The following is a 72,089-nucleotide window of genomic DNA, read 5'->3' on the forward strand; positions in this document are numbered from 1 at the left end:
CCATACGTCTCAACTTGTTCCAAAGAATTCACATCATCCTCGTCTATGTGTCTGAGGTAAACAATCTGCCTTCAGGGCTATCTGCAGACGTGTGTTCAGGACAAAAAACGTCCTTATTTCTGGCCGGACTAAATTAAAGGGGTATTCCAGGAAAAAAAAGAAATAATAATTTATATCAACTGGCTCCAGAAAGTTAAACAGATTTGTAAATTAAGAAAAAAAAAGGGTGTATGTGCAGCTCACAATTATTAATACACACCAAGGTCAAACTAGGGCATGCAACTATACCTTAAAGGGGTAGTCCAGTGGTGAAAAACTTATCCCCTATCCTAAGGATAGGGGATAAGTTTGAGATCGCGGGGGGTCCGACCGCTGGGGCCCCCTGCGATCTCTCTGTACGGGGGCCAGGCTCTCCGGCCAGATGGCGGGTGTCGACCCCCACACGAAGCCGCGGCCGACACACCCCCTCAATACATCTCAATGGCAGAGCCGGAGATTGCCGAAGGCAGCGCTTCGGCTCTGCCATAGAGTTGTATTGAGGGGGCGTATCGGCCGCCGCTTCGTGCGGAGGTCGACACGCCCCCTTCCTGCGGGCTGTCGGGGCTCCGTACAGGAGATCGCGGGGGGGCCCCAGGGGTCGGACCCCCCGCGATCTGCAACTTATTCCCTATCCTTAAGAAAGGGGATAAGTTGTAAACCACTGAGTCACCACTGGACTACTCCTTTAATTGCTCAAAAAGGAAAACCAACGATAAAAAATTGCCCGGACCTTCTAAGTGAGTGAGTATAATTCTAGATATTTAGATAAATGATTCTCTGGATCGTGCTTCAATAATAATAATATAAATAATTTATTAAAATGATATATAAATAAACTATGATTAGTTACTTCTCACAGGGCCCATGTGAGAAGAACATATACAATAAAAGCAGCCATTCAATAATAATTGTGCATAAAATAAAATATAAATAACATAGATTATGACAATATCACTGGCATAAATGTAATTTCTAATGTGCAGCTGGTGTTCGTCCGCTAATAAGCAGACACCGACTGTACAAAACAAGCAGAATGTAGCTGAAAAGTGCCTAAGTAATGGTTTCCCTCCTTGGATGTTCAGAATAAAATGTATCCTTTTTGTAATATTTAAACAATCTGCAACAGTTTCAAATTTATGTTACCGATCCCTGTAGCGGCATCCTGGGTAGGAGGCGTTGTTACCGCAGTGTCTAGGTGGTGTCGGTACACTGGGTCCTCTGTGCAACGGTCCCAGATGGTAACGATGTGATCCAGCAAGGTCCTAGTAGGAGCAGTGGCGATCACTTCTGGCTGATGGCGCTGGCAGGCGCCGATGGTCACAAAACGCCGGGAGGACGCTGGGGCTGGCAGGCGCTGGAGATGGTAAGTCCAAACCGCTGGCTGGATGGAGACGGGGAGCGTGCGCTGGATACGAGGAGCTCACCTCGTGTTGCCGGCGTGTGACGTCAGCTGCTGCTGGAGCCGGGTTCGTTGCGCCAGAGATATTTTGCAATGTCTGGACCGGACAGATACCGGACTGGATGCACTGATGGTTTTAGCCCGTCATGAGAGGTGAACCAGCCGTGGTTGATGGGCACAATTCATAAATAGCGTATATGCCAGTGGTCATGCACAAAAGACTAGACGCGTTTCAGGGTTGTTTAATCTAACCCTTTCCTCAGTAGTCAAATGGTTGTCATAAACTATTCCCTTTTTCTAGGAGCACAAATCCCGCCCGTTAACCTATTCCTGGATAATAGTAAAAACAATGAATGGAATTAACGGATAGGTTCCCTATTGCTATCTAGGGAACCTATCTGTTAATTCCATTCATTGTTTTTACTATTATCCAGGAATGGGTTAACGGGCGGGATTTGTGCTCCTAGAAAAAGGGAATAGTTTTTGACAACCATATGACTACTGAGGAAAGGGTTAGATTAAACAACCCTGAAACGCGTCTAGTCTTTTGTGCATGACCACTGGCATATACGCTATTTATGAATTGTGCCCATCAACCACGGCTGGTTCACCTCTCATGACGGGCTAAAACCATCAGTGCATCCAGTCCGGTATCTGTCCGGTCCAGACATTGCAAAATATCTCTGGCGCAACGAACTCGGCTCCAGCAGCAGCTGACGTCACACGCCGGCAACACGAGGTGAGCTCCTCGTATCCAGCGCACGCTCCCCGTCTCCATCCAGCCAGCGGTGAGGACTTACCATCTCCAGCGCCTGCCAGCCCCAGCGTCCTCCCGGCGTTTTGTGACCATCGGCGCCTGCCAGCGCCATCAGCCAGAAGTGATCGCCACCGCTCCTACCAGGACCTTGCTGGATCACATCGTTACCATCTGGGACCGTTGCACAGAGGACCCAGTGTACCGACACCATCTAGACACTGCGGTAACAACGCCTCCTACCCAAGATGCCACTACAGGGATCGGTAACATAAATTTGAAACTGTTGCAGATTGTTTAAATATTACAAAAAGGATACATTTTATTCTGAACATCCAAGGAGGGAAACCATTACTTAGGCACTTTTCAGCTACATTCTGCTTGTTTTGTACAGTCGGTGTCTGCTTATTAGCGGACGAACACCAGCTGCACATTAGAAATTACATTTATGCCAGTGATATTGTCATAATCTATGTTATTTATATTTTATTTTATGCACAATTATTATTGAATGGCTGCTTTTATTGTATATGTTCTTCTCACATGGGCCCTGTGAGAAGTAACTAATCATAGTTTATTTATATATCATTTTAATAAATTGTTTATATTATTATTATTGAAGCACGATCCAGAGAATCATTTATCCAGATTTGCAAATTACTTCTATTAAAAAAAAGTCTTAATCCTTCCAATAATTATCAGCTGCTGAAGTTGAGTTGTTCTTTTCTGTCTGGCAACAGTGCTCTCTGCTGACATCTCTGCTTGTCTCGGGAACTGCACAGAGTAGAAGAGGTTTGCTGTGGGGATTTGCATCTACTCTGTGCAGTTCCCGAGACAGGTGTCATCAGAGAGCACTTAGACAGAAAAAAACAACTCAACTTCAGCAGCTCATAAGTACTGAAAGGATTAAGATTTTTTAATAGAAGTAATTTACAAATCCGTTTAACTTTCTGGAGCCAGTTGATAGATTTATATATATATATATATATATATATATATATATATATATATATATATATATAAATTGATATATATAAAAAAAATTCATGTTGACATCAATACTACACCCTGTTCCAAATTATTATGCAAATTATATTTTTCTCATTTACCTAAATAATTTATGTAAATAACAGTCAGCGTAATTCTCATTTTACCAACTATTAAAGGGGTACTCTGGCTCTAGACATCTTATCCCCTATCCCCAGCAGCGGGACCCCCGTGATCTCCCTGCTGCACCCACTTGTCATCAGCCGCCACGCCTCCTCCCATAGACTTGCATTGAGGGGGCGGGACATGATGTCACGAGGGGCGGAGCCAAGATGTAACATTACTCCGGCCCCTGTATCGTGAATCACCAGACACGGAGCGATCTTCGCTCCGTGAGGCTGATGACAAGTGGGTGCAGCAGGAAGATCAAGGGGGTTCCGCTGCTGGGCATAGGGGATAAGATGTCTGGGGATAGGGGATAAGGACCCCCACGATCAGACATCTTATCCCTGTTTAACTTTCTGGAGCCAGTTGATATATATATTAAAAGTTTTTTCCTGTAATACCCCTTTAACCCTGACTTGGCCTTGGACTCTTATTTGCCCAGCCTAACTAGGACTAGAGGAGCTATCTTCGGGTGGTTACATAGGCAAACCATGCCCTGGCGTCACGAACATTTAGGGGTTAACACCATCTGCCCCTGGGCTACAACATCTGCCCCTTACACCTCACATCGCACCCCCGTGGCTCACCACACAAAGTATAGGAAACAGATTTGTAAATTACTTCTATTAAAAAATCTTAATCCTTTCAGTACTTATGAGCTTCTGAAGTTAAGGTTGTTCTTTTTCTGTCTAAATCCTCTCTGATGACACCTTTCTCGGGAAACGCCCAGTTTAGAAGCAAATCACCATTGCAAACCTCTTCCAAACTGGGTGTTTCCCGAGACACGTGTCATCAGAGAGGATTTAGACAGAAAAGAACAACCTTAACTTCAGAAGCTCATAAGTACTGAAAGGATTAAGATTTTTTTAATAGAAGTAATTTACAAATCTTTTTAACTTTCTGGAGCCAATTGATATATATATATATATATATATATATATATATATATATAACAAAAAGTTTTTTTCCTGGAATACCCCTTTAACGGTAGCTTTACTGAGATAGACAGATGGTAACAGTCTTTACATCTAGGCCAGGATCCCAGAGAGGTGACCAGTAACACCAGGGACCTCGCAGCTTGCTGGGACTTGTAGTGACTTGACAGACTTTAGCACAGCCACGCTGACTATAATAGACTTGACTGTAGGTAGTGACAGCAGACAGAGATGACTTACTGACTTGTGGCTGTAATTTAGGCTTGACCCCTCCAGATGTGCTGGACACTGGTTCTGAGACGTTTGGACTGGACTTGACCTCAGGATCTAAGAACAAAAGAGGCAGATTGCAGCTCCTCCCTTCCTTATAAAGGCGGGCTGAACAAGGAGCCCATAGGTCAAGCTGCAGGTCACCTGGTTAGCTGGTGCTCTCTGGGTAACAAAACATGTGGCTTGAACATGTGACAACCGTATCATGTGACTAACTCAAAGGTCCTCAAAGGTCCTTTATACATAATACATATAACTCTATGGGGGAGACACTGCAGGAGAGCCCCTAGGACAGTGGGTATTCCAGGCCAAAACTTTTTTATATATATATATATCAACTGGCTCCGGAAAGTTAAACAGATTTGTAAATTACTTCTATTAAAAAATCTTAATCCTTCCAATAGTTATTAGCTTCTGAAGTTAAGTTGTTGTTTTCTGTCTAACTGCTCAATGATGATGTCACGTCCCGGGAGCTGTGCAGTTCCTATGGGGATATTCTCCCATCATGCACAGCTCCCGGGACGTGACATCATCATTGAGCAGTTAGACAGACAACTTCAGAAGCTAATAACTACTGGAAGGATTAAGATTTTTTAATAGAAGTAATTTACAAATCTGTTTAACTTTCCGGAGCCAGTTGATATATATAAAAAAAGGTTTTGCCTGGAATACCCCTTTAACAGGTCATGTTACATTTTAACATAGGACCCCTTATTTGATAGCAGCTTCACACGTCTTGCATCCATTGAACTTTTGAGTTTTTGGGCAGTTTCCGCTTGAATTTGTTTGAAAGATGTCAGAATTGCCTCCCAGAGCTGCTGTTTGGATGTAAACTGCCTCCCACCCTCATAGATCTTTTACTTGAGGATGCTCCAAAGGTTCTCAATAGGATTAAAAAAAGTTAAAAATTATTGCTCTACATAAAGATTGCCAAGACCCTGAAACAGAGCTGCAGCACAGTGGGCAAGTAGTTGAGTGCACGTGCTCAGAGTCATATCCAAAGGTTGTCTTTGGGAAATAGACATACGAGTGCTGCCAGCATTGCTGCAGAGGTTGAAGGGCTGGGGGGGGCGGGGGTGGTCAACATGTCAGTGCTCAGACCATACACCACACACTCCATTACACTGGTCTGTCGTCCCGTCATCCCAAAAAGAAGCCTCATCTAAAGATGAAGCACAAGAAAGGCCACAAACAGTTTGCTGAAGACAAGTAGAATATGGACCTGGATTACTGGAACCATCTCCTGTGATCCGATGAGACCAACTTATTAGGTTCAGATGGCATCAAGTGTGTGTGGTGGCAACCAGGGGAGGAGAACAAAGACAAGTGTGTCCTGCCTACAGTCAACCATCGTGGTGGGAATGTCATGGTCTGGGCCTACGTGAGCGCTGCTGGCACTGGGGGCTACAGTTCATTGAGGGAACCATGATGCCAACATGTACTGGGATATATTTCTGTAGGGGATGACTGTAGTAGGTTAGGTGGATCTATGTTTATTTAGTGGACTGGTTTAGGGTTTGGTCTGGGGTCTAAACTTATTAAGGTGTCTGGTCTGGAGGCTGGATTAATTTAGGGGTCTGGTCTAAAGCTGGATTATTATAGGGGTCTGGTCTGAGGCAAGATTAATATGAGCTCCTGCTCAGGGTCTTTCCTTTATGTACGTGTCTGAGATTTGAATTAGTGTAAGGGTCTGGTCTGAGGTTTGAATTTATTTAGTGGGGGTTTGTATTTCTTTAGGAAAGTCTGGCCCAGGCACTATAGTAGGTTCAGGGGATCTATGTTTATTTAGTGGTCTGGTTAGGTGTCTGGTCTGGGGGCTAAACTTATTTAGATCTTATGTAATCTGGAGGCTAAAATAATTTACGGGTCTGGTCTGAGGCTGAATTTATATGGGGGCCTGGTCAGGGTTTTAAATTTATGTAGGGGTGTAGCCTAGGGTTTAAATTCAATTATGGTAGGGTCTGTATTTCCTAAAGGGGTACTGTGCCCCTAGACATCTTATCCCCTATCCAAAGGATAGGACATAAGAGGTCTGATCGTGGGGGTTCCCTCCACTGTTGACCCCCACAATCTCGGCTGCGGCACACCAGACATCCGGTGCACAGAGCGAACTTCACTCCATGCTGGATGACTGGCGATGCAGGGCGGAGGCTCGTGAAATCACAGCCACGCCCCCTCAATGCATGTCTATGGGAAGGGGCGTGGCGGCACGAGCCTCCGGCACTGCACCTAATGCTATAAAGGAAAGCCGGGTGCAGCAGGGAGATCGCGAGGGTCCCCAGCAGCAGCACCCCCACGATCAGATACCTTATCCCCTATCCTTTGGATAGGGGATAAGATGTCTAGGGGCACAGTACCCCTTTAAGGGAAGTATGGTCTGTGGACTGTAGTAGTTTATGTGGATCTATGTTTAGTGAAGGGTCTGGCTGGGGTCTAAAGGTATTTAGGTGTCTGGTCTAGGATTGGAAATAATTTAAATTTGGGGTGGTCTCGAGGCCGGATCGATTTAGTGGTATGCTCAAAGGCTGGATTACTATTCAGTCCGAGGCAAGTTCCCAATTTTATGAAGGTGTAGGTCTGAATTTAGGTAGGGGTTTGGACTGGGGACTGAACTTATTTAGGTCGTCTGAATTTGTTTTAAAAAGTCTGTTAGGTGGATCTATGTTTATTTATTGGTCTGGAGAGGGGTTTGGTCTGGGGTCTAAATTTTTTTGGGTGTCTTGTCTGGGATGTAAACTAATTTAGATCTGGTGTGGTCTGGAGGCTGCATTACTTTAGGGGTCTGTTCAAAGTCTTAAACTAATGTAGGTTTCCGGTTTTATACATCTTATCCGCCGCTGGGTACCCCTGCGATCTTGATGCAGCCCCCGGCATTCTGTAGCGGGTGCTGCCTCCGTGATCGGGGACGTGATGTTATGCCCACGCCCCTAGTGACGTCATGCCACACCCCCTCCATTCATGTCTATGGGAGGGGGCGTGACAGCTGTCACGCCCCCTCCCATAGTCATGAATGGAGGGGGCGTGGCATGATGTCACTAGGGGTCGTGGTCGTGACATCACGTCCCCGTCTCGGAGGCAGTGCCCGGCACAGTATGTCGTGGGCTGCACCAAGATCGGGGTGCAGCCCCCGGCATTCTGTATTTTGTTTAGATTTATCTACATGCCAAGGTGATCTCTGAGCAGTAGCTTGGTTCCTCTGAGGAAACTGTCTCAAAATCTCCCCTAGGTTTGGTGTTTGGTGTAGATATTGGGATGGTTCTAATACAATTAATGACACGTATGAAAATCTAGACTTTCCCTCCCCCCCCCGGATAAATAATCTGAATCCGACCTGAGTTCCCGGCCACAAGTGCAGCTTATTCTTATTTATAAAACAGAAGACGTCCCGGTTTCAGCTGAACTTGCACATTTTGGATCGTTCGAATGGCGTCCTGCTGTTTTCTACTATTGGCTTGTCGAAAAAATGTCAGCTCAGCACGCCACAAACCACAAGTATTCAAACAAAGTTCCAAATCCTCTACCTCAGTATTTTGTAGTGTTATATATTTAGCTTCTATGTAAAAAATAAAAAGAACTGCATGGTGGGAAGTTGATTGGGTTTTGTGATCTATGAAAAATAGTTTTCGAGCAGGATCCTCTACCCTGTATAGCCTCAGTATAACAGTCCTAACTTGTAGGCAGGGCCGGCGTTAGGGGGGGAAACCTGGGCAATTGCTCGGGGCCCAGTGTCAACCTTGGTTTAGTTGGATTTTAACCTTTTTATTTCTCTAAGAGATGCACATTCAGATATGTATTATGTTTACTTACCTTTTCCCCATTTTGGAAACCCCTACGAATTCCATCTGAATAATGTTGGTCACATTGGCGGACGATCTTCTCTATCTACACTTACCTAGACCATAAAGTAGGCAGAGTGGGAATGGCAGCTGGAACCACATTGGTAAAGCAGACATACACTGCTGCCCAGCCGACAGGAGATATCATGGGACCCCTTTCCCTATCCTGGTGGCATTTGCTTATTATGAAGCCATATCTTGTCTATCTCTGTATCCTGCGATTGTAGGTCCCCTGATGAACCCCATTGTTGTAGAGCATCTTACAAGGGAGAAACACGTTGGGACATGTGGGACTGATTTTGTTTATTGTTTTTCCTTAGCATGATTTTTTGAGTAGACTAGGGCAGTCTTTTGTGGGTAAAACCTTTTTATTGCCCTGGTGTATAAAAGCTGTGGCATCATATGAGGGACATATGGAATAAAAAAAAGTATGATCCATCACGTGATCAAATCATGGAGCATTTATTCAACTTTCTCCATCGAACCCGATACACCAATAGTTTCCAGTTTTCCATACAAACCTATAAAATATACAAAATATCCGCATCCGCTATGAATTATCTATAAATACTTTTTTAAATTATAAGAAAAAAAAAAAATATATATATAACTAGAAAAAATACTCTGATGCAAAAAAAGAGCCCTTACGTGTAGTCACTCCCGTGCTTCAGAGGTCAGTCTCACACACTGAAGAGTAGTGGAAGGCAGTCTCGTATATTAAGGTGGGTGGCAGTCTCTCGGGAAGTAATACAGTATTGGATGCGTCTTTTGGGCTGTTCCTAAAATCTTAGGATTTCATCCCATACAACATATGCCGAGCCCTCATTGTTGCTGGCGGAACTTTGGCTTCAAACCAAAGGTAGATGCTCTAAGAGCCCTTTGGGAAAGCCCTAAATTTTATTCTTTCCTTACATAAAATGAGACGTGGGACAACCCAAACATTTTACCTCCACCGACCTTCAGAGGGGAATGAAATTTTGGAAATGTTTTTTTTTCGGTCCTCTTACAATCTTTTTTAAACCAAAGTTGCCAGTCGTCTTCTTGACTCAAAAACCCCCCCCCCATCTTCCACCGTTTTGTCTATACAGCTCTGATGCAGACTAATGTGTCCCCATGGCAACAGACTACAAAGAAAATCTGTAGTCATGTGTTACACCCTTCCATCTGTATCTGTTGATTACTTTTCTGCATACCCTGTAGACCAGTGTCTGCCAAAACCTCCAGCTGTTGAAAAACTACAACTCCCGGCATGCCCGGACAGCCGAAGGCTGTCCGGGCATACCGGGAATTGTAGTTTTGCAATAGCTGGGGCATCATGGTTGGGAAACACTGGTGTAGACAGTTCACTGAGTCGGACACAGTCTCCGAAAGACCAAACAATGTCACCATTGGTAGGGTAGGACAATACCCAGGGCTTAGGTCCTGCAGGAACACATAGGAACTGAGTTCCTGCACTTTTTCCACAGCAGATGGAAACAAATCTTGGGTGAGTTCCCACACTTTTTGTTCCCCAAGACTTGACCCCTGGTAATACCCTTAGCAGAACCATGAGTATAAACCGAATCAAACTACCACCCATTAGGCCAAAAACCTTTTAGGTTTTGGTGATAATTTTATTCGGTGAATACCCTACACCCTAATGGACTAACACATGACTATGGAATCAGACTATGCATAGTTTGTTGTAGTCAGTACCATGAGGATCCATGGGCCCATTTGTAAAGATGCTTTACTATAGTTTCCTTTTTATTTATGTTGGTGTTTTTGAGCAATTAGAAATGTCTGCAAAAGTATACATACCCTTTACTAAGTATGCGATTAGTTGTGGAGACCCACTATGTGCTTTTCCTAAAGGGCAAATGGAGCATGACATGGAGCCCAGTGTACTTTTCATGTAAGTAATGAGCCAGGCCCTTAAAGGGGTACTGCAGTGAAAAGTAACACCCCCTATCCACAGGATAGGGGATAAGTGTCAGATAGTTGGGGGGGTCCGACCACTGGAACCCCTGAGATCTCCTAAACGGGCCCCGGCTTTATGAGAAGAGCGCGTGCTGGGGTCGGCACACTCCCCATTCATATCAACTGGCTCCAGAAAGTTAAACAGATTTGTAAATTACTTTTATTAAAAAAATCTTATTCCTTCCAGTACTTATCAGCTGCTGTATACTTTTTAGTTGTAGAACTATGTATGCTCCAGAGGAAGTTGAGTTGTTCTTTCCAGTCTGACCACAGTGCTCTCTGCTGACACCTCTGTCCGTGTCAGGAACTGTCCAGAGTAGGAACAAATCCCCATAGCAAAACTTTCCTGCTCTGGACAGTTCCTGTCATGGACAGAAGTGGCAGCAGAGAGCACTGTGGTCAGACAGAAAAGAACAACTCAACTTCCTGTGTAGTATATAGCAGGTGAAAAGTACTGGAAGGATTAAGATTTTTTAATAGAAGTAATTTCCAAATCTGTTTAACTTTCTGGAGCCTGTTGATGTGGAAAAAAAAATAGTTTTCCACTGCAATAACCCTTTAAAACTCATGACCTATTCTTAGAATTCGCCATCTGTATGAGATCATTGGGGGTCTGTTGCCCACCGTTTCACTGAACGAAGGGGATGTGGTTCTCTGTTGCCACAAAAAGGGTGAACATTTTTTGTTTGTTATGTAATGTTCAACCATGTACTCTCAACAATAGTGTAGCCTAAAGCGTCAGGGCCCAGAAGCAAATTATTTACAAGGGTCCACCAAACCTTAGACTCCCTCATGCTTCAAAGGCTGGATGTAATTGGGTCATGAGGAGTATCCCATAGTCAGGCCCCCCCCCGCACATCCATGCAGTCATAGGAATGGTGATAGTCTTAGGCAGTAGTGCTATATCATTGATAATGTAGCAGTCACGAGCAGTGTATCACCTAAATTCAAGATAAACCGGTCCCAAACCCAAAGTATCAGAAATTGATGTCTATGAAGTTTGGATTATTGGATTCACATTCACTCGAAAGCAACCAGTACGGTTGCATGTCATATTTCAGATATTCTTAGATGTTGATTGCCAATTCCCATCAGACTCTTAATGTTTTAGAGGTAGCGCTGAGTCAGTTGAGGCGGTATTAAACAATCCGTACCGTAGTCGTGATTAACAGCATATCGATCGCACCTAGCAACACTTTGAGTGTCTTCTCCAATATCAAGTCTTAAGGCTGGAGAAAAAACGTCGGAAGTGCAGGAGCTATAAAGTGCTTGTTGAGTCTAATGGTGTAGTGTTTACTAGGAAGGCATGGGTCCCATATATTATTCAGGCACATTAGTTTAAAGCGATAACATCCTCAACTTTGTGCATTAAAAATCTGCGAACCACGCAAATCACCTGTACTCTTTTCATCTTCCAATGGCTCTCATAGGAGTGGCTGCTAGGGCCGAGACATTAGACAGTCTCACTGGAAACTGGCGTGCATCTAAGAGATCTTTGTACTGAAGTTCTGGAGTTACCATTCGAACACAACGCGTACGAACCTCGGGTGGAAGATCTTTCCGAACAGCCCAACCTAGGATCTTTTCCTGTCCAAATTGGAAAGGCTTAATAGCTTCTTCTTTAATTTGGTCTGCCACTACAGGTTCTGTACCCTCTAGACAAAGTGTTGCTAGGTGTTGTCTCCTTTCCTTCAATTTTTTGACCTCATTGTCCATCTTTGCCCTCCCAAAATGTTCCACCTTATCCCAGAAAGTGCGGTTGAAATAAGAGTAGAGATACCAGTCGAGAGCGTTCCATGCCCTCAGTTTCTCAAAGTCTCCTCGGCTCAGTGTTCTCGAAGTCCCGCGACTGTTGAGTTTGAAAGTCACCACATCATCGAGGTCCCAACACAACTCCTCTTTGAGGAGAATCATTGATTCGTCAAAGTGTTCAGCTAGAAGAACCAAGTTAAAGGCGTCCTCCACTGCACGGATTCCAGCTTTAGCATACATTTCCGTAAATGGGGCGTCAGAGTTAAATCCGAGATCAAACCATAATGGGTTACGTGCATAGTGGTTGGATCTCTCACCTTGTCGATAGTAACGTGACGGGAGAGAAATAAATGCTTTAAAGTTGGGCGCCTTCTTAAAAGCCGACGACACAGCCCGATAATAGGAAAAAGATGACTCGGCCATGGTTGCTGGGTCTCGAAGAATGGTGAAGTAGAAAGAGTCTGGATGCATCACTTTCCGGACCTGTAAAATAAAGCAACTTAGTTAATTACTGTGAATAAAAAGTAATACAACTCTCAGCATGGTCTGACAATTGGCCATCAGCTTATTGTAACCCCGAGATATACTGTGTTATCATACTGACTCAATATGCTGAGCAGTTAAAGGGGTATTCCAGTCTCTAAAAACTTACAGTACATCGCTCTGAATTTTTGGCACTCCTATACACGTGCATAGATCGCGTGCTGTCCCAAATCTCCATGAAAGTCGCCCCCCTCCCCCTATTCTGGAGATTGTGGGGTGTCTCAGAGTTTGAACTCCCCCACACCATGTTCAGACACTTACCCTTACCTTTTGTATAGGGGATTTTTTGTATGTTATGTTGCTGTATCAACTACTACTAATGTGATTTTATCATCTCTATTGTTGGTGTCTGTTATATGTTTTAGGAGTTCATATCTTACTTCCCTGATGAACCCCCTATACAGAGTGGGTGAAATGCGTTGGGTAAGGGAGTTTTAGCTATTCACACTGTTTTTACTTACCTTTTTGTATAAGAAGCAAACTTTGTATTTCCTCATCTCCTTCCACACTTAGTTTAGAGAGGGTTTGCTCTTCCGGTTGGTAGGACCAGCAATGAATATGTTATGTTAGGGACGAGCACATGTATCCTCTACCCATACCTGTGTATTCCTTATGCACAATATTTCTATGACTCTGACAGGTTTTATGTATCATTTTGTGATTTATTACTTATTGGATTGTATTATACTTTCAATAAAAGTTTTAATACATCTAGCCCTATTGGTTTTCTCTGGTTCATTGTGATTTTTTAAATTATTCTGTAACCAAGGATAAATCATCATTGGGGTTCTGGATACCCCTTATCCATCCAGTGTAGTGTTTTCTGCCCCAAGACCAGTCACAAAAATTCATTCAGACACATTCAATTAGGGGTGTTAGGATTCGGCTAGCTGGATGTGGATCCTCTGTGTCAGCGAGGGATTGGCGTGGATCGTGTCGGTGGACTGGTTCTAGGGTTGCTACTGGTTTTCACCAGAGCCCGCTGCAAATCGGGATGGTCTTGCTGCAGCGGTAGCAACCAGGTCGTATCCACCGGCAACGGCTCAACCTCGCTGACTGCTGAGAAGGCGTGGGACAGAAGGACTAGACAGAGGCAAGGTCAGACGTAGCAGAAGGTCGGGGCAGGCGGCAAGGTTCGTAGTCAAAGAGGATAGCAGGAGATCTGGAACACAGGCTTTGGACAACACTAAACGCTTTCTCTGGCACAAGGCAACAAGATCCGGCCAGGAAGGGAAGGGGAAGTGAGGTTATATGGACAGGGAGCAGATGGAAGCTAATTTAGACTGATTGGGCCAGGCACCAATCACTGGTGCACTGGCCCTTTAAATCTTAGAGAGCTGGCGCGCGTGCGCCCTAGAGAGCGGAGCCGCGCGCGCCAGAACATGACAGCCAGGGACCGGGACGGGTAAGTGGCTTGGGATGCGACTTGCGAGCGGGCATGTCCCGCTATGCGAATCGCATCCCCATCGCGAATGTCAGTGCAGCGCTCCCGGTCAGCGGGTCTGACCGGGGCGCTGCAGTGAGGAGAACGCCGCGAGCGCTCCGGGGAGGAGCAGGGACCCGGAGCGCTCGGCGTAACAAGGGGAACATTTATCAAAGTATTTAGTAGGTTTTTTTTGCTTAAAATTGTCGCAAAAAGTCACATGTGCAACTACTCTTTTTTTTGTGTGACTTTTTTGATTGTGCAGTGTCCTAAGCAAAAAAAAAAGAAAAGAAACTTGCTTACCAAAGCAAAAAGTGATTTTTGACTTGGAGCGGTCAGAGATTTATCAAGTGCGAAAGTCGCAAAAAAATTTCATCGCATGAAAAACCTACTAAATTTACAGCAGCTCAAACATGGAACAGAAAAAGTCTCTACCAAAGCAAAAAAAATTCAAATTGCTTACGTGAAAGAAAAATAACAGGCTGATAAATAAGTCGCACATAAGCAAAAAAATTATAAGGAAAAGATAACTAAAAAAAGGAATACATAAGCCAATATTGATAAATGTCCCCCTTAGACCTCAGACCAGATTCCTAAATAAACTCAGACTCCAGACCAGATCCATGAATATGTCCAGACCCCTTACTAAATCACCTAATTATTCCAAACCTCAAACAGATCCCAAAACTGAAACAGGTTCCAACATTAATTCAGACCCCAAAGTAAACTCCTAAAATAAAGCCAAAAACAATACATACCACAAAAGTAATTAAGACAACATATCAAAATTCAGACTCCAGACCCATCTATTCAATTATCACTCCTCATTCCCAGGACTTCTTTATCTTTGTTCGCCCCCACACAAGGTCCAACTGGTATTAGGACCCTGGGTGCAGCATCGGTCAGAGGTCAAGTGGCCATAATCTTTTGGATCAAATCCAGTAGATAATGGATAAGCACCATACGGCTCATCTAGTCTGCCCAATATCATGAATACTTACTGTAAAGAACCTGTAATTTAGGAATAGCAAGGTCAGTGTTACGCCGAGCGCTCCGGGTCCCTGCTCCTCCCCGGAGCGCTCACGGCGTCTCTCTCCCTGCAGCGCCCCGGTCAGACCCGCTGACCGGGAGCGCTGCACTGACATTGCCGGCGGGGGTGCGATTCGCACAGCGGGACGCGCCCGCTCGCGAATCGCATCCCAAGTCACTTACCCGTCCCGGTCCCCGGCTGTCATGTGCTGGCGTTTTTCTGAGAGACATCAGGCGCTCCGCCAGGAAAAAGACTTAGATCTCTGGGCACCTCTCCCACAGTATCCTTTGCAATCTACGCCTGGGCCTCCCGCCGAGGAGGCCATGCAAGTGGATCGGTCTCGCCTGACCCAGGAAGAGAGGAATCGCCGTAGGGAAGAAAATCTTTGTCTGTACTGTGCCAGTACCGAGCATTTCTTGGTGGATTTCCCTATTCGTCCTCCACGTCTGGGAAACGCACGCACGCACCCAGCTCACGTGGGTGTGGCGTCTCTTGGTTCAAAGTCTACTTCTCCACGTCTCACGGTGCCCGTGCGGATTTCTCCTTCAGCCAACTCCTCCCTCTCAGCCGTGGCCTGCTTGGACTCTGGTGCCTCTGGGGATTTCATTTTGGAGTCTTTGGTGAATAAGTTCTGCATCCCGGTGACCCGTCTCGTCAAGCCGCTCTACATTTCCGCGGTCAACGGAGTTAGATTGGATTGCACCGTGCGTTACCGCACAAAACCCCTCTTAATGTGCATTGGACCCCACCACGAAAGGATTGAATTTTTCGTCCTTCCCAACTGCACCTCTGAGGTCCTCCTCGGTCTGCCATGGCTCCGGCTTCATTCTCCCACCCTTGACTGGACCACCGGGGAGATCAAGAACTGGGACTCTGCTTGCCATAAGAAATGCCTCTCCCCCCCTCCCAGTCCCGTCAGGCAAGCCTCAGTGCCTCCTCGTACACCTGGTCCCCCCAAGGCTTATCTGGACTGTGCCTTGCCTCCTCATGGCCCCCGTCCTGGTGACACCCTGTCCCGTGCCATGTCTCACCCCCTGCCCTCCCTCCCCATTCCCACTCCTGCTGTACGGCCTGCCTTTGAGGAAACCCTTCAATCACTCCCGGTGTCCTCATCCCATGGGAAGCAGTTGCCGGACAAAGAAAGGGGGAGACCTAAGGGGGGGGGTACTGTTACGCCGAGCGCTCCGGGTCCCCGCTCCTCCCCGGAGCGCTCACGGCGTCTCTCTCCCTGCAGCGCCCCGGTCAGACCCGCTGACCGGGAGCGCTGCACTGACATTGCCGGCGGGGATGCGATTCGCACAGCGGGACGCGCCCGCTCGCGAATCGCATCCCAAGTCACTTACCCGTCCCGGTCCCCGGCTGTCATGTGCTGGCGCGCGCGGCTCCGCTCTCTAGGGCGCGCGCGCGTCAGCTCTCTGAGACTTAAAGGGCCAGTGCACCAATGATTGGTGCCTGGCCCAATTAGCTTAATTGGCTTCCACCTGCTCCCTGGCTATATCTGCTTACTGCCCCTGCACTCCCTTGCCGGATCTTGTTGCCTTGTGCCAGTGAAAGCGTTTAGTGTTGTCCAAAGCCTGTGTTCCTGAACTCCTGCTATCCATCTTGACTACGAACCTTGCCGCCTGCCCCGACCTTCTGCTACGTCTGACCTTGCCTCTGCCTAGTCCTTCTGTCCCACGCCTTCTCAGCAGTCAGCAAGGTTGAGCCGTTGCTAGTGGATACGACCTGGTTGCTACTGCCGCAGCAAGACCATCCCGCTTTGCGGCGGGCTCTGGTGAACACCAGTAGCCTCTTAGAACCGGTCCACCAGCACGGTCCACGCCAATCCCTCGCTGACACAGAGGATCCACAACCTGTAAGCCGAATCGTGACAGTCAGAAACCAAGCTATACCTGTAATGACAGACTTCTGCTTATAGAGCCAACTGGTTAATTCCAAAAATATGTTATGGATGAGTGGATGAGCTCTAGAATGGCTTACACGGGTACTACGTAGGGAGGAAGCATTCTGAAATTAGGAAATGTAGAGAAAGAAGAAGTACATTACGGTATATGAGGTGAAGAATATCTTTGGTATAAGAGGAGGCTGGTTATAAAAGTGGGTTACGTCAGTAAAAATCTGTGTTCTCCTGGTACCGGCTGATACTCCAGATAAATAATGTTCGGTATTTTGGAAAGGACTCTTATGCTTGCACAATTTATGTGATGAACACATAGGGAGGAGTAGCTGAAGATGAAAGAAATAATGCCAGTATGTTGCTTGTAAAGCCAGATAGTGAAAAGCAGATGGAATTCTTTTAAATCTGCTCTGCTCCCTAGGCAGACGGAGCAGAGTGATGAAGTGGGCCGTGCCGGGGCGGTCAATCACAGGGGGCATGACTACTGCCCGAGAAGTAGGACTAGATGAGAATAGCTCCCAGTCTAAGGGACTACTTAAGGGCCCAGCTGGGGAACTATTAACCATTATGTTTTTTTTAACTTTCAAACTTTTTAGATCCTCATCATCACTGCCAACAGGAACGTCTCCCGAAGATGGCGAGAAAAAAGTTTTTACCATATATAACGTGTTGCCCGTTCACATAGTCAGTGTAAGGGCCTTTGCCCTGTTGTCTGCACTAGATGATGGTGGTCCCTACACTGAATGAGTGCACAAGGTAAATACAAGCTAAGTCAAAAAGCTGGGTCAGAACCAAAATATCCCAAGTCCAACGTGGGGAGACTCTGGCTACGCTGGGCAGTACAATTGCCGAGGCAGCCATACCACACCCAGCAAAGTTCAGTTCACAAGCCCCTTGGCTGTTTTGGCAACTGGAGCTGAAGATCGTGTGGTCCTGAGACTTGAAACTTGGGTTTTAATGACAGTCTGCTGCAGCTAAAGGCAGGTTTATGAATAGGGAGAACAATTTAAAGAAGAAGACTCATGTCTGACAGTACAGAATAACTTATTCCCTATCCGCAGGATAGAGAATACATTTTAGATCACGGGGTGTACGGAGCCCTGGCTCTCCCACAGAGTGGCGCGTCACGACCCCTGCCCCCTCCATATATGTCTATGGACAAGCTGTTCAGCAATCTTCGGCTCTCCCATAGAGATATATGGAGGGGGCGGTGGCCGTGATGTGCCACTCTGTGGGAGAGCCAGGGCTCTGTACAGACAATCATGGGGGGAGGGGGGAGGGGATGGAGGACCCCCCACAATTTAAAACTTATCCCTTACTTGGGGGACAAGTTTTTCTGTACTGTCAAGAATGAGACTTGTCCTTTAAGTATGGTTTTGTCTGGAATTGCCCTTGTACATGAATTCTAGTAATCACATGACTTAGGAGTTACCTCGGGATAATTGAAGCGCATATGATGGCACATGATGTCGTAGTGCGGCTTGGTGGAAGCGTTGTATCCTTTCACTCTATGAGCTTGGAAGGAACTTGGGTAGTTGAATTGATACTTGATGGGCAGAGCAAAAGATAACTTGTTCCGGTCGCCAAAACGGTGCAGAAGGTTCAGTATGGTGCTCCCAGCTGTCTTGTGCGTCTTCAGAAACATGACATGCCGTCTAGGGTGGCACGTTCGGGAGGAAGGCTGAGGCACCGCAGTTATTAGGCGTAGCGGAGATATTTGCGGTGACCTAAGGATACGAGAAGAATGCTTTACATATCAGTCAATGGAGCCAATCTTATCTAGCACAACTTATATCCAGGTGCTCAACTGTAAATATTACTTTTACAATAAAAACCTCCAATGGTCCACCCTATTTCTAGACTAGTTCTTCGATTTTCTCCATCTTGGAGATGACCGCTCCACCCAAGAAGACTGTTAGTTGTCTTTAAGAGGTGAGAAGCTTTAGCAACATACACATAGCTCAATTGACTGTAAATTATAAATCCCCCCCATCTCTTTACAAGTGATCTCCCTAATGTCTGTAGTAATCCCTGGTGGATTAGGACAATCATCAGCCCAGACGACTGCAATTCTCATTATCATAGATGATACTTAAGGATCTAATTGTTTCTTTTTTAATCACATAGATGTAAATGTGGCGTCTTCTACCTTACTCCATGTCTCCTGCGTCTTCCATCTCCAATGTCTCCCCTGTCTCCTATATCTCCCCTGTCTCCTGTGTCTCCCCTGTCTCCTATATCTCCCCTGTCTCCTGTGTCTCCCCTGTCTCCTATATCTCCCCTGTATCCTGTGTCTCCCCTGTCTCCTATATCTCCCCTGTCTCCTGTGTCTCCCCTGTCTCCTATATCTCCCCTGTATCCTGTGTCTCCCCTGTCTCCTATATCTCCCCTGTATCCTGTGTCTCCCCTGTCTCCTATGTCTCCCCTGTCTTCTATGTCTCTCTTGTCTCCTATATCTCCCCTGTCTCCAATATCTCCCCTTTCTCCTATGTCTCCCCTGCTCCTATGTCTCTCTTGTCTCCTGTGTCTCCCCTGTCTCCTATATCTCCCCTGTATCCTGTGTCTCCCCTGTCTTCGATGTTCCCCCTGTCTCCTATATATACCCTGTCTCCTATGTCTCTCTTGTCTCCTATGTCTCCCTGTCTCCTATGTCTCCTATGTCTCCCCTGTCTCCTATGTCTCCCCTGTCTCCTATGTCTCCCCTGTCTCCTATGTCTCCCCTGTCTCCTATGTCTCCCCTGTCTCCTATGTCTTCCCTACCTCCTATGTCTCCCCTGTCTCCTATGTCTTCCCTACCTCCTATGTCTCCTTACCTTCTATGTTTCCCCTTTCTCCTATTTCTCCCCTTCCTCCTATGTCTCCTATGTCTCCCCTCCCTCCTATGTCTTCCCTTCCTCCTATGTTTCCCCTTTCTCCTATTTCTTCCCTTCTTCCTATGTCTCCTATGTCTCCCTTACCTCCTATATCTCCCCTGCCACCTATGTCTCCCCTTCCTTCTATGTCTCCCCTGCCTCCTATGTCCCCCCTGCCTCCTATGTCTCCCCTGCCTCCTATGTCTCCCCTGCCTCCTATGTCTCCCCTGCTTCCTATGTCTCCCCTGCTTCCTATGTCTCCCCTGCCTCCTATGTCTCCCCTGCCTCCTATGTCTCCCATGCCTCCTATGTCTCCCCTGTCTCTTATGTCTCCCCTGTCTCTTATGTCTCCCCTGCCTCCTATGTCTCCCCTGCCTCCTATGTCTCCCCTGCCTCCTATGTCTCCCCTGCTTCCTATGTCTCCCCTGCCTCCTATGTCTCCCCTGCCTCCTATGTCTGCCATGCCTCCTATGTCTCCCCTGTCTCTTATGTCTCCCCTGTCTCCTATATTTCCCCTGCCTCTTATGTCTCCCTTGCCTTTTATGTCTCCCCTTCCTCCTACGTCTCCCCTTCCTCCTACGTCTCCCCTGCCTCCTACGTCTCCCCTGCCTCCCCTGCCTCCTACGTCTCCTTGCCTCCTATGTCTCCCCTGCCTCCTATGTCTCTCCATCTCCTGTTTCTCTCCTCCCTTCTATGTCTCCCCTGCCTCCTACATCTCCCTCTGCGTCCTGTCTCCCCTGCCTCCTATGTCTCCCTCTGCGTCCTATGTCTCCCCTGCCTCCTATGTCTCCTCTGCCTTCTACATCTCCCCTGCCTCCTATGTCTCCCCTGCCTCCTATGTCTCTCCATCTCCTATGTCTCCCCTGCCTCGTATGTCTCTCCATCTAATGTGTCTCTCCTCCCTTCTATGTCTCTCCATCTCCTGTGTCTCTCCTCCCTTCTGTCTTCCCTGCCTCCTATGTCTCTCCTCCCTTCTATGTCTCCCCTGCCTCCTATGTCTCCCCTGCCTCCTATGTCTCCCCTGTCTCCTATGTCTCCCCTGCCTCCTATGTCTCCCCTACCTCCTATGTCTCCCCTGCCTCCTATGTCTCCCCTGCCTCCTATGTCTCTCCATCTCCTGTGTCTCTCCTCCCTTCTATGTCTCCCCTGTCTCCTATGTCTCCCCTGCCTCCTATGTCTCCCCTGCCTCCTATGTCTCCCCTGCCTCCTATGTCTTCCCTGCCTCCTATGTCTCTCCTGCCTCCTATGTCTCTCCTCCCTTCTATGTCTCCCCTGCCTCCTATGTCTCCCCTGCCTCCTTTGTCTCCCCTGTCTCCTATGTCTCCCCTGCCTCCTATGTCTCCCCTGCCTCCTATGTCTCCCCTGCCTCCTATGTCTCCCCTGCCTCCTATGTCTCCCCTGCCTCCTATGTCTCCCCTGCCTCCTATGTCTCCCCTGCCTCCTATGTCTTCCCTGCCTCCTATGTCTCTCCTGCCTCCTATGTCTCTCCTCCCTTCTATGTCTCTCCTGCCTCCTATGTCTCTCCTCCCTTCTATGTCTCCCCTGCCTCCTATGTCTCCCCTGCCTCCTTTGTCTCCCCTGTCTCCTATGTCTCCCCTGCCTCCTATGTCTCCCCTGCCTCCTATGTCTCCCCTGCCTCCTATGTCTCCCCTGCCTCCTATGTCTCCCCTGCCTCCTATGTCTCCCCTGCCTCCTATGTCTTCCCTGCCTCCTATGTCTCTCCTGCCTCCTATGTCTCTCCTCCCTTCTATGTCTCCCCTGCCTCCTATGTCTCTCCTCCCTTCTATGTCTCGCCTGCTTTCTATGCCTCTCCTGTTCCTTACAAGAACCCTTTCTTATACAGTTTGTATACAGGGGGACAGGGGTGTATAATAATACAGATCAAGAACAAGATGGAACCTTGGAGTCTGTAAAAAAATGACTATTCCTCCTGTTCATGGGAATGTTCTCCTCTCTCATGTAAGTTTAGAAACATTCTTTCCTGATGGGTATGAATTCCAGACATTTAGGAAATATTTTAATCCTGGGAAGCTTTGGAAGACGTAGTCCCATGGGGCGAGCTCCTCAGAGATGGTCCGTGAGACGTGAGAGCCAGTGAGTCGCAGCTGGTCAGGGATCCTGATATGGTGGTCACAAGCATCAGCACAGTAAGGACCATGTAGAGCAATGTTCATCAACCTGTGGGTCACCAGCTGTAATAGAACTACAGCTCCCACCATGTCCTCACAGCCTCAGGTCTGGTATAAAGCTCATGATTTTTCCCATTGCCTATAAAGCTGTCCAGGTACGAAGCGTTACCCTTAACATTTCTGAAGGAATTGAAATCTTTTGAGGTTTTAAAACTTTTTCCTGCACACACAGCTGATGGTTCAAAGTACAAGTGTATGCAAGAGCCTGAATTCCATGTTTGTCTTCTATGGTTGTACTTATACAGAGGATCTGTGTTATCTTACAATTACCTCCTTCCCTACAATGTATAGAGAGATATTGTCATAAGACACAGGGGCATAGGAGGTTGGGTAGACATAGAGGGCTGAGGAGACATAAGAGAAATGACAGCAAAGGAGGCTGAAGAGATATAGAAATGGGGCAGACAGGAGACATAGGAACGGGAGATGTAGAAGAAAAGGAAGACATAGAGGGTAGGAAAGATTTGGAGGGCTGAGAAGGCATAGGAGGTAGGCTACACGTAGAAGACAGGGGATACATAGGGGTCAGGGGACACATAGGAGGAAGGGGAGACATAGGAGGTAGGGGAGACATAGGAGGAAGGGGAGACATAGGAGTCAGGGGAGACATAGGAGGCAGGGGAGACATAGGAGACAGGGGAGACATAGGATGCAGGGGAGACATAGGAGGAAGGGGAGACATAGGAGTCAGGGGAGACATAGGAGACAGGGGAGACATAGGAAGCAGGGGAGACATAGGAGGCAGGGGAGACATAGGAGGTAGGGGAGACATAGGAGATAGGGGAGACATAGGAGGCAGGGGAGACATAGGAGGTAGGGGAGACATAGGAGATAGGGGAGACATAGGAGGTAGGGGAGACATAGGAGATAGGGGAGACATAGGAGGTAGGTGAAACAGGAGGTAGGTGAGACGAAGAAGACAGGGGACACATAGGAGACAGAGGAGACATAGGAGGAAGGGGAGACATAGGAGGAAGGGGAGACATAGGAGGAAGGGGAGACATAGAAGGTAGGGGAGACATAGGAGACAGGGGAGACATAGGAGGCAGGGGAGACATAGGAGGAAGGGGAGACATAGAAGGTAGGGGAGACATAGGAGACAGTGGAGACATAGGAGGCAGGGGAGACATGGGAGGCAGGGGAGACATAGGAGACAGGGGAGACATAGGAGGCAGGGGAGACATAGGAGGCAGAGGAGACATAGGAGGCAGGGGAGACATAGGAGACAGGGGAGACATAGGAGGCAGGGGAGACATAGGAGGCAGGGGAGACATAGGAGGCAGAGGAGACATAGGAGGCAGGGGAGACATAGGAGGCAGAGGAGACATAGGAGGCAGAGGAGACATAGGAGGCAGGGGAGACATAGGAGGCAGAGGAGACATAGGAGGCAGGGGAGACATAGAAGGCAGGGGAGACATAGGAGGCAGAGGAGACATAGGAGGCAGGGGAGACATAGGAGGAAGGGGAGACATAGAAGGTAGGGGAGACATAGGAGACAGTGGAGACATAGGAGGCAGGGGAGACATGGGAGGCAGGGGAGACATAGGAGACAGGGGAGACATAGGAGGCAGGGGAGACATAGGAGGCAGGGGAGACATAGGAGGCAGAGGAGACATAGGAGGCAGGGGAGACATAGGAGACAGGGGAGACATAGGAGGCAGGGGAGACATAGGAGGCAGGGGAGACATAGGAGGCAGAGGAGACATAGGAGGCAGGGGAGACATAGGAGGCAGAGGAGACATAGGAGGCAGAGGAGACATAGGAGGCAGGGGAGACATAGGAGGCAGAGGAGACATAGGAGGCAGGGGAGACATAGAAGGCAGGGGAGACATAGGAGGCAGGGGAGACATAGGAGGCAGGGGAGACATAGGAGGCAGGGGAGACATAGGAGGCAGGGGAGACATAGGAGGCAGGGGGGACATAGGAGGCAGGGGAGACATAGGAGGCAGGGGAGACGTAGAAGACAGGGGAGACATAGGAGGTAGGGTAGAGGTAGACATAGAAGATAGGAGCCTGGGAAGAGAAAGGAAGTAGGGGAAATATATGAGGTATGGAAGACATAAGAGGTAGGGGAGACATAGAAGACAGGGGACACATAGGAGGCAGTGCAGATATAGAAGTCAGGGTATTATAGGAGGTTGGAAGAAAAAGGAGGTAGGGGAAACAGGAGGTAGTGAAGACATAAGAGGTAGAGGCGACATAGGAGGTAGGGGAGACATAAGAGGCTCCGGAGACATAAGATACAGGGGAGACATAGAAGGTAGAGTAGAGATAGGAGACAGGGGAGGTAGGGAAGACATAGGAGGTGGAAAGACAAAGGAGGTAGGGAAGATATAGGAAGCGAGGAGACGTGTGGTAAGGGAGATGTAAAGGGCTCAGGGGATAAGAGGTTATAGAGACATGGGAGCATATGAGGCTGAGGAAACATAGAAGGTAGGGAAAACATGGGAGATGGGGAAGACATAGAAAGTAGTGGAAAAACAAGGGGCAGAGGAGACATAGGAGGAAGGGGAGACATAGGAGGCAGGGGGGACATAGGAGGCATCAGAGACATAGGAGGCAGGGGGGACATAGGAGACATCAGAGACATAGGAGGTAGCAGAGACATAGGAGGCATCAGAGACATAGGAGGTAGCAGAGACATAGGAGGCATCAGAGACATAGGAGGTAGCAGAGACATAGGAGGCATCAGAGACATAGGAGGCAGGGGGGACATAGGAGGCAGGGGAGACATGGAAGGCAGGAAACATAAAAGTGAAGGGAGACAGAAATACATTATATACAGGGGGTCAGTACAGCTTTTGGGTGTAAAGAAGGATGTTTTCTTTCTCTGACAGCAAGCAGATATTATGTAGAAAAGGAATTGTATCAATGTAATTGATGGTATGATTGAATTGAAAAGGTTGAGGTTCAGGCATTCAAACAAAGTTAAAGGGGTTATTCAGGAAAATACTTTTTTTTTACATGTCAACTGGCTCCAGAAAGTTAAACAGATTTGTGAATTACTTTTAGTAAAAAAAATCTTAATCCTATCAGTATTTATGAGCTGCTGAAGTTGAGTTGTTCTTTTCTGTCTAAGTGCTCTCTGAGGACACCTGTCTCGTGAACTGTCCAGAGTAGAAGCAAATCCCCATAGCAAACCTCTTCTACTCTGTGCAGTTCCCAAGACAAGCAGAGATGTCAGCAGAGAGCACTGTTGCCAGACAGAAAACAACAACTCAAATTCAGCAGCTGATAACTATTGGAAGGATTAAGATTTTTTAATAGAAGTAATTTACAAATCTGTTTAACTTTCTGGGGCCAGTTGATTTCATAAATAAAATTTTTACCTGGAATACCCCTTTAAGCTGCAGTACCAGACACTGCCAGTAGACAAGGGTGGGGCTGTTTGTACCACTATTTGTAAACCACTCCAGTTACTACCCTATGACATTAACCACAGAGGCCCGGTATTCCACATAAGATGATCAGTCATTCTCTCACCTCTTTGGGAAGTGCGTCCCCAGAATCTGAATAGTGAATCCAATGGCCATAAGAGCTACGAGGCCAAATCCCAGGATTTGTATACTGCAGACTTGGCTTAACCTCATTCTCCTAAAGGAAACACAAAAAAAGAGAGTATAATGTCAGATATCAGTTCAAGATATGGGGTAGTAATGATATAGATAACCTCAAATGATGCATTATGGGTGAAGAACTCTTAAAGGGGCACTCCACTGAAAAACATTTTCTTTTAAATCAACTGGTGCCAGAAAGTTAAACAGATTTGTAAATTACTTCTATTAAAAAATCTTAATCCTTCCAGTACTTATCAGCTGCTGTATACTACAGAGGAAGTTCTTTTCTTTTTGAATTTCCTTTTATGTCTGACCCAGTGCTCTCTGCTGACACCTCTGTCCATGTCAGGAACTGTCCAGAGTAGGAGAGGTTTGCTATGGGGATTTACTTCTACTCTGGACAGTTCCTAAAATGGACAGAGGTGTCAGCAGAGAGCACTGTGGTCAGACAGAAAGAGAATTCTAAAAGAAAAGACCTTCCTCTTTAGTATACAGCAGCTGATAAGTACTGGAAGGATTAAGATTTTTATTTATTTATTTTATTAAATAGAAGTCATTTACAAATCTGTTCAACTTTCTGCCACCAATTGATTTAAAAAGAAATGTTTTCCAGTGGAGTACCCCTTTAAAGGGGTACTCCACTGCCAGACATCTTATCCCCCCTATCCAAAGGATAGGGGATAAGGTGTCTGATCGCGGGGGTCTCGCAATAGACATGCCCGCTCCCATAGACATGAATGGAGGGGGCTTGGCGTGATGTCAGAAAGGGGGCGTGGCCATGACGTCACGATCACGGCCTCCGGCGCCGAGCATTCTGAACAAAATGTTCAGAACGCTGGAGTACCCCTTTAAAGGGGTATTCCAGGAAAACACTTTTCTTTATATATTACTTCTATTAAAAAATCTTAATCCTTTCAATAGTTATCAGCTGCTGAAGTTGAGTTGTTGTTTTCTGCCTGGCAACAGTGCTCTCTGCTGACATCTCTGCTTGTCTTGGGAACTGCGCAGAGTAGAAGAGGTTTGCTATGGGGATTTGCTCCTTCACACGTTTGCTTCCGAGACACATGTCATCAGAGAGCACTTAGACAGAAAAGAACAACTCAACTTCAGCAGCTCATAAGTACTGAAAGGATTAAGATTTTTTAATAGAAGTAATTTACAAATCTGTTTAACTTTCTGGAGCCAGTTGAGATATAAACAAAGTTTTTTTTTCCTGGATAACCCCTTTAATCTTAAATTGTGGCCTTTACATTGACGAAATAGAAAGCTGGCACTTTAGATTTATTTAGATGTTTTGTTTACATTTTATAAAAATGTATTTTTTTAATTTTTTTTTGCTTTTAGCGCATTCTGAATTTTCGGGACAGATTTAACACCTGTTTATATCAGTTATTTTTTTATTTTGAAAAAAAAAAAAAAAAAGCAGCTCAGAAGACCTCACTATAAATAGAAAGTCCGGTCTTAATGACATCATGTCCCATAACGGAGCAAATAAACGCAGAGGCGCCCATCAAACACCAAGCAAAGACACTAACCAACAAGCAGACTGTTAGGAAAGCTAAAGGAACGTGAAAGCGCAAAACCTTATAAAGCTGATGGACTTTAGTAGAGGCCATAGATATAGCAGCAGTATACAGATAGAGCTGGAGGGGAGGTATATAACTACTATATATCCTGATCCCATAGAGATAGCAGCAGCAATATACAGATAGAGCTGGAGGGGAGGTGTATAACTACTATATATCCTAAACCCATATAGATAGCAATAGTATACAGATAGAGCTGGAGGGGAGGTGTATAACTACTAAATAACCTGATCCCATAGAGGCAGCAGTATACAGATAGAGCTGGAGAGGAGGTCTAAAACTAGTATATATCCTGATCACATAGAGAGAGTAGCAGTATACAGATAGAGCTGGAGGGGCAGGGGGTATATAACTACTATATATCCTGATCACATAGAGATAGCAGCAGTATACAGATAGAGCTGGAGTGATGGTGTATAACTACTATATATCCTAATCACAGAGATAGTAGCAGTATACAGATAGAGCAGGAGGGGCAGGGGGTTAATAACTACTATATATATTGATCTCATAGAGATAGCAGCAGCAGTATACAGATAGAGCTGGAGGGGAGGTATATAACTACTATATATCCTGATCCCATAGAGATAGCAGCAGCAATATACAGATAGAGCTGGAGGGGAGGTGTATAACTACTATATATCCTAAACCCATATAGATAGCAATAGTATACAGATAGAGCTGGAGGGGGGGGGATGTATAAATATTATATAACCTGATCCCATACAGGTAACAGCAGCAGTATACAGATAGAGCTGGAGTGATGGTGTATAACTACTATATATCCTAATCACATAGAGATAGCAGCAGCATACAGATAGAGCTGGAGGGGAGCAAATAATAATAATAATATATTATTGTTAATATTATTATTATATATTAAAATATTTTATAAAAGTTATACAATTTACTTTGTCCTGGATTTTTTATAAGGTGTAAAAACTTCTGCATTTACCCCAATACTCCTGTCACAACTGATCCAGATGGCATGCCCCTGCTCTAAGCTGTATGTAAGCAGAGCTATGTGGTCATGCTCTCTCTTAAAGGAATCCTCCATGTTTCATTTTTGCCTATATTCTGCACACTCACCATCACTAATCCTATAGTGCCATCTGTTTTATTCCAGCACAGCAGCATCTATATGTTTCATTAAAGGGGTACTCTGGTGGACTACTTTTTTTTTTTTTTTAAATCAACTGGTGCCAGAAAGTTAAACAGATTTGTAAATTACTTCTATTTAAAAATCTTAGTCCTTCCAGTACTTATTAGCAGCTGTATACTACAGAGGAAATTCTTTTCTTTTGGGATTTCTTTTCTGTCACTACCACAAGTGCTCTCTGTTCCATGTCAGGAACTGTCCTGAGCAGCATATGTTTGCTATTGGGATTTTCTCCTGCTCTGGACAGTTCCTGACATGGGCAGAGGTGTCAGCAGAGAGCACTGTGGTCGTGACAGAAAGAAATCCCAAAAGAAAATAATTTTCTCTGTAGTATACAGCCGCTAATAACTACTGGAAGGATTAAGATTTTTTTTTAATAGAAGTAATTTACAAATCTGTTTACCTTTCTGGCACCAGTTGATTAAAAAAAAATAAGTTTTCCACCAGAGTACCCCTTTAATGTAACTAGGTCATGTGATCACCAGTCTGACCCAAAGAAAATCAAAATGCTTAAAGGGGTATTTTAAAATCAACTGGTGCCAGGAAGTGATATAGATTTGTAAATTACTTCTATTTAAAAATCTTAATCCTTCCAGTACTTATCAGTTACTGTATACTACACAGGAAGTTGTGTTGTTCTTTCCAGTCTGACCACAGTGCTCTCTGCTGACACCTCTGTCTATGTCAGAAACTGTTCAGAGCAGCATATGTTTGCTATGGGGATTTGCTCCTACTCTGGACAGTTCCTGACATGGACAGAGGTGGCAGCAGAGAGCACTGTGGTCAGACTGGAAAGAACTACACAACTTCCTCTGGAGCATACATAGTTCTACAACCAAAATTCTTTTTTTGCAGTCAGTGAATGGAAAAATGCTTTGTTTCTTTGGAAGGTGATGTCCCAGAATCACAACTAGAGGTGAGCGATAGCGCCCAGCCCAGCAAATGGTAAGAACCTAAGCACAGCCTTGTACCAGACAGGTATGCCTAATATGTTGCTGTTTACAGGAGCAGGGACTCCTGTCTTTGAAAGGAGTCCCTGCCCTTCTATGCAGTTTTTGTGGCCACTAGAACCTCATGGAAATTACATAATGAGCAGGAAGCATATACCGTATATAATGTCTTCTTACTGCTCCTCTATGAAGGTTGTGTGGGGCTTTACACTAAAGCACCATGAAAGTGATATACACTGCAGCGAGGCAAACCTTGTATGCGTCACTGCTCAGGGAACACTCGCTGAGCCGGATGCAGAGCGTCCAACCCAGCGGGTATAAGACATTTACCATCACCACTTACCTTCAGGCGGCAATCGTTTTTTGGGCACCCTGCACCCTTCATAGTGAATGTGAACTGAACAGCAGGCATACAATGTATGCCTTGCAGCTCAGAAAGTACCAAATCTTTATGGGATCAGGATATATAGCAGTAATACACCTACCCTCCAGCTCTATCTATATACTGCTGCTATCTCTATGGGATCAGGATATATAGTAGTTATATACCTACCCTCCAGCTCTATCTATATACTGCTGCTATCTCTATGGGATCAGGATATATAGTAGTTATACACCTACCCTCCAGCTCTATCTATATACTGCTGCTATCTCTATGGGATCAGGATATTTAGTGGTTATACCCCTCCCCTCCAGCTCTATTTGTATACTACTGCTATCTCTATGGGATCAGGATATAGAGTAGTTATACACCTCCCCTCCAGCTCTATCTGTATACTGCTGCTGCTATCTCTGTAGGATCAGGATATAGAGTAGTTATACTCCTCCCCTCCAGCTCTATCTGTATACCGCTGCTGCTTTCTCTATGGGATCAGGATATTTAGTGGTTATACCCCTCCCCTCCAGCTCTATCTGTATACTGCTGCTATCTCTATGATGGGATCAGGATATATAGTAGATATACACTCCCCTCCAGCTCTATTTGTATACTACTGCTATCTCTATGGGATCAGGATATAGAGTAGTTATACACCTCCCCTCCAGCTCTATCTGTATACTGCTGCTGCTATCTCTGTAGGATCAGGATATAGAGTAGTTATACTCCTCCCCTCCAGCTCTATCTGTATACTGCTGCTATCTCTATAGGATCAGGATATATAGTAGTTATACTTCTCCCCTCCAGCTCTATCTGTATACTGCTGCTGCTTTCTCTATGGGATCAGGATATATAGTAGTTATACTCCTCCCCTCCAGCTCTATATGTATACTGCTGCTATCTCTATGGGATCAGGATATTTAGTGGTTATACCCCTCCCCTCCAGCTCTATCTGTATACTGCTGCTATCTCTATGATGGGATCAGGATATATGGTAGATATACACTCCCCTTCAGCTCTATTTGTATACTACTGCTATCTCTATGGGATCAGGATATAGAGTACTTATACACCTCCCCTCCAGTTCTATCTGTATGCTGCTGCTATCTCTATGGGATCAGGATATATAGTAGTTATACTCCTTCCCTCCAGCTCTATCTGTATATTGCTGCTGCTTTCTCTATGGGATCAGGATATATAGTAGTTATACTCCTCCCCTCCAGCTCTATCTGTATACTGCTGCTATCTCTATGGGATCAGGATATATAGTAGTTATACTCCTCCCCTCCAGCTCTATATGTATACTGCTGCTATCTCTATGGGATCAGGATATATAGTAGTTATACTCCTCCCCTCCAGCTCTATCTGTATACTGCTACTGCTTTCTCTATGGGATCAGAATATATAGTAGTTATACACCTCCCCTCCAGATCTATCTGTATATTGCTGCTATCCCTATGGAATCAGTATATGTAGTAGTTATACACCTCCCCTCCAGATCTATCTGTATACTGCTGCTATCTCTATGGGATCAGGATATATATAGTAGTTATACACCTCTCCTCCAGCTCTATCTGTATACTGCTGCTGCTATCTCTATGGGATCAGGATATATAGTAGTTATACTCCTCCCCTCCAGCTCTATCTGTATACTGCTGCTGCTATCTCTATGGAATCAGAATATATAGTAGTTATAAACTTCCCCTCCAGATCTATCTGTATACTGCTGCTATCCCTATGGAATCAGTATATGTAGTAGTTATACACCTCCCCTCCAGATCTATCTGTATACTGCTGCTATCCCTATGAAATCAGTATATGTCATAGTTATACACCTCCCCTCCAGCTCTATCTGTATACTGCTGCTGCTTTCTCTATGGGATCAGAATATATAGTAGTTATATACCTCCCCTCCAGATCTATCTGTATACTGCTGCTATCCCTATGGAATCAGTATATGTAGTAGTTATACACCTCCCCTCCAGATCTATCTGTATACTGCTGCTATCCCTATGGAATCAGTATATGTAATAGTTATACACCTCCTCTCCAGCTCTATCTGTATACTGCTGCTGCTATCTCTATGGTATCAGGATATATAGTAGTTATACATCTCCCCTCCAGCTCTATTTGTATACTACTGCTGTCTCTATGGGATCAGGATATAGAGTAATTATACACCTCCCCTCCAGCTCTATCTGTATACTGCTGCTATCTCTATAGGATCAGGATATATAGTAATTATACACCTCCCCTCCAGCTCTATCTGTATAACTGCTGCTATCTCTATAGGATTAGGATATATAGTAGTTATACACCTCCCCTCCAGATCTATCTGTATACTGCTGCTTTCTCTATTGGATCAGGATATATAGTAGTTATACACCTCCCCTCCAGCTCTATCTGTATACTACTGCTGTCTCTATGGGATCAGGATATAGAGTAATTATACACCTCCCCTCCAGCTCTATCTGTATACTGCTGCTATCTCTATAGGATCAGGATATATAGTAATTATACACCTCTCCTCCAGCTCTATCTGTATACTGCTGCTATCTCTATAGGATCAGGATATATAGTAATTATACACCTCCCCTCCAGCTCTATCTGTATAACTGCTGCTATCTCTATAGGATTAGGATATATAGTAGTTATACACCTCCCCTCCAGATCTATCTGTATACTGCTGCTTTCTCTATTGGATCAGGATATATAGTAGTTATACACCTCCCCTCCAGCTCTATCTGTATACTGCTGCTATCTCTATGGGATCAGGATACAGTGGTCCCCCAACATACGATGGTAATTCGTTTCAAATGACCCATCGTTTGTCGAATCCATCGTATGTTGAGGGATCCGTGCAATGTAAAGTATAGGAAGCTGTACTCACCTGTCCCCGCCGCTCCGGACCAGGTCCTCACCACTCCCGATGCTGTCCCAGGGGCTCCCGATGCTGTCCCGCTGCTCCGGCGTCTTCTTCACGATCCTCCGGCTTCTTCCGCATCTTCTGCAGGGTCCGGGCCTCGCTTTCTGGTGACGTTATTACGCTGCTGCGCCGGCGCGGCGTGCGTAGTGATGTAATAACGACGCCGGAAAGCGAGGCCCGGACCCTGGAGAAGATGCGCAAGACGCCGGAGGATCGCGAAGTGGACCCGGAGCAGCGGGAATAGGTAAGTGAACCTGTCCGGGATGCTTAAACTGCTATCCGACAGAAGCTTAAGCATTTTGCGCTGTCGGATAGCAGTTAATGCGATGGCCCCGACATATAAAAGCATCGAATGTCGATTTGATCATATGTCGGGGCCATCACATGTCGGGGGGTTACTGTATATAGTAGTTATAAACCTCCCCTCCAGCACTATCTTTATACTGCTGCTATGTAAATGGAATCAGGATGTATAGTAATTTAATTTTACACCTCCCCAGAGGCTGTGCTCACACATGGCGTTTTTTGCTCTTTTTTTATTTTTTATTTTTTTTATTATTATAAATTTTATTAAAACAATTAATTTGTGTTCATTATGTAATCCAAACTCCTTTTTTATTGTTTCAAATTTTTTAATCTCGCCATCCTGAAAAATCTGGGTAACATATTTAACCCCTTTGCTTTTCCAAAAATCGCTCCCTAATCGTTGGAAATGTGCCAACTCTGTATTAACCCATAACACCGTATTGGTTAAAGATCCCTCTATCTTACACCTTTTTTTTTAACCACTTGCCAAATTTTCCTAAACAGCCCTATTAGTGAAAAGTGCCCAAAATCCTTCTTTATCGGAAGGCCTGCTTCAACAAATTCAAGAAAACTTACATAGTGCCCCTATAATCTTTAAATAATTCCCTCCAAAGTGCATCACTCCATCCCCGTCTTATATTCTGTAGGTTTTTTGCAAAATATAACCTAAAATCCGGTAGACCCCTTCCTCCTTCTCTTCCAAGTGTACACACCTTATATATTTCGTACGTACTCTACCCCTTCCCCAAATCAATCTACCCATTAGGGCTTCTAATCCCCAAAACCATTTTACAGGAATCCAAGACGTATAGAACCTGAGGTATCATTACCATTTTAATTAACCCAATCCTATCTGCAATGGAAATGGGCAATTTAACCCATGCGTCTATCTTTTTCCTAAACTTGCTCAACAAGGGATAAAGATTGAGTTGCATAAAAAAATCTTTTTCCGGGGACAATTTAATCCCTAAATAATCCAAACTCTCATCCTTTTTCAGAACTTTCACCCCCATTTGTCCATTTATGTTGCCTGTTACCAAGGGCATTAAAGACGACTTTTCCCAGTTAATTTTGAGACCGGAGACCCTACCAAATTCCTCAACAACCCTAATTGCCGCTGGAACCCCTATATACCGTATTTTTCGCCCTATAGGACGCACCGGCATATAAGACGCACCCTATTTTAAAGGTGCAAAATCTAGAAAAAAAAAGATTCTGCACCCAACAGTGATCTTCTACCTGCGGACCTCCAGATGTTGCAAAACTACAACTCCCAGCATGCCCGGTAGTTTTGCAACATCTGGAGGTCCGCAGGTTGAAGACCACTGTATAGGAGGTAATACTCACGTGTCCCCGCCGCTCCGGACCCGTCACCGCTGCCCTGGATGTCGCTCCATCGCTGTCGCCGTGTCCCCATGTTGTCCCCGATGCTCCGGACATCTTCTTCCCCGGGATCCACGCTCTCCGTCGCCGTCATCACGTCGCTACGCACGCCGCTCCTATTGGATGACGGGACTGTGTGCTCGACGACTTGATGACGTCGAAGGACAGCGCCGCCATGCAAGGGATCCCGGCGCGGAGAAGGCACCGAGGAGGCAGGTAAGGTCCCTCCTGGTGTCCTGTAAGCTGTTCGGGATGCCGCGATTTCACCCGACTTTCGCTTCAGACTCGGCGGTCAGCTTTGATCGCCGCGTCTGAAGGGTTAATACAGGGCATCACTGCGATCGGTGATGTCCTGTATTAGCCGAGGGTCCCGGCCGTTGATGGCCGCAGGGACCAACCCGATAGGTGTGTATTCGCCGTATAAGTTTTTGGGAAGAAAAAGTGCGTCTTATACGGCAAAAAATACGCCAGGCGTTTTCTAAAAATAGGAGAATATCGTCAGCGTACATTAAATATTTCTCTTCTACTCCCTTAATCCCAAATCCCCTCAGATCTTTAGTTTTTTTGAGCTTTCTCGCCAAAGGCTCCAAAAAAAAGGCAAACAACATAGGTGAGAGGGGGCATCCTTGCCTGGTGCCCCGTCCTATACTCAATTGGGTTGAAAGGGACCCATTTACTGCCACCCTAGTCCTGGGATTCTTATATAACAATTTAAACCAACATATCTCCCTCTATACCAAATCTCTCGAGGACCTTCCATAAAATGCCTTCATAGCGTCAAGTGATAGGGTGGAGCCGAAAAGATCCGATCCCAACTGTATATTGACCAATGATCGAACAAGATTACTATGAACTGATCTCCCCGCAATAAATCCGGTTTGCTCATCTCCTACTATACTAGAGAGGAGGGGGGGACAGTCTTCTGGCCAAAAGTTTGGTTAGAATCTTAGCATCTGAATTAATCAAGGATATAGGCCGGTAGGAGTCTATTTTCCTGCTATCTTTCTCTTTCTTTAAAATTAGGACTATTTTAGTTTCTAACATAGAGGGAGGCAATTCTCCCCCCTTCCGAACCTCCTCCAAAACCGAGCAAAGGATAGGAAGTAGGACCTCCTTATAGTCCTTATATATTGAATAAGGTAGACCATCCAACCCCGGGGCTGATGTATTCGAGCAACTCTCTAAGGCTTTCTCCACTTCTTCTACTGTAGACTTTCTAGGCTTATCCTATCGATAGTTGGAAATTCAATTTCCTCCAGATATGCTTCTATCTCACTATCCCCTACAACCACCTCTGAGCTATATACCGGGGTATACCACGCACCGGCCTATAACACGCACCCTCATTTTACCAAGGATATTTGGCTAAAAAAAGGGCTAAAATGAGGGTGTGTGTGTGCGTGTGTATACCCCGATACACTGTTTCTGACCCCGCAGAAGCCCCCAGGAAAGGCAGAGGGAGAGAGGCCGTTGCCGCCCGCTTCTCTCCCCCTGCCTTTCCTGTGGTATAGAGCCCTGCTGCCGCCGCTTCTCTCCCCCTGCTATCGGTGCCGCTGCCCCATTGCCGGTGCCGCTACCCCATTGCCTCCCCCCATCCCCGGTTTTATAATTACCTGCTGCCGGGGTCGGGTCCGTGCTTCTTCTGGCTCCGGTGTCGCGTCTCCTGCGTCGTTGCTATGCGCTGCGAGGCGCAGTGATGAATGACGTCTTCGATGCGACGTCACTCGTCATTACGTAGCACAGCGCATAGCAACGACGCAGAAGACCGGCACCAGAGCCAGAAGAAGCACGGACCCGACCCCGGCAACAGGTAATTATAAAACCGGGGATGGGGGGGGGGCAATGGGGCAGCCGCGCTCTACAAAATCCCTCTGTCCTGGGAAGAAAATCTTATGTTGTGCTTTTTCGAAATAATACTCAGACCGCTTGCCTTGACCTAGTTCTAACTCCCTAAAGTTCTCTTCAGCGCTCTCCGCCTCATATTTCTCCTCAGCCTTTCTGACCTTCTCTCTCAACTCCTGTTCTACCTTACCAAATACCTTTTTTTTCCTTTGAATCGCCCTATATAGAATCCCCCCTCAATATCGCTTTAATAGTGTCCCATACTACCATATAGGGGGCTGAGTTCTTATTCAGCTCCCAACATTCCCATAACTCTTTCACCATTTCCTCCTTACCCCCTATCAAATTCAACCAATGGGTGTTCAGGCTGAAAACCCTCTCCCTCTGATTTTCTCGGTCCCCAAAGGACAATATCAATACGTGATGCTACTTTATAGGAGGCCGAAAAACATGAAAACCCCCTCCTTTCAGGATTCATTACACACCACGGGTCCCTCCAACCCATCCCGACACATAGTTTATAAAGGGGGGTGTCAACTTCTCTTCCGGCCCTAGTTGACGACCTATCCTGAATGGGGTTCATTACGCAATTGCTCTTTTTATTTGTTTGTGTTTTCTGTGACTTTCCCTTAATTGTGGCAAAAAATTGTGCTAACTTGCCGCAGTTGTACCAATCACGGTAAAATGTGAACACATTTTAAATCTTCATAAAGCTCAGATCAGTTTTCTTCTCACGGCAACATTTCCCTAAAAAATACACTTTGAATAAGAAACTATATAAAAATTGCGTGTAGCATGACCTGACCTTGACCCACTGAGTCTGACCAGTTCACCTGGGTGACCTCCAGCACCAGAAGCCTAATAAGATGACCAGGTGCAGTAATAACATACTACACTCTCTCTCTGCAAAGCCAGAGGATTTATGGAAAATACAGGCAGCATTAGGAAATAGTTTTTGTTCTGAATTCATTTTGCTGAAGATCCCATGCCTGCCAAATCAGCCACTTAAGTTCATTTTGGCAAAATGTAGTCTTGCTTTTTTCTGTCTCTGTGTCAGCAGTGGGGTCCTCCTGGGTCTCCTCCATAGTGGGGTCCTCCTGGGTCTCTTCCATTGTGGGGTCCTCCTGGGTCTCCTGTCATAACGTTTAATTTTATTTCAATGTCGATAGATACTTCGCACTGACACTGATGCTCCCTGAGCCTGCAGGACAGCTTGAATATCTATGGAACTTGTTTGAGGCTGCTTATCCACCATCCGGACTATCCTGCGTTGACACCTTTTATAAATTTTTCTCTTCCGTCCACGCCCAGGGAGATTATCTACAGTGTCATGGGTTGTAAACCTCTTGATAATGTTGCGCACTGTGGACAAAGGCAAATCTAGATCTCTGGAGATGGACTTGTAACCTTGAGATTTTGATATTTTTCCACAATTTTGGTTCTCAAGTCCTCAGACAGTTCTCTTCTCCTCTTTCTGTTGTCCTTGCTTAATGTGGCACACACAGACACACAATGCAAAGACTAAGTGAACTTCTCTCCTTTTTATCTGCTTTCAGGTGTGATTTTTATATTGCACACACCTGTTACTTGCCCCAGGTGAGTATAAAGGAGCATCACATGCTTGAAACAATCTTATTTTTCCACAATTTTGAAAGGGTGCCAATAATTTTGTCCAGACCATTTTTGGAGTTTGGTGACATTATGTCCAATTAGCTTTTTTTCCTCCCTTTTTTGGTTTAGTTCCAATACACACAAAGGGAATAAACATGTGTATAGCAAAACGTGTGTTACTGCAATCCTTTTCTGTGAGAAATACTTCATTTTCTAGAAAAATTTCAGGGGGGACAACATTTACGGCCATGACTGTATATGGGATACAAGTGTAACAAACCCTCAATTCTCACACTTTTACGACTTCACATGGGATTAGCCAGCTGCAAATTTTTGACATTTTTTTTAAAAAAAAAATAAACCCTCGCCCCCCCCCCCCCCCCCAAAAAAAAAACTGATCTAATTTTTGGAGGACAGAGGCCAAAGTGACCATCTGTAAGGAGGCGGTAAGGGTTATGACTACAAGAGGCTGAGATCCGAGTGCTGAGGTTTAGGGAGGGCGCGGCGGACACTTAATGAGGTGACTCAGGATGGAGCCAGTTACTCATTGACAAGTTTAATAGCGAAGTAACATACAGTATGTGGCCTGTATTTTATGGTACCCCCCCCTCCCCCCCCCTCCTCCGCACTATATAGGACATTAATCTCACTCGAGAACCCCGTTCTCGAGGGCTCTCTTCATGGCCTAAGCCTCTTGTAACAAGGAACCAGTTTTATTATGAGGAAATCTTTCCCCGTAAAGTGTCTCTGTAGCGCCAATGCCCTTTAAATAAGTGCCGCTTGTGTACAGACGCTTTAATTACATTGCCTAATGCAGTGTTTCCCTACCAGGGGGCCTCCAGCTGTTGCAAAACTACAACTCCCAGCATGCCCGGACAGCCGTTGGCTGTCCGGGCATGCCGGGAGTTGTAGTTTTGCAACAGCTGGAGGCACTCTGGTTGGGAAACACTGGCCTAATGGGACCCAATGTGTGTCTGGTGATCAACAGTGGGGACAGACAGATGTATAAAAACAACATGTATTCCCATAGCCGTTGGCTGTCCGGGCATGCTGGGAGTTGTAGATTTGAAACAGCTGGAGGCACCCTGGTTGGGAAACACTGGATTAATGGGATTCATTTTGTGTCTGGTGATCAACAGTGGGGACAAACTAATGTATGAAAACAACATGTATTCCCATAGCCGTTGGCTGTCCGGGCATGCTGGGAGTTGTAGTTTTGAAACAGCTGGAGGCACCCTGGTTGGGAAACACTGGAATAATGGAACCCATTTTATGTCTGGTGATCAACAGTGGGGACAAACTAATGTATGAAAACAACATGTATTCCCATAGCCGTTGGCTGTCCGGGCATGCTGGGAGTTGTAGTTTTGAAACAGCTGGAGGCACCCTGGTTGGGAAACACTGGAATAATGGAACCCATTTTATGTCTGGTGATCAACAGTGGGGACAAACTAATGTATGAAAACAACATGTAGGCCACCATCACCCTACATATTCCCATATACAATAGAAATGAACACTGGGAACATATTTGTTTTTAATTGCTCTTTAAAACAGGTAAATTTTAATATATATATATATATCTTCACAGTGATTATTTCTATTAGATATGGGAATATGAAGGGTGAGGGTATGTTGGAAGGGTGCCTACATGCTATTTTCGTAGAGGACCCCCCCCTAGTTGTCTGGTGGGCTTAGGGTGTGAAAGGGCTGACAATTATTTTCCTTCCTGGTTGGCAAGGGCAGTGATGGGGTTAATAATAATGTGATGTCCCAGTACGGGATATGCATCTCACAGTCCTGTCAGGTTGAGTCCCTGCACGTTCCCCAGGGATCACCTACACTGTACCCCTATAATCTGTATAGGTGTCTATTATGTGTAAAGGACCTTTCATATGGTCACATGATTATTAGTCACATGATAATGGTTGTCACATGTTAATGTCACATATTTTGTTACCCAGAGAGCACCAGGTGACCAGATGACCCGCAGCTAGCCTATGGGCTCCTTGCTCAGCCCCCTTTATAAGAGGGGGAGGTACTACAATCTCTCTCTTAGATCCTGAGGTCAAGTCCAGTCCAGACGTCTCAGAGCCAGTGTCCAGCACATCTGGAGGGGTCAAGCCTAAATTACAGCCACAAGTCAGTAAGTCATGTCATCTCTGTCTGCTGTCACTACCTACAGTCAAGTCTATTATAGTCAGCGTGGCTGTGCTAAAGTCTGTCAAAGTCACTACAAGTCCCAGCAAGCTGCGAGGTCCCTGGTGCTACTGGTCACCTCTCTGGGATCCTGGCCTAGATGTAGAGACTATTACCATCTGTCTATCTCAGTAATGCTACCGTTAACCCTGACATGGCCTTGGACTCTTATTTCCCCTGCCTAACCAGGACTAGTGATGCTTCCGTTCAGGTGGTTCTCGGTTAAAGCCATGGCTTGGCGTCACGAACATTTAGGGGTTAACACCATCTACCCCAGGGCTACAACATCTGCCCCATCCACCTGACATCGCATCCCCGTAGCCCACCACAATAACATCCCTGCTGGACCATCACAGTGAAGTAGTTAATGATTAGTGATGAGCGACAGGGGCCATATTCGAATTTGCGATGTTTGTCAATATATGGACGAATATTCGTCCTATGTTCACGAAATTCGCACATTCACTATGTTCCTTCTCTTTTTTTTCCCATGCGAAAATTCATAATGAAATTCACATAGTGCGCATGCGCAATTATATATTTTACCTAAAAGAAGGAAGGAATCAGTGTCCAGTCTGGAAATGCCGATATTCGCATAAATATTTGCATAAATATTTGCATAAATTTGGATTAAAAAAAAACGAATATTTGTCATTATGAATATATATCACTATATTCTAAATATTTGCGAAATCGCGAAGTTCCGGAATTTTCGGTAAAAATTAGCATTTCGAATTTTCGCGTTCAACACTATTAATGATGACATCCCTGGAGGGCTAGAGCAGTAATGAACTGACAATAACATTCCTAGTGGGCTAGGGCTGGGAAGAAGTTGGTGATAACATCCCTGCTGGACTATCACAGTGAAGGGGTAATGAATGATAACCCCTTTACTGTGATATTCCAACAATAATATGCCTGGTGGGTTAGGGCAGTAAAGAGTTAATATTAACATCTCTGGTGGGCTAGGGCAGTGAGCAGGCTGATAATAACATCCCTGGTGGGCTAGGACAGTGAGCAGGCTAATAATTACATCCTTGGTGGGCTAGGGCAGTGAGCAGGCTGATGATAACATCCCTGGTGGGCTAGGGCAGTGAGCAGGCTGATAATAATATCCCTGGTGGTCTAGGGCTGTTTAGAGATTAGTGATAACATCCATGTTGGCTGAGTGAGAGGGTGAAAACTCATATTCCTGGATTCTTCTATGCCAGTAAAGGGTTAATAATAACATCCCTGTTGGGCTAGGGCAGTGATTGGGCTGGCAGTTACATCCCTGGTGGACTAGTATAGAGATTAGTGATAATTAGTGATAACATCCATGCTAGACTATCACAGTGAAGGGGTTAATAACTTCCCTGGTTGACTGAGACAGAGAAAGGTCAGACAAAAACATCCCTGGTGGGCTAGGGCAGTAAAGGGGTTAGTGATAGCATCCCTGCTAGTCCATCACAATGAAAAAGTTAATGGTGACATCCCTGGGAGGATAGGGCAGTGAAAGGATTAATAATAACATCCGTGGCAGTTTAGGGCAGTTCATTGGTAGACAATAGCATCCCTGGTGGCCTGGAGTAGTGCCTGGAGTATACTAACCGTATAAAAGGCTGTAGTGATGGCACCAGATTTAAATAGGTAACTGCTGACCACTATGGAGTTGTCACCACTATGGAGTTTCTTAGTCTTTTCTTCTGTGTGGGCCTGGATTGTGACCTGACTAGAGGACACCTCATGTTTAGTGATGAGCGGCATTGGCCATATTTGAATTTGCGATATTTCGCGAATATATGGATGAATATTCGTCATATATTCACGAAATTCGCATATTCGTTATATTCGGTTTTTATTAAATTTTTTGCGCAAATGCGAAAATATATGTGCACATTCGCTAATATTGAGCCCTCCCTTCTTTAATGGTATAGGGCTAGTGCAGTGGTCTCCAACCTGCGGACCTCCAGATGTTGCAAAACTACAACTCCGTTGGCTGTCCGGGCATGCTGGGAGTTGTAGTTTTGCAACATCTGGAGGTCCGCAGGTTGAAGACCACTGCACTAGTGCATTAACTCTGTGATTTTTTTGCCCATTGAAACCAATAGACCCATTGTGGTCTATGGGGATCTCACGGTATATAATGAATATGTGAATTTCGCGAATATATGGATGAATATTCGTCATATATTCGCGAAATTTGCATATTCATTATATTCGTTTTTTATTTTATTTTTTGCGCATATGCGAAAAATATATGTGCACATTCGCGAATATTGAGCCCTCCCTTCTTTAATGGTATGGGGAACTAATGGGCTAGTGCAGTGGTCTCCAACCTGCGGACCTCCAGATGTTGCAAAACTACAATTCCCAGCATGCCCGGACAGCCAACGGCTGTCCGGGCATGCTGGGAGTTGTAGTTTTGCAACACCTGGAGGTCCGCAGGTTGGAGACCACTGCACTAGTGCATTAACTGATTTTTTTTCCCATTGAAACTAATAGACCCATTGTGGTCTATGGGGATCTCACGGTATGTAAAACTGTAAGATAAGCAGGAGGGTCCCCTTAAAGAAGGGTGGTCTCAATATTCGCGAATATTCGCATATATTTTCGCATATGCGCAAAAAAAAAAATGAATATGTGATATTCGCGATAAAAATTTTAATTTCGAATATTCGTGAGCAACACTACTCCTGTCCTGACCCGGCTCGCTCTCTGATTTGGGTTCTGACTTTTTTCTAGTTCTGACCCCTGACTTGTTTCTGACTTTCCCTCTGATTCTGACATGGTTGTGCTCGTTTGGTTCTTCCTGGTCCAATTACACCTTTAGTTTAGGGCCTGTTGCCCAGTTGGGGGCCACCAGTTAGTGTGGATCATGTAAGCAGATAGGACAGTGGGTTGGGTTCAGCTCAGGGCTGCACTGTCCCCTCCTACTCGAAACATAATCACAGGCCTGACCAAACTTTTCCTGGTGACCCCTCTTTCCAATATGGATCCCACATGTGCATTGGTGGACTAGATGTACAGATTAAAGGGGTATTCCAGGAAAAAAACTTTTTATAGATATATATATCAACTGGCTCCAGAAAGTTAAACAGATTTGTAAATTACTTCTATTAAAAATATCTTAATCCTTTCAGTACTTATGAGCTTCTGAAGTTAAGGTTGTTCTTTTCTGTCTAAATCCTCTCTGATGACACCTGTCTCAAGAACCGCCCAGTTTAGAAGCAAATCCCCATAGCAAACCTCTCATTTCCCGAGACAGGTGTCATCAGAGAGGATTTAGACAGAAAAGAACAACCTTAACTTCAGAAGCTCATAAGTACTGAAAGGATTAAGATTTTTTAATAGAAGTAATTTACAAATCTGTTTAACTTTCTGGAGCCAGTTGAGATATATATATATATATATATATATATATATATATATGTTTTTTCCTGGAATACCCCTTTAACCCAGCTTGTCCAGGACTTAGTGGAATATCTGCAACATCAAGAGACCTCACAATCTCAGATACCATTGACTCTTTCCACCATACCATTAAAACCCCAGATTGAACTCCCTGAGCACCTGAGCATTTTTCTGGGGGAATAGAAGGGCCTTTGTAGCCCTTCGGGACTTTATTTTTGCCTTCAACCTCAGTCCTCAGGGTCTAAGAGCCAAAGAGTAGGGACAATGTTGTCTTTCCTTCAGGAGGATCCCCAGGAGTGAGCTTTTTTTTGTCGCACCAGACTTTCTCTCAAACTGACTTCAGTAGAGCATTTTTCTCAGGATAGAAGGGCCTTTGTAGCCCTCCGGAACAGTTAAATCTTTATTTTTGCCTTTGACCTCAGTCCTCATCGTCTGAGAGCTAAAGAGTAGGGACAACTATGTCTTTCCTTCCGGAGGATCCCCAGGAGTGAGCTTTTTCTGTCCCATCAGACTTTCTCTCAAACTGACCACAGTAGAGCATTTTTCTCAGGATAGAAGGGCCTTTGTAGTCCTCCGGAACAGTTAAAACTTTATGTTTTGCCTTTGACCTCAGTCCTCATCATCTGAGAGCCATAGAGTAGGGACAACTATGTCTTTCCTTCAGGAGGATCCCAAGGAGTGAGCTTTTTCTCTCCCATCAGACTTTCTCTCAAACTGACTTCAGTAGAGCATTTTTTTCACTGCCTTGGGGTTGCTATATGACAGGGCCGGATTTACAGAGTCCCAGATGAGATACAAATCCTATGCCCTACAATCTCACCGACAGGCTGACTGGATGGGGAGAAAAGGGGCAAGAAAAGGACACTTAAAGGGGTATTCCAGGAAAAAACTTTTCATATATATATATATATATATATATATATATATAAATCAACTGGTGCCAGAAAATTAAACAGGTTTGTAAATTACGTCTATTAAAAAATCTTAATCCTTCCAATAATTATCAGCTGCTGAAGGTGAGTTGTTGTTTTCTGTCTGGCAACAGTGCTCTCTGCTGACATCTCTGCTTGTCTCGGGAACTGCACAGAGTAGAAGAGGTTTGCTATGGGGATTTGCTCCTACTCTGGACAGTTCCCGAGACAGGTGTCATAAGAAAGCACTTAGACAGAAAAGAACAACTCAACTTCAGCAGCTCATAAGTACTGAAAGGATTAAGATTTTTTAATAGAAGTAATTTACAAATCTGTTTAACTTTCTGGAGCCAGTTGATATATATATATAAAAAGTTTTTTCCTGGATTTAACACATTGCACCTACAATGGTCATTGGGACCACCAGGGACGTTATTACTGATCACTGGATCATCAGGAGCAGTAAACAGCAGGATGTCACCATTACTTACTCTGGCCCTCCAAAATGTTGCAAAACTACCACTCCCAGCATGCCTGGACAGCCTTGGCTAGACCCCTAGACCTTAAAGGGGTACTCTACAAATGTTTTTATATCAACTGGTGTCAGAAAGTTATACAGATTTGTAAGTTACTTCTATATAAAAATCTTAATCCTTCCAGTACTTATCAGCTGCTCCAGTATGCTCCAGAGGAAGTTATGTAGTTCTTTCCAGTCTGACCACAGTGCTCTCTGCTGACACCTCTGTTTGTGTCAGAAACTGTCCAGAGCAGGAGCAAATCCCCATAGCAAACCACAGTTCCTGACACGAGGAACAGAGGATTTTGCAACAGCTGGGTGCCTCCAGCAACTCCCTGCATGCCCGGACAGCCAAAGGAGTTGTAGTCTCACCACTAGACATCAGGGATATTTACTAAGCAACTGGATCACTGAGCATAGTATTTAAAGGGGGTAGGTCGATATATATATTTTTTAATTCATATAAAGCTATACTTACCTAGCCCCCGTCCCCAGCAGCTCCAGTCCGGCTCCGTCTGGTTCCCCCGATATATTCTTTCTTCTTCCTGCTCAATGCAAGACCTGCCAGCTTAGCCAATCACTAGCCAACACCGGAAACCATTGCAGCCCGTGATTGGCTGAGCAGGCAGGTCCTAAATCAAGCAGGGAGAAGTTTGAGGGGGGAACAGATGGAAACTGCTGTTGGTGACCAAGGTGAGGTAAGTATAGTTTTATTTTCTTAGTTTTTTTGCAAATGCTGGATAACCCCTTTAAAGGGGTACTCCGGTGGAAAACTTTTTTTTTTTTTTTTTTTAATGAACTGGTGCCAGAAAGTTAAACAGATTTGTAAATAACTTCTATTAAAAAATCTTAATCCTTTCAGTACTTTTTAGCAGCTGTATGCTACAGAGGAAAATCTTAATTTTTTTTTATTATTTATTTTTTGTGTTGTCCACAGTGCTCTCTGCTGACACCTGATGCCCGTATCAGGAACAGTCCAGAGCAGGAGAAAATCCCCATAGCAAACCTATGCTGCTCTGGACAGTTCCCAAAATGGACAGAGGCGTCAGCAGAGAGCACTGTGGACAACAGAAAAAAGAAATTCAAAAAGAAAAGAATTTCCTCTGTGGCAAATAGCTGCTAAAAAGTACTAAAAGGATTAAGATTTTTTAATAGAAGTAATTTACAAACCTTTTTTACTTTCTGGCACCAGTTGATTTAAAAAAAAAAAAGTTTTCCACCTGAGTACCCCTTTAATAAATGACTGGACAGCTAGTCATCAATAGAGCAACATGAATATGGCTCCTAAGGCTACAAAAACACTGGACCACCAGGGATTTACTGTGGCCAAATAACCGTATTGATCACAACAGATGGACAATAAAACATTAATAAGCAGCTCCTCCACAATAGTAGCAGTTCCCCCACAATAGGTCAGCATTTCCCCCACAATAGTAGGCAGTTCCCCCACAATAGGTCAGCATTTCCCCCACAATAGTAGGCAGTTCCCCACAATAGTAGGCAGTTCCCCCACAATATTAGGCAGCTCCCCCCAACAATATTAGGCAGCTCCCCCCCACATTAGGTCAGCAGTTCCCCCACAATAGTAGGCAGCTTTCCCCCACCCCACAGACATACAGTGTATGGCTGGAGGCTGTATGTCTGTATACTGCCCCCCACAGTGATCCGGTCACCGCTCCTCCGGCCCGGGGTCACATCTACTGCTATGGCCTATGGACCATAGCAGTAGGTGCCGGGACCGGAGGAGCGGTGACCGGAACACTCAAGAAGATGACGCGGTCACTTACCAGGCCTCGGCCAGCGCGCGTCCTCCTGCGACGATCCTGCGGTCCTCCTGCGTCTCTACGGTTATACGCACGGGTCGTCCCATGCTGTGCGTACAACCATAGAGGCGGAGAAGCGAAGATTTTTCAGGACACAGGGATGTCCGGGATAGGAATACTTCTTTTTGTGTGCCCGGTCCAGGCATGCTGGGAGTTGTAGTTTCACAACAGCTGGAGGCCCCCTGGTTTTTAGTATACAGTATTAGGTTTTATATGCTCTGGCCGGCCCCCGCCTGCAGCCACACACGGGAGCCGGCCCGGGCACATAAAAAGAAGTATTCCTATCGCGGAGAGCGCGCCCCCCCAGATGTTGCGCCCGGTGCGGCCGCCCCCCCCCTGCACCCCCCACCCTACGCCTCTGGCACTGGCAGTGTTTGTAACTTGTGCTGTGGGCGGGCAGGGGAGGTGGGTCATTATCGGCAAATTTTTTGTTGTTTCGGCATTTCCCCAAAATAGCTATTTTCGACCGATATATCGGTGCATCCCTAATATATATATATTTATAAGGACTGAGGCATCTCATCTATATCTATAATAAACAGGCTGATTTCACAAGTCACCTACTAACCCGCACTGCACAACCCACATAACCTCCTAAGGTATGTGGTGGCCCTGAAGGCAAGTGACCTCTGACCTCTGGCTCCCAACATTCTGCCTCATCATAATTACACAAACGATAAGATTGATTCCAGATGGAAAATCAGGAGAGAACATGAGCTCAGACAATATAACACACTGCTGGGGATACACAACATGTGAGATACATTACACAATAGTTACACATCTATCTATATATCTATCTCATATCTATCTATCTATCTATCTATCTCATATCTATCTCATATCTATCTATCTCATATCTATCTATCTATCTCATATCTATCTATCTATCTCATATCTATCTATCTATCTATCTCATATCTATCTATCTCATATCTATCTATCTATCTATCTATCTATCTCATATCTATCTATCTATCTATCTCATATCTATCTCATATCTATCTATCTCATATCTATCTATCTATCTCATATCTATCTATCTCATATCTATCTCATATCTATCTATCTCATATCTATCTATCTATCTATCTATCTCATATCTATCTATCTATCTCATATCTATCTATATCATAGCTATCTATCTATCTATCTCATATCTATCTATCTAATATCTATCTATCTCATATCTATCTATCTCATATCTATCTATCTATCTATCTATCTTATATCTATCTATCTATCTCATATCGATCTATCTCATATCTATCTATCTATCTATCTATCTATCTATCTTATATCTATCTCATATCTATCTATATCATATCTACGATATTTTTTCTTCCATTGGCTGTGCTGTTCTTCTTCTACTACTATATCATATCTATCTATATCATATCTATCTATCTCATATCTATCTATCTCATATCTATCTATCTCATATCTATCTATCTCATATCTATCTATCTATCTCATATCTATCTATCTATCTATCTCATATCTATCTATCTATCTATCTATCTATCTCATATCTATCTATCTATCTATCTCATATCTATCTCATATCTATCTATCTCATATCTATCTATCTATCTCATATCTATCTATCTCATATCTATCTCATATCTATCTATCTCATATCTATCTATCTATCTATCTATCTCATATCTATCTATCTATCTCATATCTATCTATATCATAGCTATCTATCTATCAATCTCATATCTATCTATCTAATATCTATCTATCTCATATCTATCTATCTCATATCTATCTATCTATCTATCTATCTATCTATCTATCTTATATCTATCTATCTATCTCATATCGATCTATCTCATATCTATCTATCTATCTATCTATCTATCTTATATCTATCTCATATCTATCTATATCATATCTACGATATTTTTTCTTCCATTGGCTGTGCTGTTCTTCTTCTACTACTATATCATATCTATCTATATCATATCTATCTCATATCTATCTATCTCATATCTATCTATCTCATATCTATCTATCTCATATCTATCTATCTCATATCTATCTATCTATCTCATATCTATCTATCTATCTCATATCTATCTATCTATCTATCTATCTATCTCATATCTATCTATCTATATCATATCTATCTATCTCATATCTATCTCATATCTATCTATCTCATATCTATCTATCTATCTCATATCTATCTATCTATCTCATATCTATCTATCTCTCTATCTATCTATCTATCTCATATCTATCTCATATCTAGCTATTTATCTCAAATCTATCTATCTCATATCTATCTATCTCATATCTATCTATCTATCTATCTATCTCATATCTATCTATCTCATATCTATCTATCTCATATCTATCTATCTATCTCATATCTATCTATCTCATATCTATCTATCTATCTCATATCTATCTATCTCATATCTATCTATCTATCTCATATCTATCTATCTCATATCTATCTATCTATTTATCTCAAATCTATCTATCGATCAATTTATCTCATATCTATCTCATATCTATCTATCTATCTATCTATCTCATATCTATCTCATATCTATCTATCTACAATCAAAAAGGGAAGCAGCACCCTGAAAATCCAGTGAAGTTGTTGCACGCAGAGCCAGACCTTGGTTAGTGGTCCATATGTAGATACAAATTAGGATGAATCCACAGCACACAAGTCCATTAAAGGTGAAAGCAAGTGAAAATGTTATTCCTTCCACAACGTGGTGAATATAACTCAGCAGCGACGTTTCAACCGGCTCTCAAGCTTGAGAAAGACCAGGAGAGACGGTTGAAACGTCGCTGCTGAGTTATATTCACCACGTTATGGAATAACTCACCTTTAATGGACTTGTGTGCTTCGGATTCATCCTAATTTGTATCTATCTCATATCTATCTATCTCATATCTATCTATCTATCTCATATCTATCTATCTCATATCTATCTATCTCATATCTATCTATCTATCTATCTCATATCTATCTATCTCATATCTATCTATCTCATATCTATCTATCTATCTCATATCTATATATCTCATATCTATCCATCTATCTATCTATCTATCTATCTCATATCTATCTATCTCATATCTATATATCTCATATCTATCCATCTATCTCATATCTATCTATCTATCTCATATCTATCTATCTCATATCTATCTATCTATCTCATATCTATCTCATATCTATCTATCTATCTATCTATCTATCTATCTATCTATCTCATTTCTATCTATCTATCTCATATCTATCTATCTATCTATCTCATATCTATCTATCTCATATCTATCTATCTATCTCATATCTATCTATCTCATATCTATCTATCTCATATCTATCTATCTATCTCATATCTATCTATCTCATATCTATCTATCTATCTATCTATCTATCTCATATATATCTATCTATCTATCTATCTCATATCTATCTATCTATCTATCTATCTATCTATCTCATACCTATCTATCTATCTCATATATATCTATCTATCTATCTATCTCATATCTATCTATCTATCTATCTCATATCTATCTATCTATCTATCTATCTCATATCTATCTATCTCATATATATCTATCTATCTATCTCATATCTATCTATCTCATATCTATCTATATATCTATCTCATATCTATCTATCTCATATCTATCTATCTATCTATCTCATATCTATCTCATATCTATATATCTATCTCATATCTATCTATCTCATATCTATCTATCTCATATCTATCTATCTATCTATCTATCTATCTATCTCATATCTATCTATCTATCTATCTATCTATCTATCTCATATCTATCTCATATCTATCCATCTATCTATCTATCTTATATCTATCTATCTCTCTATCTATCTATCTTATATCTATCTATCTCATATCTATCTATCTATCTCATATCTATCTATCTATCTCATATCTATCTATCTTATATCTATCTATCTCTCTATCTATCTATCTCATATCTATCTATCTCATATCTATCTATCTATCTATCTATCTATCTATCTTATATCTATCTATCTCTCTATCTATCTATCTATCTTATATCTATCTATCTCATATCTATCTATCTCATATCTATCTATCTATCTAGCTATCTTATATCTATCTATCTATCTCATATCTATCTATCTATCTTATATCTATCTATCTCATATCTATCTATCTATCTCATATCTATCTATCTATCTATCTATCTATCTCATATCTATCTCATATCTATCTATCTATCTATCTATCTATCTTATATCTATCTATCTATCTATCTATCGATCTTATATCTATCTATCTTATATCTATCTATCTATCTATCTATCTCATATCTCTATTTTGCCCCATTTCTCATGTCATACATGTGTCAGCTATCAGGTAGCACTCACCTGTCTGTGTGTAGTCGTGGAGGTGTCTCTTGTCCTCAGTTTATTGGGTTGCAGTCTGGCGTTCCTCTCCCTCCTCTCTTACAATGTCTCTTTCTTTTGTTCCTCATTTATCTGCTCTTTGTCCCTCTCGCTCTCCCTTGATGGTGGGATGGGGCCTCTCTCATTCATACACTCCAGCCTGTCTCAGAACTTTCTCTCTGCTCCACTTGCCCTACATCTGAGGCTGTTCCCTCCTGGTGTTCTCTTGGGCTCTTCTCTTCATAGTTGACTTCACTCTCTCTCTTCCCTTCTGTCTCTATCCCTCTGTATCTCTGTTCTCTCTCTTCCCTTCTGTCTCTATCCCTCTGTATCTCTGTTCTCTCTCTTCTCTTCTGTCTCTATCCCTCTGTATCTCTGTTCTCTCTCATCTCTTCTGTCTCTATCCCTCTGTATCTCTGTTCTCTCTCTTCCCTTCTGTCTCTATCCCTCTGTATCTCTGTTCTCTCTCTTCCCTTCTGTCTCTATCCCTCTGTATCTCTGTTCTCTCTCTTCTCTTCTGTCTCTATCCCTCTGTATCTCTGTTCTCTCTCATCTCTTCTGTCTCTATCCCTCTGTATCTCTGTTCTCTCTCTTCCCTTCTGTATCTATCCCTCTGTATCTCTGTTCTCTCTCTTCCCTTCTGTCTCTATCCCTCTGTATCTCTGTTCTCTCTCTTCCCTTCTGTATCTATCCCTCTGTATCTCTGTTCTCTCTCTTCCCTTCTGTCTCTATCCCTCTGTATCTCTGTTCTCTCTCCTTCCCTTTTTGTCTCTATCCCTCTGTATCTCTGTTCTCTCTCTTCCCTTCTGTCTCTATCCCTCTGTATCTCTGTTCTCTCTCTTCCCTTCTGTATCTATCCCTCTGTATCTCTGTTCTCACTCTTCCCTTCTGTCTCTATCCCCCTGTATCTCTGTTCTCTCTCTTCCCTTCTGTATCTATCCCTCTGTATCTCTGTTCTCTCTCTTCCCTTCTGTCTCTATCCCCCTGTATCTCTGTTCTCTCTCTTCCCTTCTGTCTCTATCCCCCTTTATCTCTGTTCTCTCTCTCCTCTCTTCTGTCTCTATCCCCCTGTATCTCTGTTCTTTCTCTTTCCTTCTGTCTCTATCCCCCTTTATCTCTGTTCTCTCTCTCCTCTCTTCTGTCTCTATCCCTCTGTATCTCTGTTCTCTCTCTTCCCTTCTGTCACTATCCCCCTTTATCTCTGTTCTCTCTCTTCCCTTCTGTCTCTACCCCTCTGTATCTCTGTTCTCTCTCTTCCCTTCTGTCTCTATCCCTCTGTATCTCTGTTCTCTCTTCCTTCCCTTCTGTCTCTATGCCTCTGTATCTCTGTTCTCTCTTCCTTCCCTTCTGTCTCTATCCCTCTGTATCTCTGTTCTCTCTCTTCCCTTCTGTCTATATCCCTCTGTATCTCTGTTCTCTCTCTTCCCTTCTGTCTCTACCCCCCTGTATCTCTGTTCTCTCTCTTCCCTTCTGTCTATATCCCTCTGTATCTCTGTTCTCTCTCTTCCCTTCTGTCTCTACCCCCCTGTATCTCTGTTCTCTCTCTTCCCTTCTGTCTATATCCCTCTGTATCTCTGTTCTCTCTCTTCCCTTCTGTCTCTACCCCCCTGTATCTCTGTTCTCTCTCTTCCCTTCTGTCTATATCCCTCTGTATCTCTGTTCTCCCTCTTCCCTTCTGTCTCTATTCCTCTGTATCTCTGCTCTCTCTTCCCTTCTGTCTCTATCCCTCTGTATCTCTGTTTTCTCTCTTCCCTTCTGTCTCTTTCCCCCTGTATCTCTGTTCTCTCTCTTCCCTTCTGTCTCTATCCCTCTGTATCTCTGTTCTCTCTCTTCCCTTCTGTCTCTTCCCCTCTGTATCTTTTCCTCTGATTTTCCGCCCTCTGGTTCTCCTCTGTCTCCCTTGCTTCTTTAGCTTCTATCCTTGTTTCTTCTCTCTCCGTTCTTCTTCTATCCTTCCTTTAGTTTTCCCCGTTTCATTCTCTCTCTTGTTGATGCCCCCCTCCTCCCTCTCATTTTGTCTCCCCCTCCTTTCTCTCCCCTTCTCCTTTCTTCATCTCTTCTTACTTCTCCATCTGTCCTCAGAATTCTTTCCTAACAAAAGTGCTATTTAGTGATCCTGCTGTTATTCACCAGGAGACAGGAGGAGGAGGAGGAGGAGGAAGAGGAGGGCGGTCTAGACCAGAGAAAGAGGAGAGTGTGCTGTCTGTGCGAGGGGAATCTCCTTCCCTGAACACCCAAAACTTCCTGACTCCTAATTCAACCTGAGGCTAAGAAGAGAAGAGGGCAAGGAAGAGTCATAGACACCTCTGTAGACCCCACCGGAGGTATCGGGGGACTCTCGAATATTCTCAACCATGTAGGTGTGACCGGTGGGGGACAATCTCAATGTAGGTCACTGTGATATGAAGCTGTGCTCGGCTCTGTACCTTGGAGACCATCTTCTCATGTCCTTCATAATACAGACCATCGACCTAACATCCTTCACTGTAGACACTTCCGCACATGCTTGACTGTATGCACGTTTACTACATTCTACAGCAGTGGTCAGATCCCACGAAAAAACCCCAAAAACCTGCTATATGTTACTCAGTACCTCATCCTGAGCATCCTCTCTGGATTTATGCTGTGTACACACACACACACACACACACAGTCACACACAAACGCACAGCCATTATTGGAGATTGCCTGCACTCTACCACCAAAGACAATATGGTGAGTGTATAACTTACCTCTTCCTATGTCATTCATGTGTGTCATCCTTAGGCAGTCCTGTAATGCTGGGACTTGTACTGTAGTTTTGGAATAGTTGGAGGAACAGTGTTTGGATAACTCTTTTTTGTAGCTGTGTACCTGCAGCTTTTGCAAAACTACAACTCCCAGCATGCCCAGACATCCTGTCACTGTCCAGGCATGCATTCAGTTATAGTTTTGCAACAGCTGGAGGCACATGATTGGTAAAATGTGTGCTTTGTTGCAGCAGTGTTGTTGTAGGCTGTGTTCCTCCTTCCTCCTTGTCAATCAGCCATCTCTTGTCCATGACCCTTGGACACCCTCATGCTGCTGTGGGACTCATCAGTGTCCCAGGAGGTATGGGGGCCCCTAGTGGTGGGATTTTAAAAGGCAGTTTTCTTTATTAAAATGTGAACATTTTTAAAGAAATATATTAGAAAAAACTATTGTTTTTTGTACTATTTGTATATCTGACAGCACCCATTTACCTCCTGGCATGCTGGGAGTTATGGTTTTGCAATATCTGGAGGTCCACAGTTTGGAGACCACTGCTCTAGACTCTGGGGACCCCCGTGATGTTCCACGCCGCACCCCATTTATAATCAGTCCCCGGAGCGTGTTCGCTCCGGGTCTGATTACTATCGATCACGGGGCCAGAGCGTTGTGACGTCAAGGCTCCGCCCCGTGTGACATCACGCTCCGCCCCCCTCAATGCAAGCCTATAACAATTAAAGAAACATTACACTTTTAACATATAACATATGTACATAGGGGATAACACTGCAGGGGGTCCTGGGGACATAAAGGGACTCTGCCTGACAGGGCAGGAGAAGGGTACGGGGAAACACCATCCCGTACTGGGCCACTACAAACTCCCCCTCTTTAATGAAGTCGCCCTCGACGCCCAGTCCTTGAGGGCGGAGGACCGGAATGACCACAGGGGCCACAGACAGTTCAAACAACGTCCATATCCAGGTCTGGTGGTAATAAACAGGTGAACAAAAGGAGTCCATGTAGCATAAAAATGTCCTTTCACACTCAAAACATGCGGAGGCTTAACTCTGTAGATCCCAGGAATTTCAACACTCTAAAAGCCATAAAAAAAATTGGATTGTGGCCTGTCTAATCCTAACCACATGCTCGACTGCAGGCACTGTTACCGAGCACAGTCCTTCAACGCTCCGCCCCCTCAATGCAAGCCTATGGGAAGGGCCGTGACAGCTGTCACGCCCCCTCCATAGGCTTGCATTGAGGGGGCGGGGTGTGACATCACACGGGGGGCGGAGCCGTGACGTCACTATGCTCCGTCCCCGTGATCGCCAGTAATCAGACCCGGAGCGAGTGCGCTCCGGGGGCTGATTTTAACGGGGCGTGGCGTGGAAGATCACGGGGGTCCCCAGCGGCGAGACCCCCGCAATCAAGCATCTTATCCCCTATCCTTTGGATAGGGGATCAGATGTCTTAGCGCCGGAGTACCCCTTTAACTTTCTGGCACGAGATGATTTTAAAATATTTGTAAGTCGACCAGGTAAGAACGCCAGGTAAGTCGACCGGTTTCGCGCTACACAGAGCGCTTACACGTGACCTCTGCTTCGCAGAGGTCACGTGTAAGCGCTCTGTGTAGCGCGAAACCGGTCGACTTACCTGGCGTTCTTGTTGCGTGTACCAGCAATCCCGAATAAAATTTCTTGCTGTTCCGTGAGTGCCGTCTGCGACTTCTTCAATTATCTATGACAACGCTTATGCTTATGGTGGACTGAGCACCGGAAAGATGGCATCATAGGACCGGATTGTGCAGCGATCCAGTATAATCCAGCCTGAACGTGAGTGCGGCAGTGCCGACTTTTTTCCTTCTCCACGTGCTTCATATCCAAATAACTGTGACTATAACACAAGCGAGCACTTCATAGCTCCACAGCATGAACCTCCTGATCTTCATATACGTAGCGCTCTGACAGTATAGCTTTTGTGCCAAGGCCCGGGAGCTCTTCTGGGCTACGCCTTTGGTTGGAGACGTTCCATGGTTATAACTCTTTACTTGTCCAAAACTTTCCTACTGTCTTCATTTTAACCTCTTCCCTGCTCAACCACCATTGATGTTTTTAAAGGGGTAGTCCAGTGATGAAAAACTTATAGGGGATAAGTTTGAGATCGCGGGGGATCCGACCGCTGGGGCCCCCTGCGATCTCTCTGTACGGGGGCCAGGCTCTCCGGCCAGATAGCGGGTGTCGACCCCCGGCCGACACACCCCCTCAATACATCTCTATGGCCGAGCCGAAGATTGCCGGAGGCAGCGCTTCGGCTCTGCCATAGAGTTGTATTGAGGGGGTGTGTCGGCCGCCGCTTCATGTGGAGGTCGACACGCCCCCTTCCCGTGGGCTGTCAGGGCTCCGTACAGGTGATCGCAGGGGGCCCCAGCGGTTGGACCCCCCGCGATCTGCAACTTATCCCCTATCCTTAGGATAGGGGATAAGTTGTTCACCACTGAGTCACCACTGGACTACTCCTTTAACTCATCAGGCTAATAGAAAAAAAAAAATATATATATATATATATTAAAAAAAAACTCAATGTATGTGTGAATGTTCCAGCATCACCTCCAAACGGCTAAAGATATTAACATGAAACTTGGCCACATGTTACTTATATGTCAACAACAATTGGGATAGGTAATTTAACCCTTACTCACCCCCATTTGTGAAAGTCACATTTAAAGTCCCATACAAGTCTATTGGAAATATATGTTACTGCATAACTTCCAAACGGCTGGAGATATTTTTCGATAATACTTGGTCACATGTTACTTATATGGCCACTTAAAATATAGGATAGTTAATTTAACCCTTAACTACCCCCATTTGTGAGGGTCGGGGTTTTTTGTTTAAAATCCCATGCAAATCCCATGGGAAATGTATGTTCTCACATAACTTCCATATGGCTGGAGATATTTCTATAATACCTGGTACACATATTACTTATATGTCAAATAAAAATATATGATAGTTAAATTAACCCTTACCTACGCCCTTATATAAAAGATGGCTTTTTGTTTCAAGTCCCATGCAAGTATATGGGACTTCCAGTACCTTACTCCACAAGCTCCGCTCTGCATCTCCTGGTGAATGTGTCAGTCTGGCTTGCAAAGCCACACGCCATCTTACAAAGACATGCCCACTGTTTAAGCCCCACCCCTTTTATTCTCTACCCGTTTTGTGCATCGGTCTGGCTTGCAAATCACGTCCAGTCCCACAAAGCCACTTCTTCTTCTATTTTCAGCTTACAATATCTTCATCACAAATCAGTCCCACCTGAGGACAGGATATGAGGGTGGGACACAAGGACAGGATATGAGGTCGGGATATTAAGATGGGATATGAAGACGGGATATGAGGATGGGATATGAGGTCGGGATATGAGGTCGGGATATGCGGACGGGATATGAGGTCGGGATATGAGGACGGGATAGGAGGTCGAGATATGAGGACGGGATATGAGGTTGGGATATGAGGTTGGGATATGAGGAATTGATATGAGGTCGGGATATGAGGACGAGAAATGAAGTCAGGATATGAGGACTGCATACGAGGTCGAGATAGGAGGATGGGATAGGAGGTCAGGATATGAAGACGGGATATGAAGTCGGGATATGAGGACGGGATATGAGGTCGGGATATGAGCCCGATATGAGGTCGGTATATGAGGACAGACATGAGGTCGGAATATGTGGACGGGACATGAGGTTGGGACATAAGGTTGGGATATGAGGATGGGATATGAGGACGGGATTTGAGGAAGAGATATGAGGTCAGGATATGAGGACGGGATAGGAGGTAAAAATATGAGGACGGGATATGAGGTCGGGATTTGAGGACAAGATATGAGGTCGGGATATGAGGTCGAGATAGGAGGATGGGATAGCAGGTCGGGATATGAGGTTGGGATATGAGGTCGGGATATGAGGACAGGATATGAGGTCGGGATATGAGGTCGGGATATGAGGTCGAGATATGAGGATGGGACATGAGGTCGGGATGGGGTGTTGGGATATGAAGTAGAGATATGAGGATGGGCTATAAGGACGGGATATGAGGACAGGATATGGGGTTGGGATATGACAACAGTATATGAGGACGGGATATGAAGTCAAAAGCTTCCTCCTTTGTTGATTTTCCTCCCCAACAAGGATTAGGAAGGAAAAAACAGGCAACGCCGGGTACTCAGCTAGTATATATATAAAACTCACCAAAACCTGTTCACTGTCTTAGTAGGGTTCTTTGCTTTGGACAATCACTACAATGCCTTGACCACTAAGTATACCTCTGCTTGTTCCCCCAGAAATCAGTTCTAACCTGTCAGTAAGTGTTCAACTTCCCTGCAGCGCCACCACAGAGAAAATTAAGTACTACACGATGTCCATGGAAATCAATGGTTTGTCCGTGTGATGCAGCACAAGACGGGTCCTCCAGAGGGGGAGACGCTCTTTGTAGCCTCTCTCCACTCTTGTTGATACATGAAGACCCTAAACATAGGACACTGCCAATAAAGGAGATCCCCAGCTTTTCAAAATTTTATGACCTCTCCTTGGGATAGACCAATAATATTGGATTGCCGGGGGGTTCTTACTCCCGGCACCACTGCTGATCATCTCTTTTGAATGAGCCTAGGCGCTCAGGTGAGCTCTGCAGCCCCCTTAACCCCTTCATGACCCAGCCCATTTTCACCTTCAGGACCAGAGCATTTTTTGCACATCTGACCACTGTTACTTTAAGCATTAATAACTCTGGAATGCTTTTACTTATCATTCTGATTCCGAGAAAGTTTTTTCGTGACATATTCTACTTTATGTTATTGGTAAAATTTCACTGATATTTGCATCATTTCTTGGTAAAAAATCTAAAAATTCATGAAAATTTTGAAAATTTTGCATTTTTCTAACTTTGAAAGTCTCTGCTTGTAAGGAAAATGGATATTCCAAATAAATTACATATTGATTCACATATACAATATGTCTACTTTATATTTGCATAAAAAAATGGAGGTGTTTTTACTTTTGGAAGACATCAGAGGGCATCAAAGTTCCGCAGCAATTTTCCAATTTTTCTCAAGATTTTCAAAATCGTACTTTTTCAGGGACCAGTTCAGGTTGAAAGTGGATTTGAAGGGTCTTCATATTAGAAATACCCCATAAATGACCCCATTATAAAAACTGCACCCCCCAAAGTATTCAAAATGACATTCAGTCAGCGTTTTAACCCTTTAGGTGTTTCACAGGAATAGCAGCTAAGTGAAGGAGAAAATTCAAAATCTTCATTTTTTACACTCGCATGTTCTTGTAGACCCAATTTTTGAATTTTTACAAGGGGTAAAAGGAAAGAAATCACCCTAAAATTTGTAACCCAATTTCTTTCAAGTAAGTAAACACCTCACATGTCTATGTAAAGTGTTCGGCGGCGCACTAGAGGGCTCAGAAGGGAAGGAGCAACAATGGGATTTTGGAGAGTGAGTTTTTCTGAAAGGGTTTTTGGGGGGCCTGTCACATTTAGGAAGCCCCTATGGTGCCAGAACAGTGGACTCCCCTACATGTGACCCAATTTTGGAAACTAAACCCCTCATGGAATTTAATAAGGGGTGCAGTGAGCATTTACACCCCACTGGCATTTGACAGATATTTTTCATTTTCACAGACCACTGTTCCAAAAATCTGTCAGACACCTGTGGGGTGTAAATGCTCACTGTGCCCCTTATTACATTACATGAGGGGTGTAATTTCCAAAATGGGGTCACATATGGATATTTATTGTTTTGCATTTATGTCAGAACCGCTGTAACAATCAGCCACCCCTGTGCAAATCACCTCAAATGTACATGGTGCACTCTCCCTTCTGGGCCTTGTTGTGCGCCCCCAGAGCACTTTGGGGTATCTCCGTACTCGGGAGAAATTGCATTACAAATTTTGGGGGTCTTTTTTTGCCTTTTACCTCTTGTGAAAATGAAAAGTATAGGGCAACACCAGCATGTCAGTGTAAAAATTTTTATTTTTAGACACTAACGTGCTGGTGTAGACCCCAACTTCACCTTTTCATAGGGGTTAAAGAAGAAAAAGCCCCCAAAATTTGTAACGCAATTTCTCCCGAGTACGGCGATACCCCATATGTGTCCCAAAACTGTTGCCCTGAAATACGACAGGGCTCCAAAGTGAGAGAGCGCCATGCGCATTTGAGGCCTGAATTGGGGATTGGCATAGGGGTGGACATAGGGGTATTCTATGCCAATGATTCCCAAACAGGGTGCCTCCAGCTGTTGCAAAACTCCCAGTATGCCTGGACAGTCAATGGCTGTCCGGCAATACTGGGAGTTGTTGTTTTGTAGCAGCTGGAGGCTCCGTTTTGGAAACAGTAGCGTACCAGACGTTTTTCATTTTTATTGGGGAGGGGGGCTGTGTAGGGGTATGTGTATATGTAGTGTTTTTTACTTTTTATTTTAGGTTAGTGTAAGTGTAGTATTTTTAGGGTACAGTCACACGGGCAGAGGTTCACAGCAAGTTTGCCGCTGGAAGTTTGAGCTGCAGCGCAAAATTTGTGCCATCACAAACTTGCAGCACTCACTGTAAACCTCCGCCCATGTGAGTGTACCCTGTACATTCACATTGGGGGGAGGGGGCAAACATCCAGCTGTTGCAAAACTACAACTCCGAGCATGCCCTTTGGCTGTCCGTGCATGCTGGGAGTTGTAGTTTTGCAACAGCTGGAGGCACACTGGTTGCGAAACAGGGAGTTAGATAACAAACTCAGTGATACATAACCAGTGTGCCTTCAGCTGTTGCAAAAACTACAAATCTCAGCATGCAGTTACAGCAGAAGGGCATGCTGGGACTTGTAGTTATGCAACAGCTAGAGGCATACTGCTACAACTCCCAGCATGCCCTTTGGCTGTCCGTGCATGCTGGGGGTTGTAGTTATCTAACAGCTGAAGGCACACTGGTTGCAAAACACTTGAAAGTTTATTACTTAACTTAGTGTTTCCAAACCAGGGTGCCTCCAGCTGTTGCAAAACTACAACTCCCAGCATGCATGGTCTGTCAGTGCATGCTGGGAGTTATAGTTTTGCAACAATTGCAACAGCTGGAGGCACTGAGGTAGGAAACGGACAATGTTTCCTAACTAGTGTGCCTCCAGTTGTTGCAAAACTACAACTCCCAGCATGCCCAGACTGCCCAGGTATGCTGGAAGTTGTAGTTCGGCAATATCTGAAGGATCAGATGTTGCCGAACTACAACTTCCAGCATGCTTGAGCAGTCTGGTATGCTGGGAGTTGTAGTTTTGCAACATCTGGAGGTCCACAGTTTGGAGACCACTGTATAATGGTCTCCAATCTGTGCTCTTCCAGATGTTACAGAACTACAACTCCCAGCATGCCTGGACAGACTGAGCATGCTGAGATTTGTAGTTTTGCAACATCTGGAAGAGCACAGATTGGAGACCATTATACAGTGGTCTCCAAACTGTGGATCTCCAGATGTTGCAAAACTACAACTCCCAGCATGCCCAGAAAGCCAAAGGCTGTCTGGGCATGCTGGGAGTTGCCGTTTTGAAACTCCCAGAGGCAGCAGTGAGATCGCTTTACGGCGATCTCACTGCTGCCAATGAAGATGCCGACCTGCTGCCGGAAACTCACCGCCGGGACGCACCACCTCCGGTCCAGAGCAGGAGAGGTTTGATATGGGGAATTGTTCTTGCTCTGGACAGTTCCTGACATGGACAGAGGTGTCAGCAGAGAGCACTGTGGTTAGACAGAAAGGAAATTCAAAAAGAAAAGAACTTCCTCTGGAGCATACAGGAAAGAATAGCCGACATGTGGTGATCGCCATGGCCAGCTATTAACCCTTTAGATCAGTGTCTAAAGGGACATTGAAACCATCCCTGGGTGTCCAGTGGGGGGGATCTCCTCCTGGCAGGACCAGGCTTTAGCAATTGAGCGCAGAGTTGGTTTTATGAAACCACATTGATCTGTATGAGGAATCTAATGATTCCTCCTAAAAGTCCCCTAAGGGGAATAAAAGTGTAAAAAAGAAAAAGTTGAATAAAAAGTAAAAAAAAACAAAAAACACTCATTAACCCCTTCCTTTTTAGTTTAAATCACCCCCCTTTTCCTAAATTCCATATAAAAAATATTTAAAGGGGCACTCCACTGGAAAAAATTGGTGCCAGAAAGTTAAACAGATTTGTAAATTACTTCTATTAAAAAAATCTTAATCCTTCCAGTACTTATCAGCTGCTGTATGCTACGGAGGAAGTTCTTTTCTATTTGAATTTCCTTTCTGTCTGACCACAGTGCTCTCTGCTGACACCTCTGTCCATGTCTGGAGCTGTCCAGAGCACGATAGGTTTTCTATGGGAATTTGCTCCTACTCTGGACAGTTTCTAAAATGGACAGAGGTGGTAGCAGAGAGCACTGTGGTCAGACAGAAAGGAAATTTAAAAAGAAAATAACTTCCTGTGGATAATACAGCAGCTGATAAGTAGTGGAAGGATTAGGATTTTTTTAATAGAAGTAATTTACAAATCTGTTTAACTTTCTGGTACCAGTTGATAAAAAAATTAATTGTTTTCCACCGGAGTACCCCTTTAACCATAATAAAAATAAACATTTATGGTATCGCCGCGTGCGTAAATGTCCGAACTATAAAAATATATCATCAATTAAACTGCACCATTTTTGGTCACTTTTTATATCATGAAAAAATTAAAAATGGTACCGCTAAAAACTTCAGAACACGGCAAAATAAATGAGCCCTCATACCGCCCCATACCCGGTAAAATAAAAAAGTTATAGGGGTCAGAAGATGACAATTTTAAACGTATACATTTTCCTGCATGTAGTTATGATTTTTCCAGAAGTCCGACAAAATCAAACCTATATAAGTAGGGGATCATTTTAACCGTATGGACCTACAGAATAATGATAAGGTGTCATTTTTACCTAAATATGCACTGCGTAGAAACGGAAGCCCCCAAAAGTTACAAAATGGCGTTTTTTCTTCAATTTTGTTGCACAATTATTATTATTATTATTTTTTTTTTTGTTTCACAGTAGAATTTTGGGTAAAATGACTGATGTCATTACAAAGTAGAATTGGTGGTACAAAGAATAGGCCATCAGATGGATTTTTAGGTGCAATATTGAAAGGGTTATGATTTTTCAAATGTGAGGAGGAAAAATCGAAAGTGCAAAAACAGAAAAACGCTCGGTCCTTAAGGGGTTAAGCACAATGATCCTCATCATCCGGGACTTATCCCTTCTATATGAATGGTGTAAAAATGTGATGTTTTATTACACTGGGAGCTGTGCGCTGTGTATTCCCATCTGACTGGTTTGTGTGCAGGAAGTATTCACACCCCTCGTACTTGCTGGATCTTGTAGCGGATACTTCATTACTTTACTGCAGTTTTCTACAACCTCTTACTCAATGTTTAGACCTCCCTGGGCTCCTGTATGGAAACGCGGTGAACGTCTTGTAAAAACTCCCTCTTTCTGCCTCTGACGCCAACATAAAACGGCTTATAAACCCTGTCTATAGTCTCATGAGTTCATAGGGTGTACGGAGGATTATCTGGATATGTGAGATTATGGAGCCTGGTCCTAGTGATCAGATGTCAGCCGTGGAGTGGAGCCCAAGTGCTGAGCTGGTGTGTAGTACATTCATAGCGCAGCATATCAGAAAAGATGAAAGGCTCTGCATACTTTCAGGAACAGCACCACTCTTGTTTAGTGGTTGCATATGGTATTGCAGCATTTTAAAGAGTAAGGCTTAGGCTGGGTTCACATTGCGTTAAAGGGGTACTCCGCCACTAGACATCTTATCCCCTATCCAGGGCGAGGGTCCCGCCTGCATGTCAGTTTTGTGAAACGCTAATGATCAACCGGTTGAATTAAGAGACTCTATAAATCGCCTATTTGCTGCGTATGAACGTTACCAGCAGCTGTCTGTAAAATACTCCGCTTTCTTGCAGGACTCTAATATAGAGGATTCTTCAGCAGAACTGACCAGGGCCAATGCACTGAACCAACAAAGGGATCTCACAGTGCAAAATGGTAAGCTTAAAGGGGTACTCCGGTGGAAAACTTTTTTCTTTTTTTAAATCAACTGGTGCCAGAAAATTAAACAGATTTGTAAATCACTTCTATTAAAAAAATCTTAATCCTTCCAGTACTTTTTAGGGGCTGTATACTACAGAGGAAATGCTTTACTTTTTAGATGTTTCTGATGTCACGACCACAGTGCTCCCTGCTGGCCTCTGCTGTCCATTTTAGGAACTGTCCAGAGCAGCATATGTTTGCTATGGGGATTTTCTCCTGCTCTGGACAGTTCCTAAAATGGACAGCAGAGGTCAGCAGAGAGCACTGTGGTCATGACATCAGAGAAATCTAAAAAGTAAAGCATTTCCTCTGTAGTATACAGCCACTAAAAAGTACTGGAAGGATTAAGATTTTTTAATAGAAGTAATTTACAAATCTGTTTAACTTTCTGGCAACAGTTGATTTAAAAAAAAAAGTTTACCACGGGAGTACACCTTTAACCCCTTAAGGACCAGGCACGTACTCATACGTCTGTGGGAATTTCGGTCCCCGCCGCGCGCCGGGCGGGGACCGGACCTGGGTGACTGCTGATATCGATCAGCAGTCACCCCGAGCAAATGCCCAGGGGGGTCATCAGACCCCCCCATGTCGGCGATCAACACAAATCGCAAGTGAATTCACACTTGCGATTTGCACGATTCCGGGTCATTACGGGTCTATAGTGACCTGGTGACCCGTAATATAAGGGGGATCGCGGTTGTCTAAGACACCCACAATCCCCCTGTAGCGATAGGAGTGAGGTGGCAGGGGTGCCTCCCCTCCTATCCCTGATATTGGTGGTCTAGACGCGACCACCAATAGCAGATCGGGGGCGGGGGTTAACTTTCGTTTTCCCCGTCCTGCCCACCCACAATAGGTGGGGCAGAACGGGGAAACTGTCAGGGTCCACTTACCGATCTGCGGAGGTGGCGGGCGACGATCGGCGTTGGAGATCGGCGGGGGGCGACGATGTCGGAAGCCGGTAAGTTGCCTACCAACATCTGGAGGGCTGCAGTCCGAGACCACTATATAGTGGTCTCTATACTGTAGCACTCCATATGTTGCAAAACTACAACTCCCAGCATGGCCAGACAGCTGTTTGGGCATACTGGGAGTTGTAGTTTTGCAACAGCTAGAGGGCTACCGTTTGAGACCACTATATGGTAGTCTCTGAACTATAGCCCTCCAGATCTTGCAAAACTACAACTCCTAGCATGCCCACACAACTGTTTGCTGTCAGGGCATGCTGGGATTTGTAGTTTTGCAGCATCTGGAGGGCCACAGTTTGCAGTGGTCTCTATACTGTAGCTCTCCAGATGTTGCAAAACTGCAAATCCTGTCTCAGCATGCTGGGAGTTGTAGTTGCGATCCCTCCAGCTGTTGCATAACTACATATCTTAGCATACCCTTCGGTGATCAGTATATACTGGGAGTTGTAGTTTTGCAACAGCTGGAGGCACACTGGTTGGAAAATATTGAGTTAGATAACAGAACCTAACTGAAGGTTTTCCAACCAGTGTGCCTCCAGCTGTTGCAAAAGTACAACTCCCAGCCTGCATGGTCTGTCAGTACATGCTGGGAGTTGTAGTTTTGAAACAGCTGGAGGTTTGCCCCCCCCCCCCCCCCCATGTGAATGTACAGGGTACATTCACACGTGCAGGTTTAAAGTAAGTTTTCTGCTTCAAGTATGAGCTGTGGCAAATTTTTCACCGCAGCGCAAACTTCCAGCAGGGAGCTCACTGTAAACCTCCGCCAGTGTGAATGTACCCTAAAAACACTACACTACACTACACTAACGCAAAATAAAGGGTAAAACACTACATATACACCCCCTTACACTGTCCCCCCAATAAAAATTGAAAACGTATTGTACGGCAGTGTTTCCAAAATGGAGCCTCCAGCTGTTGCAAAACAACAACTCCCAGCATTTCTGGACAGCCACTGACTGTCCAGGCATGCTGGGAGTTTAGCAACAGCTGGAGGCACCCTGTTTGGGAATCACTGGTGTAGAATACCCCTATGTCCACCCCTATGCAATCTCTAATTTAGTCCTCAAATGCGCATGGCGCTCTCACTTCGGAGCCCTGTCATATTTCAAGGAAACAGTTTAGGGCCACATATGGGGTATCTCCGTACTCGGGAGAAATGACACTACAAATTTTGGGGGGCTTTTTCTCCTTTTACCCCTAATGAAAGGGAAAAGTTGGGGTCTACACCAGCCTGTTAGTGTAAAAAAAAATTTTTTACACTAACATGCTGGTGTTGCCTCATACTTTTTATTTTCACAAGAGAAAAAAGGAAAAAAAGACCCCCAAAATTTGTAACGCAATTTCTCCTGAGTACGGAAATACCCCAGATGTGGGCGCAAAATGCTCTGCGGGCGCACAACAAGGCTCAAGAGTGAGAGCACACTATGTACATTTGAAGCCTAAATTGGTGATTTGCGCAGGGGTGGCTAATTTTACAGCGGTTCTGACATAAACGCAAAAAATAAATATCGACATGTGACCCCATTTTGGAAACTACACCCCTCACGAAATGTAACAAGGGGTATAGTGAGCCTTAACAGGTGTTTAACAAATTTTCGTTAAAGTTGGATGGGAAAATGAAAAAAATTATTTTTTTTCAGTAAAATGTTGGTGTTACCCTAAATTTTTCATTTTCACAAGGGAAAATAGGAAAAAAGCCCCCCAAAATTTGTAACCCCATTTCTTCTGAGTAAGAAAATACCCCAAATGTGCACTACAATGCTCAGAAGAGAGGGAGCACCATTGGGATTTTGAAGAGAAAATGTGTCTGGAATTGAAGGCCACGTGTGTTTACAAAGCCCCCATAGTGCCAGAACAGTGGACCCCCCCAACATGTGACCCCATTTTGGAAACCACACCCCTCACATAATGTAATAAGGGGTACAGTGAGCATTTACGCCCCACAGGTGTCTGACAGATTTTTGGAACAGTGGTCCGTAAAAATGAAAAATAAAATTTTTCATTTGCTCAGCCCACTCTTCCAAAGATCTGTCAAATGCTTGTGGGGTGTAAATACTCACTGCACCCCTTATTAAATTCTGTGAGGGGTCTAGTTTCCAAAATGGTATGCCATGTGGGGGGGGGGGGGTTTGCTGTTCTGGCACCATAGGGGCTTCCTAAATGCGACATGCCCCCCGACCAAAATTTGCGCTCAAAAAGCCAAATGTGACTCCTTCTCTTCTGAGCATTGTAGTTCGCCCATAGTGCACTCCAGGTTAACTTATGGGGTACCTCCATACTCAGAAGAGATGGGGTTACAAATTTTGGGGGTATTTTCTGCTATTAACCCTTGCAAAAATGGGAAATTTGGGGGGAAACACACATTTTAATAAAAAAAAAATTTTTTTTTTACATATGCAAAAGTCGGGAAACCCCTGTGAGGTATTAAGGCTCACTTTATGCCTTGTTACGTTCCTCAAGGGGTCTAGTTTCCAAAATGGTATGCCATGTGTTTTTTTTGGCTGTTCTGGCACAATAGGGGCTTCCTAAATGCGACATGCCCCCCAACCAAAATTTGCTCTCAAAAAGCCAAATATGACTCCTTCTCTTATGAGCATTGTAGTTCACCCGTAGTGCACTTCAGGTCAACGTATGGGGTGCCTCCATACTCAGAAGAGATGGCGTTACAAATTTTGGGGGTTATTTTCTGCTATTAACCATTGCAAAAATGTGAAATTTGGGGGGGAAACACACATTTTAGTGATTTTTTTTTTTTTTTTTATACATATGCAAAAGTCGTGAAACACCTGTGGGGTATTAAGGCTCACTTTATTCCTTGTTACGTTCCTCAAGGGGTCTTGTTTCCAAAATGGTATGCCATGTGTTTTTTTTTTGCTGTTCTGGCACCATAGGGGCTTCCTAAATGCAACATGCCCCCCAAAAAAAAACATTTCAGAAAAATGTACTCTCCAAAATCCCCTCGTCGCTTCTGAGCCCTCTACTGCGCCCGCCGAACAATTTACATAGACATATGAGGTATGTGCTTACTCGAGAGAAATTGGGCTACAAATATAAGTATATATTTTCTCCTTTTACACCTTGCAAAAATTCAAAAATTGGGTCTACAATAACATGCAAGTGTAAAAAATGAAGATTATGAATTTTCTCCTTCACTTTGCTGCTATTCCTGTGAAACACCTAAAGGGTTAAAACACTTACACTGAATGTCATTTTGAATACTTTGGGGGGTGCAGTTTTTGTAATGGGGTCATTTATGGGGTATTTCTAATATGAAGGCCCTTCAAATTCACTTCAAACCTGAACTGGTCCCTGAAAAATAGTGAGTTTGAAAATTTTGTGAAAAATTGGAAAATTGCTGCTGAACTTTGAAGCCCTCTGGTGTCTTCCAAAAGTAAAAACACGTCAATTTTATGATGCAAACATAAAGTAGACATATTGTATATGTGAATAAAAAAAAAATGATTTGGAATATCCAGTTTCCTTACAAGCAGAGAGCTTCAAAGTTAGAAAAATGCAACATTTTCAATTTTTTCATCAAATTTTGGGATTTTTCACCAAGAAAGGATGCAAGTTACCATACAATTTTACCACTAAGTTAAAGTAGAATATGTCACGAAAAAACAATCTCGGAATCAGAATGATAAGTAAAAGCATTCCAGAGTTATTAATGTTTAAAGTGACAGTGGTCAGATGTTCAAAAAACGCTCTGGTCCTAAGGTGTAAAATGGCCTGGTCCTTAAGGGGTTAAAGGGGTACCCCGGTGGAAAACATTTTTTTTTTTTTGAATCAACTGGTGCCAGAAAGTGAAACAGATTTGTAAATTAAAACGTAGGCTGAGAAAAGCTGGGCAGGCACCACTGTTTAAGCTGTAAGGGGTTAAGGTGGAACGTGTGGATAGGAACAGCGCAGGGATGAATGAATATACTCCCGGGGTGCAGATCAAAGTCCAGACATAGCTGTAGCAATATATTGGTAGAAGAAAAGTAGATCGCACTCACCCAAATGGAGATTAAAACGTCCTCTTTATTAAATTACTTCTTTAAAACATTCTGAGGTGGAGGTAGAGGGATGCGGTCAGCGTAAGCGATCTACTTTTCTTCTACTAATATATTGCTATAGATTTGTAAATTACTTCTATTAAAAAATCTTAATCCTTTCAGTACTTATTAGCTGCTGAATACTACAGAGGAATTTCCTTTGTTTTTGGAACACAAAGCTCTCTGCTGACATCATGATTACAGTGCTCTCTGCTGACATCTCTGTCCATTTTAGGAACTGTCCAGAGCAGCATATGTTTGCTATGGGGATTTTCTCCTACTCTGGACAGTTCTTAAAATGGACAGAGATGTCAACAGAGAGCACTGTGCTCGTGATGTCAGCAGAGAGCTTTGTGTTCCAAAAATAAATGAGTTTCCTCTGTAGTATTCTGCAGCTAATAAGTACTGGAAGGGTAAAGATTTTTTAATAGAAGTCATTTACAAATCTGTTTAACTTTCTGGCACCATTTGATTTAAATAAAAAATGTTTCCACTGGAGTACCCCTTTAAGGCAGAACTTCGCATTTCTCAACTGCTGGAGACCAGATCTCACAGATCCACCTCAACCAAGCGCACTGCCCTTTCTTCTAGATCCTCTCGCTCCAGAAATTCTACTTTAATGGGGTACTCCTATGGAAAACTTTTTTTTTTAAATCAACTGGTGCCAGAAAGTTAAATAGATTTGTAAATCACTTCTATTAAAAAATCTTAATCCTTCCAGTACTTTTTAGGGGCTGTATACTAAAGAGGAATCCAAAAAAGAAATGCATTTCCTCTGATGTTATGACCACAGTGCTCTCTGCTGACCTCTGCTGTCCATTTTAGGAACTGTCCAGAGCAGCATATGTTTGCTATGGGGATTTTCCTCTGCTCTGGACAGTTCCTAAAATGGACAGCAGAGGTCAGCAGAGAGCATTGTGTTCATGACATCAGAGGAAATGCATTTCTTTTTTTGATTTATCTTTAGTATACAGCCCCTAAAAAGTACTGGAAGGATTAAAAAAGTGTAATAGAAGTGATTTACAAATCTGTTTAACTTTCTGGCACCAGTTGATTTAAAAAAAAAAGTTTTCCACGGTAGTACCCCTTTAAGAGACAAGCTAATTGAGGCCCGCGCTGATACAGAAGCAAAAAAGGCGCAAAGCTCTTTTAGCAGAAAGCAAGCAGAGGTAGAAGCACGCAAGGCAGCTCACCACGCTGAGATGGTAACTCAGGCAGATTACCAAATAAAGATTCTGCAAACGGAAGGGGAGGAAGCAACTTCCTTGGCAAGGCTGAAAGTCCTTGAACAAGCGATGGGACAAAGCACTAATTCAGACTGTCTTATCCCAGCAGAACTGGAAGATCCAGTTGAACGCACCAGTAAATATGTACTAAAGCATAACATGGCAAAGATACAGAGTCATCTCCTGTACTTCCTACTAACAACACTGTTCTGACTCTCAACGCCATATGCCTGAGCCTCTTCAAGTCTGCAACACAAGTACAGTGACCCCCCGACATATGATCATTTGAACATACGATGGTCTCTCAGAGGCAGCATCAACATACGATGCTTTTATATGTCGGGGCCATCGCATAAACGGCTATCCGGCAGCGCAGACTGCTTCAGCTGCCACCGGATAGCCGTTTACGGTGCCCCGTGTGGTCTGGTGACGATCACTTACCTGTCCTCGGGGCTCCGGCGCATCCTCTTCGGGATCCCCTGCATCGTCGGCGCTCTCCATCGTCGTCATCACGTCGCTGCGCACGCCGTCCCGTCATCCAATAGGAGTGGCGTTCGTAACGACGTGATGGCGGTGACGGAGAGAGAAAATACCAGGGAAGCAGAGGCCTTACCGGAGAGTCGGGGACGCAGCGACAGCGATGGAGGGCAGCGGTGACGGTCCGGAGCGGCGGGGACAGGTGAGTACAACTTCCTCTACTAGTGGTCTTCAACCTGCGGAGGTCCACAGGTTGTAGACCACTGTCCTATACTTTACATTGCACGGATCCCTCAACATACGATGGTTTCAACAAACGATGGTCCATTTGGAATGGATTACCATCGTATGTTGATGGACCACTGTACATCTATGCAGAAGACCACATCAACTCCGGCCAACAATGTGACCAACGGTGACAAGCTGCAACTCAACAGTACATGTTGACCACCCAGATGCAGGTCTTGCTGCGGCATGGGCAAGACTTGAGGAAACCTATGGTAGCACTGAAGCTATAGAAAGCGCTCTATTCAAGAGTAGTGATGAGCAGCATTGCCCATATTCAAATTCGCAATATTTTGCGAATATATAGACGAATATTCGTCCTATATTCGTGAATTTTGTGCATTCGTTATATTTGCATATTCACGTATTCGAGAAAGAAAACTGAGGGGGTGGGCAACTTGACTATTGGTTGGTAGGGATGTTGTTAATAACCTCTGACATCATTCTAATTGGCCCACAAGTGAAAAGAAGGAATATGCGCACATGCAGAAAAAAAGTGAATATTCGCCATTTCGAATATATAGCGAGTATATTCGCAATAAAATTCGAAATGCGAATATTCGCACCCAACACTATTCAAGAGACTGCAAAACTTCTCAAAGTTAGAAAACAAAGACTATCTCAAGATCTAAGTGACCTCCTCATGGAGCTAGAGTTGGAAAAGACAGATCCACTTCTACCTGGACTAAGCTTCCTGGACACCGCTCATGGCGTCAACTCAATGGTGTCTAAACTGCCATACAGCCTACAAGAGAAATGGGCACAACAGGGATCAAAGTACAAAAGAGACTATAAGGTATCTTTTCCTCCATTCTCATACTTTTGCAGGTTCATTAGTGATGTAGCTTAGATGAGAAAGGACCCCAGCTTCAGCTTCAGTGAACCCAACATGCCTGCTTCATCCTCATCATCTTCAAGGTATGATAACACAGCAACTAAGCGTAGAGACTTAATAAAGCAATATCTGTCAGGAGGACAGACCTCTCACTCTCCACCACCTCATCTAGTGATCACGACATTGTGGATGACAAAGATAAAGACCCTAATCGCCAGTGTCCTATTCACAAGAAGCCCCACCCTCTTAAGAAATATTGTGGGCTTAGGGCAAAGACTTTACTAGAGCGCAGGTAGATTCTCCAGAAACTTGGAATAAGCTTCAAGATCTGGGCTTCTAAGGCTAGGATTCCAATTTGTTTTTTTTGCCAGCGTTTTTTTCACTGAAAAAAACGCCTGA

The 72,089-nt window shown here is 44.3% G+C and overlaps 1 protein-coding gene across 1 annotated transcript; it reads right to left on the reverse strand.

Annotated features, from left to right (window-relative positions):
- Positions 1–8,851: 8,851 nt before the first annotated feature.
- GAL3ST4 (galactose-3-O-sulfotransferase 4) lies at positions 8,852–51,388 on the reverse strand. Its single transcript, XM_056570199.1, has 4 exons — positions 50,975–51,388; positions 25,514–25,624; positions 18,422–18,716; positions 8,852–12,579 (listed from the first exon to the last, which is right to left on the reverse strand). Exons 2-4 carry the CDS (start codon positions 25,618–25,620, stop codon positions 11,752–11,754), a joined length of 1,230 nt encoding a protein of 409 aa, XP_056426174.1. The 5' UTR covers positions 25,621–25,624; positions 50,975–51,388; the 3' UTR covers positions 8,852–11,751.
- Between the last annotated feature and the right edge of the window lie 20,701 nt (positions 51,389–72,089).

This window comes from Hyla sarda, chromosome 4 (assembly GCF_029499605.1).
Source record: "Hyla sarda isolate aHylSar1 chromosome 4, aHylSar1.hap1, whole genome shotgun sequence".
NCBI lineage: Eukaryota > Metazoa > Chordata > Amphibia > Anura > Hylidae > Hyla > Hyla sarda.

Excerpts from the sequence above, each read along its gene's own strand:
- GAL3ST4 (XM_056570199.1), bottom strand. The coding sequence starts at position 25,620 with ATGAGGTTAAGCCAAGTCTGCAGTATACAAATCCTGGGATTTGGCCTC. Across the intron at positions 18,717-25,513 it reads GGGACGCACTTCCCAAAGAG|GTCACCGCAAATATCTCCGC; the intron begins GTGAGAGAATGA and ends TCGTATCCTTAG. Across the intron at positions 12,580-18,421 it reads TGCGCTTCAATTATCCCGAG|GTCCGGAAAGTGATGCATCC; the intron begins GTAACTCCTAAG and ends TTTATTTTACAG.